Source organism: Chelmon rostratus, chromosome 22 (assembly GCF_017976325.1).
Source record: "Chelmon rostratus isolate fCheRos1 chromosome 22, fCheRos1.pri, whole genome shotgun sequence".
Classification (NCBI taxonomy): Eukaryota; Metazoa; Chordata; class Actinopteri; order Chaetodontiformes; family Chaetodontidae; genus Chelmon; species Chelmon rostratus.
In genome coordinates, this window is record NC_055679.1 from 9,299,822 (window position 1) to 9,371,473 (window position 71,652).

The 71,652-nt window shown below is 44.0% G+C and overlaps 2 protein-coding genes across 3 annotated transcripts; both read left to right on the plus strand.

Annotated features, from left to right (window-relative positions):
* Positions 1-272: 272 nt before the first annotated feature.
* Positions 273-53,018, plus strand: nrcama (neuronal cell adhesion molecule a). Of its 2 annotated transcripts, XM_041964099.1 has the most exons (28): positions 273-416; positions 22,906-22,952; positions 34,091-34,257; positions 35,187-35,292; positions 36,461-36,654; positions 36,888-37,010; positions 37,234-37,404; positions 38,771-38,882; positions 39,023-39,207; positions 39,635-39,766; positions 40,007-40,150; positions 40,283-40,394; positions 40,612-40,778; positions 40,869-41,016; positions 41,147-41,271; positions 42,372-42,473; positions 42,966-43,163; positions 43,265-43,335; positions 43,498-43,723; positions 43,915-44,030; positions 44,177-44,384; positions 44,652-44,774; positions 44,885-45,061; positions 46,776-46,898; positions 47,022-47,177; positions 47,609-47,740; positions 47,827-47,905; positions 49,408-53,018. In XM_041964099.1, exons 3-28 carry the CDS (start codon positions 34,164-34,166, stop codon positions 49,640-49,642), a joined length of 3,759 nt encoding a protein of 1,252 aa, XP_041820033.1. In that variant the 5' UTR covers positions 273-416; positions 22,906-22,952; positions 34,091-34,163; the 3' UTR covers positions 49,643-53,018. The 2 variants fall into 2 exon arrangements, with proteins under 2 accessions (XP_041820033.1, XP_041820034.1); XM_041964100.1 differs by lacking the exons at positions 46,776-46,898; positions 47,022-47,177.
* Positions 53,019-56,404: 3,386 nt separating this feature from the next.
* On the plus strand, positions 56,405-63,807 carry cntn1b (contactin 1b). Its single transcript, XM_041964102.1, has 23 exons — positions 56,405-56,522; positions 56,631-56,666; positions 56,852-56,978; positions 57,068-57,249; positions 57,707-57,802; positions 57,891-58,103; positions 58,227-58,323; positions 58,461-58,645; positions 58,737-58,861; positions 58,991-59,108; positions 59,279-59,429; positions 59,522-59,649; positions 60,110-60,282; positions 60,434-60,557; positions 60,778-60,945; positions 61,158-61,307; positions 61,421-61,491; positions 61,580-61,832; positions 61,946-62,067; positions 62,901-63,090; positions 63,213-63,334; positions 63,448-63,604; positions 63,689-63,807. The coding sequence occupies exons 1-23, from the start codon at positions 56,468-56,470 to the stop codon at positions 63,769-63,771; spliced, it is 3,126 nt and encodes a 1,041-aa protein (XP_041820036.1). The 5' UTR covers positions 56,405-56,467; the 3' UTR covers positions 63,772-63,807.
* The last annotated feature ends 7,845 nt before the right edge of the window (positions 63,808-71,652 follow it).

Here is a 71,652-nt window from a genome sequence, read left to right on the forward strand (position 1 = left end):
ACATATTATTTCCACTAAATAAAGCGTGATGCGGTTCACCTGCAACAAAGTCAAAACCAATAACAGCCCTGTGTGAGATCTTACGACCCCCGCTCTTGCAGGGGCGGTCCGGACCAGGAGATCGCGTTTTTTTTTTTTACCGACGAGTGTGTCGTCCTGTCGCAGGCGTTGACGATCTTCGCGGCTGCTGGTTTTGACAGCGGCTGTTGGGGGGGAAGCTGGTGAGGAGAGCGGAGGATCCGTGTGGACCAGATCCTGCTGCTGCAGCGGCCGAGAGGGGGGACGGACACACTGGCCGGGCACGGTCCCTCAAACGCACACACACACACATATACACACACACACACCTCGTTTTCTCGAGCAGCAACACACGCTCGCTGGCGGGGGAGGAAAGAGGAGCCGGTCTGCAGCAGACGGTGAGTTTAAACATCTCTTTTTCTTTTGAAGATGGAGATTTTTCCCCCCCTTGTGTTCAGTGTTATCATGAGAATAATGGTGCAGTGGATGTGTCAAATCGGTGCGTTTTCATTCGCCACAGCATCCCGGTGATGCTGCCTGACTAGGATGACCAGGTGCAAAGAATACAGCAATATGGAGGCGTAGCAGACGCCGATTGTCGTGTCTTTAAATCTGGATTCAGCTGAGCATCAAAGGCAGCCAGAGCACTGCAGCCCGTGCACGCAGCGCGCCGCATGCACTGCATCTCGAGGAGCAAGCAGAGGGAGGGAAAAAGCAATGTGTTGATCGGCTCTGGCTCTCTGTTGAGTGGAGCAGCGGCAGCATCGGCTGGGTTCGTGCTTATTGTTGCTGCTGCCGGCCGGTGCGGACGGGCCCCGCAGCGCCTAGAGGATTATTTGATGTCTGCTGGAGATGCAGCCAGATGCGGCTCAGCTCCTCTCGCTGCCAGTTCAGGTGCTCTGACTTCAAGGCAGGCAGCCAATCTGCTGAGGCCTTGCTTTCAGATTTCACATTTAGAGGTAGGGGCAATGGCCTCTTATGCTTTTGTTATTGATCAGCGTTTTCTTCCACGAAAATGTTGTCTCACCCTCAGCAGTTTGCCCGATGAGGTCTTTCTCCGTGTCCCCCAAACGCAAAGGGCAGAAACAGACTTAAAGCAGCGGAAAACGTCAACAGCGGAGTTGACGTCGGATTGGTTGCAGTCAATCAAAGGAGATGAATCATCTTTAGGATGAGTCCAAACCCCCCCATTTGTAAAGGAGTCATTCGCTTTTGCAGTCTCAGCGCAGAAACTCTTCCAGCCATTGATTAATTGATCAGTCAAAGGCACAAAAAAGGAAGAAAATGGATCATAAGTGGCAAATATCCTCAGGTTTTAGCTTCTTGTTTTTCCTTGTCAAGTATGATAGTATTATTGACACTTTAGGGCGACTGTTTTGGAGAAAACATGAATGGATTGATCAGGAATGAAAATAATTTTCAGCTGTATGCACGCTGATATGACTGTGATGCAGAGCAACAGTCTGGATGGTTGTATTTGACATGATGCTATGAATGTGTGTGTGTATGTGTGAGAGAGAGGAAATATAGGCAGTCACCAGTCCCACAAGTGTCCCCCATTGTTGTTATAATATATTTGCTTAATATTGTGTATTAATCTCTGTTAAAGGCCTGCACTGGTTCAGTGTAGACGTACGCAGAGTTATCCTGCTGCTCAGAATCAATAACAAACAGGCTGGTGGTCTAATTCCCTTTGGGGCCACATGTCATTGTGTTGCAAGGACGTGTTTGCTTGATCGGTGATATATAACAGATACTTGGTGATTTTGTTTGCAGTGTGTGCTGTGTGACCAGTCCACGAGCAGGAAGAGTCACTGAGAGGGTCGTAAGAAATCCCGCCGTCTGACTGAGTGGGGTTATTTCATGCCGTGTTGATGTTTGCAGTCGGCATCTGCTGTTGTTGTAACACTGTTTGATGCAGTATGACGCTGCGGCGTGTTCACCTAGACCCTCAGCCTCACTTCATGCAAATAAGTCCCTGTGTTATTAACTCGGCTGTTATATATTGTGTACGCCTTGCATTCAGCCGCTGAATGGAATCAGTTGCAGTGAATTGGGAGCCTTCTCTTGTGTTGTGCAAACCTGAAGCTGCGCTACAATGCTAATATCAGCCTGCTAACCTACATTTTGGAAAGTTGCAGTCAGCATTTCACACTGTAGGCCTGTATTGTTGCATTCAAGGCTCCCTCCGATTTCTATATTTTCCCCAAAAGAGGCCTTTTTCAGAGCAGACTTTTGATATGTCAGAGTAGGAGAAGCACATGTGTAAATAATGACATTCCGAAACTTGATAAGAACGGAGCCAAAAATACCTAAAATGAATCCTTCCACACTGTAGAGACACTGAACATCTGGTTTGCTCATTTTCTCCAGTGCTTAAAAAGCCATCATTTATCTGGGCTGTTAATCATTTAGGATTAGGAGCAATTCTGAAAGCGAAACACACACCATGTAACGGCGTGGCATGTCATGGAATGGCAGCTACTGTGTGTTGGCACCACCATCAGTGATGGCGAGCCCACGCCCCCCCCCCCAAATCCCGAGAGACATCACAAGGCATGACTTCAGTCTCCTGTGTGACAGCTCCCAGTGCAGAGGCAGCCACTGGGCGCATTACTCACGGCAGATGCAGTGTCACCGTCGCTCTCCCGCTCCCCCGTTTATCTACGGCCCATTAGACGCAAGTCAGGTGATGGAGCTTAGCGTGGGGTTTGGGTGCAGTCTCATTCTGCACACTGTCGCCTTAAGTGATGAGGGAGATGCATAAATGTTGTTTTCGGTGCTGTTTGGGGATCAGGGTGGAGGTCAACTCCCTTTTATTTTCCCCAGACAGAAACTGTCATGTGACAAGGTTATAGCTGATATAGTGATTGAGTCATTTCTACATTTTTGCCTGTCCACTTAGTTTCCCAGCAGTCACTCCATGCAGCTACCGAGCAACAGAATAAATGTACGATGCTGAAACCAATCTAATAACATTATGGCCTTTTAATTGTCATTTTTTCCTTGCGTTATTTTCCTTGAATAATTTTTTAATGTTTTGGTCTGTAATATTTGAAAAAAAATAGTGAAGCTGAAGCCTTCAGATGGCTTATTTTGTCCAACCAACAGTGGAAAATTCACAGATATTCAGTTTACGGTTGTATGAAACAGAGAGAAAGCGCAAATCCCCACATTTGAGAAGCTGTAACGAGATAATCTACTGTTGAATGACTCATCAATTAATTGTTTCAGCTCTACTGTCCACATGTTTCAGTAATTGCTAAAATATTTGGATAATTAAAAATGCCCATTGTGTGTCCCTAAATGGCATTTTTTTGTCTGGACCAACAGTCCAAAACTGAAAAATATTAAATTTACTGTGATATTAAAAGGAAAAAACCAAAAAATCCTCCTTTTAGAATCTGGAACCAGCAAATGTTTGCTTCATTTTCTTGGTCAAATATCTTAGACTATCAAAAAAAAAAAAAGCATGTTAATTTGCTGCAGTAATTTCCTTGGACTCACACACCCTCTCTGATATACTGAGGACATCGTCTGTTTGCACATCTGCATTTTCCAATTGCATAATGTGGCTTTTGTTTTGTAACAGTGCATACCATGCTGCAGTCAGTCCCTGCACTGCTTCAGGCTCTGCCACAACAACCAAACAATGCGTCTTTTTTAAAATTCTGCTCCAGAGGTTGCTAAGATCACTCCCCACATCAGCAGCCGCCGATGAAGCATGCAGGTGCGCATGTTGATGAAGTCGTAATCGTTGCGTCTCAGTGTGGTAACTCCTGGCTCACATCTATGAGCCCACCGGGAAGCTGCAGCCAAATGAATACAATTAGCATCATAGAGCATCTTCTGTATATGTTGGGTTAATGGCATCAGCACCATGTGGCGATGATGGTGGGTTAGAGGGGCAGAAACCCACCCCCGCCCCCACATCCTCTCATCCTTGGCTTACAGCTGGACATGTTTGGGTGGCTGTTTTCATTAAGGGATGAGGACACATTAAATTAGCTTGACTGGCTGAAGATTGATGGATTGGAAAATGGGGAGCGGTTCAATCCGGGCCTGGAGTGGGACACTTTGCTGCTGCTGCTGCTGGTAGGTCCTTAAGAGAGCAGATGCTGTTGTTCTCTCTGCCTTCCATGCAAGACAGATGGTTTTTTGTGGTGTTTTTTTTTTCTTTCTTTTTTTGGAAGATGATGTTTATTGCTGGGAGACAGAAAAGACCCATTTTCTTGCACAATGAAGGTTTGAGTTGTGGGGTGTTGTGCACAGACGAGCTTGATTTCAACATGAGAGTTTAAACATGGGTGACCCTGTACTCCAGTTTACTATGGATAAACTCAGGCTGTAAATCAGTGCATTCCTCTTCTACCAATGGGACCTCTGAACTAAAGAGTTAGAAAATTCATCTGCAACTATTCTGACAAATGTCTGAATCACCTTTCAAGCAAAATCTCCAGCATGATGATTTGCTGTATCAAAACAAGATATTTAAATGTCTCTCTGTGATGTGCATTTTTCACAATTCTCTGACATTTTATTGACATTCTTCTAAACAAAATGGTGTACAGAGAAAATGATCGTCACATTAACTGATAATGAAAACAGTTGTTAGTTGCAGCTCTGCACTAAACGCTTTACACAGCATGTCAGTATGAGTCATTAATTTAAGTGATTTAAGTCATTAATTTAGGTTTATTAAGGAGAGGAGAGGAGGGAAAGAAGAGAGATCAGAGGAGGAGAAAGGAAAGGAAAGGAAAGGAAAGGAAAGGAAAGGAAAGGAAAGGAAAGGAAAGGAAAGGCACAATGCAGAGGAGGGAAGGGGAAGAAATCAAAAAGACAGGAGGGGAGAGAAGAGAGGAGAGGAAAGCAGGAAACGATGAGTGAGGAGAGGAGGGAAAGAGGAGATATCAGAGGAGGAAAAGAAAGAAAAAAATGGGAAGAAAAGAAAAGGAGGGGAGGGAAAGAAGAAAGAGGAGGAGAGAAAAGGAAAGGAGACAAGTGAACGGGAAAGGAAAGGAACAAAGCAGAGGAGGAAAGGGAAATCGATCGAAAGGAGAGGAGGGAAAAAAGAGAAGAGAGGAAGCAGAGAAATAGGAGGAAAGGAGGAAAGGGAAGGAGGAAAAGAAAGAAGAGAATGGAAAGAAAAGAAAATGAGAGGGGGAAAGAGGAGAGAGGAAGAGAGGAGAGGAAAGGAGGGGAAGAGGAGCAAGGAGAGGAAGGAAAGATGAGGAGAAAATGAAAATCAAGTGTTGGGTTGAACAGTGAGGGGAAGATGGTGGAATGACTAAGGAAGAGGAAACTAGAGCTGCAGTGAAGAGGAAGAGGAGGAGCAGAAGAAGAATGGAGAGGAGAGGAGCGACATGCTACTGAGATCACCAGCTGTGCCCGGCCGCATCTGAAGTAGAGCAAGAAACTGGAGATTAATAAAAGAAGACATAAAGCTGTACTACACACAAACACACACACACACACACACACGTGTGCACTCATGCTGCACATATGTGTGCACGCTTACATGATAAATGATCTTAAAAGGTCTATAAATCCACTTTTATTCACCTCTTTCACCTTTTTACTGGCCTTTCAGGCTCTTTTGAGCAGAATGTCATCAGTAGGTTTGGGTCTGCCGGTCGGCCACAGATGAGTTGTTTGTGTGGATCAGGTGGGCAACAGATGGGAGAGTGGGTGAGAGCAGAGGAGTTGGCAGACTGGTTGTAGCTATCACTGGCTGAGTGTAAAAACATATAAGCATATCCGTCTGAACGGCTGATTTAATTTTACATACTGAGCCATATGCAGGCAAATTTGTTATTTGTTTTCTCTGCTGTTTCGTTTGACTGTTCGTGACTGTGATTACTGACCATTCCAGTTGATGTTAAATTCATTCATGGCTTCAAAGGACACATGGGAGGACACATGAAAAAGCATTTTATATTTATTTCATAGATTGATGTTCTCATCAAGCCTTGTTAAAATGGAGAGAGCTGAACTGATCTTAACCAAGATTTGACAGGAAGTGTGAGGTTTTGGCACTTTGGAAAAGAAAAAAACCATAATGTTAACTTATATCAACAACATATGGTCATATTTATCCTCTTTTTTTTATCAGTGTTCAGGGAAACAAAGGAGGAATGTTCAAATCCCAGTGGTGGGAGCTTAATTCATTGTACAGTAGGCTTAAAAATAATATTACCACCATCCACCAGAATCTTTGTCACAGCTCAAAAATGATTAGTAAGGATTTAGGTCAAAGAAGCCATTAAAGAGCTCCTCTTATCGCACCAAACATCCAATTGGTTCAAAGCACCAGCATCACATGACGAGTGTGAACCAACCAGCCTTAAGAACGGTGATTAAAGACGTTTGTACAGGGTGTAATTGAATCAGCTACGGGTGATTTTTTTAGCTTCTTTTCTCATAGGTAGATATCTTTCTGCTCCCAGCCATGAGGAGAGATTAGTTTGATGGGGGGTTTATCTTTGAGCCTTTCCACATGATTTGTAGAGTGTGTAATTATGTATTGCTTTTTAAGGTTTTTCATTGGCCTGAAGCCAACATTGTTCATTTGACACCTACGCAGGACCCTGATGCTCCACTTGGCAAGACTGGTGTCATTTCTGGTGTTATTTCCTTGCCCTTAGGGTGCATTTATGTCCGCAGAATATTCTGGTAACATCTTCTGGTACATTTCACTGTGTGTACTGATAAATTACATTGCGTTTATTTAGCTGACGCTTTGATCCAAAGCAACTTACAATAGGTGCATTTGACCATGAGGATGTCAGTCTGTGATGGAAGATGTGTAGAGTTTCTGCGGTCTTAAAATCAGTGGGGAGCATATTTAATGGGCTGGGGTGTATGGTTTGACCATGTCCTGGATGCAGGATGGGCCTGGGCCATATGCAGCACCTTTGCAGGCAAGTATGAATATCCTGAACGGGAGTTGAGCAGCCGGGCTGTTGCAGGAGTGGGTTGCAGTGGTCTAGGTGGGAGATGACGAGAGCCTGGAACAGAACCTTCACTGCCTTTTGGGTTGGGAACAGACGTATTTTCTTGATGTTGCATAGAATGAAGGATAAATTAATAAAGGACAGCTGGTCATCCATTGTCACACCCAGGTTCCTTTCAGTCCGAGCCAGGGACACCACTGACTTCTCTTGCCACCTGGATTTCAGACTGGGGAAAAGACAGAATTAGTTGAATGTCATCTGCATGAAAAGCCATGTGAGTGAATAACAGAGCCAGGTGAGGAAAGAGGAAGGGACCCAGACCAGAGCCCTGAGGAATCCCAGTAGTGAGGCTATAAGGTTCATACACACAGATACACACTCACACGGATGTATCTCAGCAGCATTTGTGAATTCTCGTGCCACTTAGGGGAACTCCTTGTGATAGGAAAAAACGCTTTCACAACCTCAGTTGTTCCCTGGATGCTTTATATTGCATAGTGCATCTGCTAATCCACCATATATGTATGGTGTGAGAAAAGCGGCTCCAGTTCAATGGAGCCTGGCATGTGTCCTCGATCCCACTTGTCTGACCCCAGAAAGGAGGCCTTTCTGAGGCCAGCCCGCCTTCAATAAGTGCCCTCTGGTCGTGCTGAAAGAATGTCTTTGTCGAAAAAGATAAACTGTCCAGTGAGCAGATGAGGAGGACGGAGAACAGAAGCAGTTCTCAGTGTGGAAAAAAGTCATCTGTCAGCCTAAGATGTGTCTGTTAACAGATAAACCAATTAAAGACGGACAGATCCTCATGTTTATGGGCCTTGAAGAGAGAAAGAGAGTCGTTTAACATCTGTGTTGTCAGATTTTGATTTTATTTCAACTTATAATCTGCATGCTCACACTGTGCACTGCAGGGTAAAGGGAAACCCCCATATGACACACACTGAAAGTATTTTGATTGTTACTGAATAATGATAGCAAAGGCATGTCTTTGGTTTATTGATTTAAAAGCCTGTTGGAGATCATTTGCCCCTCACATTGTAAACAGCACATAAACCCTTTTTAATGTACTTTCAGCATGTGTTATATGTCACCTGATGCAGTCCAGTACAGTGACTTACCGTAAGAATAGCTCATTTCCTGTTTGCTCTTGCTCAGCATCATTTGATGCTTTTGGATGTCGTCCTATGAAAGTCGATGGCGTTTCATGGGGATAATGCCCCACCCTGCCACTCTCCCCTGTCCTCTCTGTCTCTATCTGTTTCACCCCTAAAACAGCTGAGTTGGCTGTTTTTTGGGCTGCCAGATACTCTGCATTGTCCTCTCAGAGCCAGGCTGCTTGACTCACCTTGTCTTTTTGCACCCTGACGTAATGAATCCGTGGCTGCTTGTAGAGCAGTTTAGCCTGCTGCAGTTGGACATGAGATATGAGACAAACGCACTTCAGCTGAAGATGTGGATATCTCAGAGAAACAACTGATGTCCCTGGTAAAGACGTTAGTCATTATCTGCTGTGCTGTGTCTTTGCTCTTGTACCATAAAGACAAACAAAATGTTGTATAAAAAGATGAAGATGTGCAGCATACGTTGTGTGTTCGTAACAGCTATCATCTTTTGGCTGGAGATAAACCATTTATCATCAGGAAGCAGAGAGTCGACTAATTGCGAGATTAATCGTCTCTCTTACAGAAGATTTTCTGCTTAACCTAATAAAAGAACTGTTTTCTCACTGCGTCTTGCACGAGTACACAGATAATTAAATGATTTAATGACTTGGCTGCGGGCCAGTAGCTATAGTTTTGTTTTGCAGATGTCTTTTTTTAACTTCTTCTGGAAGCGCACGTCAAAGAGTGAAATTGTGGGTTTTTAGCACACGTCATTATAATATTTACATTGATATGTATTTATTTGTCTTATTGGGCACGGGGCAACAAGCTGGAAGTACAACACCGGCATGTTAGCATCTTATAAAGTTGATATGGCGAGCAAGTTAGCTAACAGTGGCTAGTTTACACATCCAGCAGTGTGTAGCAGCTTTAGCATTTATTTTAAGTTGTGCTGTAAGTAAGTCCAATATTCAGCCTTTACTTTTAGCTTTGTTTTGGTTTCACTGCAGGGAAATGGTTAGCGCTATAGCTGCTGAATGCTCCATGCTAGCTGCTCAATTTGCCTGTTTAACGTTCGGTGCTGGATAGTTAGCTAACACATGCTTTATAGGAACTTTTTTTTGCGAGAATCAGCCACTTGAGAAAGACGCTGATAAGAGCCGTGTGAGTGAATGAAAGCGGTGAAGATGTGAATCCAAAGCAGTGAGCTGAAATGTGCTAACAGGCTCCGTGGAGCTGAGAGAAATCGCTGAGTCGGGTGGTGATTCTTTGTGTTTTCATCGCAGCTAACGTTACAAGCGACCCCTTTTGCATTCCATGTGGTGAATTGATCCATTCCTAATATTATATACTTATATAAACTGTTATTTTTTCGCCAACTAATATGTATTATTCTTCAGTGGAAATGTCATGGACACAAGCTTGTTGTTCCATAAAAATAGGACTTTTCAGCACATCCACATTCTCTAACTTTGCAGCTTCTCTAGCTCTGCACTACGCCTGGTTGCCCAGCTCCCCCCCCCCCCCCAGTGTCCTCCCAGCATTTTCCCACCATATGCACGCTCTCCATCTCTCCTCCACTCTCCGCTCTGATTCATGACTCACAAATCCCATTTAACCTTTACCCAGCAAAATGCAAGCCAGCGCCTGGCTGCTGCCCGCTGGAGGCGGTCCACGCTCGTCTCTGTGACACATCTCTTTAAACCCTAAAATAATTTTGTTTGGTAAAATATAGACGAAGTGAAGAAGAAGAAGCGAAAACAGGGGTATTGATGTCTGCGATGTATCAGTGTGTCCTTTTTAAAGCGCAGGAAAGCCCTTCACTTTGTTATATATTCACTCAAACCAGTCATCCATTACAGCTATTTGATATATTACCTGCTAGATTTTCACTCTACAAAAGGTCCATTAACAAGCGGAAGAGCAGCTACTGTTCTAAAATGGGTATCGCATACTTTTCCCACGGTGGTCTGCTCCGTGTACACGCAGGTGACACGAGCTATCAGGTGTCCAGGGAGTGTCGCGTAGCTGTTGTATCGCATGAACTGTCACTTGTTTGCTCAGCAATGACACAGTTAATGCTGTCATTCTCTCTAGTATCGTCCTACACTTGTATGTGTGTGTGAGGCTTTCTTATTTTCTGTGGTCCATCTATTTATTAATCTTTCTGTACATCAGTACTTGACAGATACAGCCTCTGATTTGTTTTATGATATAAGTATAGCACCAGTTCTTATGCATTTTGTCTGTCTGTTATCGCTCTATTATCTCTTATCTCTCTATTATCTCTATCCATGCATCAGTCTTTATCCTCATCTCCTCAGAGACAGATGATTTCAGTGAAAACTTGAGTGATGTGCATCTGCCTTACTCAGGAATATAGCATAGAATACATGTATTTGATAACAATGTAGGCCACCGTTCACTTCATAAATGTTGAAGCAGTGACGAGCCTGCTCTCAAAAAATGTATGAAGAACGTTATGCATGAAATAATTTCACGGAGAAACAACGGGGGGCGGGTTAGAGTGTGACGCTGAATCAGTGCTGACATTATGGAATATTTCCTTGACAATGCAGTGGCCGCATACATTGAATTAACACCTCACCATGACTCTTGAAACAACAGCTTTGAGCTGACTGGGTCCCTCTAGCTGTGAGAGATGATTCATGTTTCAATAATTGATAACCTCTCACATATATATGCAAAAAAATATGTCTCTTATCTTCATCCTTTGAAGCGCAGCAACTGCTTTGGTATATCAAAGCCAGGCCACAAAATACTATACTGAGTGATGAATTATTGAGTGCTTTGCCCCTCTTGTCACTTGCACTCACAATCCTCCATGTACGGAGGGATGAATTTGGGATGATTGGGGATGTGCTGTCCTTGTTCTGTCAGAGAAGTGGGAGGGATATGGTCTCACGATCAGGTTTCGGATTCGTTCGTAGTCCTTTTTCCCTCTTGTCAATTTCCTTTTACTTTCAGCGTGCTGTGATTTTCACTTGACTGGCTTTTCTCACCCTCACGCCGGAGCATTCACATTAACACACTGATTGATAGTGTGTATCAGGTGTTACAAATCCATGAATGTCAGCACATGAGATTGTATTGACACCCAGATTATTGATCTGGGGATTAGGGCTGGGGACCTAGAGGGCATCATTGCCGCAGAAGCCCCTGTTTTTGGACAGCTGTGTGATCCTTCAAAAGCTCATTAACACAGGCTGGATGGAGTCGAGTGGGTTATCTCAGTTTATCTTGTTTAGCCAAAATCCCAGCAGTCAGATGAGCATTTTGTTAGAGCCAGAAGAAGGAGGATCCAGTTCTCATGACAGCCAAGTGATTTTTCGTGGTTAATCATGTTTTAATGTGCAAGAGACACAAAGTTGCTATCTTGCTCAATACCTCCTTCCTTTTTTGCTGAATCTGAATCCTCCAATTCATCCCTTGACAAAGACAGAAAGCATCATGGTATGGGTTGCAAACAAAACGCATCAAGTGAGACAATAAAGATTTGCTTAGTGTTCAGGTTTCAATGAAATAATGGTTCCATGGAGGTCATAATGGAAATTTTCCTCAAACGAGGCATAACCTATAATAGGCTGGTGAGCACAACAGAGGATGCATTTGCACAGATGGAGATGTGGACTGTCCCAATGTAAACCCTGAGCCGCTGTGCTGCGAGGTACACTCATTAGCTCAGACAGCATCTGTTTTTAGAGTAGCAAAGTGCTGACTGGGGTCTTTGTATTGAGATAACCACTGCCTCTTTTATAGCTGCGCCCATGCTGTCTGGCCTGCCACGAGCTCAGCACCACTGGCCAACAAGTCTGTGCAGCCCCGTGTGCAGCAGTGAATAGCGTGTGTGTGTGTGTGTGTGTGCGTATGCAGCAAGAGATTGAGTGATAGCAAACTGCTGGAGTCTGCTTCTTCGGTAGTTCCATTGCAGAGCCTGACTTTACATGTATATGTTAAGTGTTTGTCACAGTCATCGATCTTGGCTCAGATTTTCGCATTTACATCTGTTTTAAAAGATAAGATGTCATACAAGAGCTGCAGTCATTTAATCTAGTGCTGAGGCCTAAAAGGTGATGTGTTTTTCTTTAAGAATGTGTGCCAGGAAAACCTTTTTTTGATTACCTTAAGTGGGTTTGAATTCTGCTAATTCACACGTGTCCTGCAGGTCAGGTTTATTCTGTATCTGTACTGTGTGCCAGGACACGTGTGTTCCTCAGATCATCCATGTTGGATATTAGCCTTGTGGTATAGCTGGAAGGATATGAACCAATGATTCTTGCCTTTTACTGCAACAGAACCAAACAGCTTGCTCAAAATTCAGGTGATTAAACAGTAGGAACAGCAACATGGTTTCTGCACTGAAAATTGTAGTTAAACCTGTAAATATTTTGGTCACTTGGGAGCAGTGTAACAAAGACAACCCTGACATCATCAAGTTGATATGGCTAATGTGTTAGCAAACAGTTGCCTAACACATCCAGGAGATGTCAAGCAGCAGTTTGTTTCCACCTGATGAATGTAGGTGGAATATTTCCCATCCTTTTAGCTCTGTTTTTAGTCTCCACCAACTCCTCAGCGAAATATCTGGCCTTTTTGCACCTAAATGCTTCGCTTTGTTCACCAGCTAGTTGCTAGCTTTGTCTTTCTGCCGTTGGGTGCTCATAGTTAGTTAGTGTACATTGGGATTAGCTTCCTGCTGCTGCTTTAAATGACACCGATCAAAGCAGTGACACTGAACCTAAACAGTAAAATTGTGGGCAAAAGCAAAACAGTGAGCTGAAAGACACTAAAGGCTCCATGGAGCTTGGCGGCTTTGTAGAGTTGGGTGAAATCTCTGTAGGTTCATCACTACAAGTGACCCCTTTCACATGCATGTAGTCATTTGATGCATAGTCGCTACTAAAATCCGACTAAAGCAGCTTTAAAGGTAGTGTGTCGGATTTGGTGGCATCTAGCAGTTGCAGATTGCAACCAACAGAATGCATCCCTCTCGCCTCACCCATCCTCCCCATGCAGGAGAACGTGCGAAAAATGCAAATGGCGCTCTTTGAAGGCCAGTGTTTGGTTTGTCCATTCTGGGCTACTGTAGAAACATGGTGATCCAGCATGGTGGACTCTGTGGAAGAGGACCTGCTCCCTCTGTGGATATAAAGAGCTCATTCTGAGGTAATGAAAACACAAAGATTTCTTTTTTTGTACACTAATGAAAACAAATTCATGAATATGTTCCATTTCTGCACAAATCTCACGCCCTGCGCCTTTAAAGTGTAGACTTCATCAGAGGTTGAATTTATTTAAGCTTGCCTTAAATCGAACATGTTTTAGATTATCTAACCCTGAAAAATATGCTCAAGAATTTAAAACAGGAATATAAACATGAATATAATATCCTTGAGTCTAATCTCCAGAGGGAAGGGAAGAGGTGTAGATTATAGTAATTTGAGGAACAGTCAGAGATTGGCAGGTGTGAAAGAAGCAGCACTTGAAATATTGATTTCTTCTGCTGCAAACGCCATGTAAGGGTTTCAAAGGATGAATATAGTCGGTCCTCCTCACTTCCAACATTGGTGTTGAATAATGACGTTATTGGGACACACACACAGTCTTTTCTCAATGGGTTGTCATCTACGGTGTCACAAATGTATCAAATTAGCACGAGAGCGGACATTTTTATCCAGGGTTTTAATAGAAAGGGTGTGATATTAGCTTATGGTAAACCTGTGACTCTTTTTGGCCTTTCAGACTGGCATGGCTGATATTGTGGCTTGTTTTGTTCACCGGATTTGACTGCAGGTCAATGTTGTGTCATTGTGAATTTGTTTAATGAAAATCAGGGCAAAGGTGGGAAGCAAATCAAGTAGGTTTGTGTGCCTGTGGCTTTATGCGTAGCTAAGTGTGAATCCATGTGAATGAATTGCAGTATATAGATGCACGTGTGTCCAGTTCACGCGACAGTGGTCCTGCACACCACGGCAGGGAAGCAACGACACCACGGCATGAGTGGACCGTGACAGCATCCAAATAAGTCTGACCAAGCTCTTTCATTTCGCTGCTCGGGTGAGGTCGTGAATCACGGCTGTCACATAATTCAGGATGGCTTCGGGAACATTTGCACGTGGCTTCTGTTGCTTTTTTGTTTGCAAAGGAAAAAAGAATGTAGCCGCATTAGCAAAGTTGAGAGGTACAGAGGCGAAAGCCATGCGGCCACACCGCATTGGGTGTTTATTTGACCTGAAGTGCCATAAACAAATACAGCACTTAAAATTTCAAAAGCAACGCACACAAGCATGTTCATTCAGCTAACACGAGAGCCCTGGCTAGTGCATAATGCCGCTGTTGAGAGCTCTGTTTTGTCTGCTCGTAGCCCCAAGTCCTCTTTCAGAAGTGGACTGCTCGTGTCAGCTCCAACCAGTCTTGTGAAGTGCATGTTTTAGAGCTTTCACATTCAATCTAGTGGAACTGCTGAGTGGGGTGTAATTAGTCACTTTGTGTTAGCCATGCACATAGACACACGGATCATTGCATCTCACTCCAATTATGCACAGGCTACATATTAGCATTTCGCTGTTCTCACTGTTACCGTATGGTACCAGAACCTTCCCATCTGAGTTTTTAACAATGATAGTAGCATTATAGCTATTCCAAACCAATCTCCTGCAAAAAAACATTAAGATAGGAATATATTTTTGCCAAATTTTTTAGTTTTACATTGTTGCCTGGATTATGTTCACTGTCTATTGCAATCCTTGAGGTGTGACATCCTTGTGTTCCTGTTCTTATGACGCAGAGATGTCATAGGAGAGGGGTCAGGGCAGCTGGGCATACAAAGTACAGGTCTTTGACTGGAGCGGGTACCTTGTGTTCCATGTACCTTCATGTTCAGGCTATGAAAACACTTCACAGTGTCAGAAATATTGTGGTTTTGATTGAATGTAGGAAAAAAAACATGTCCAATCTTGTACCTCAAGTCAGCAGTGACTGTTGTGCTTTGAGTCAATCAAACATATCTGCTCAATCATGCTTAAGTCAGTAGAGGCGGATACGCTTGGAGGAACCAGAGGCTAAATTTAGTAGCTGTATGTTCCAGGTGGCAAAGAAGTCCCTTGGCTTGGGTAGTACTTTTCAAAGGTTTGGGAACTTTAGGGGGCAGTATTTGGTACTCAAGTATCCACATAAGATGAGAGTGGGCATTTATTGTTGTCTACAGTAATACTAACTGCTCTATTAGTCTGTATTTAGATATTTAGATGCTTACAGGCTAATAGTATTGTATTATTTAACTGAGCCCAAGCCTTTCATTAAGATATGTTAATAGTACCCACTTCAAACGGAGGCTCTGGCTGAGAGGCTCCCTGAACCATGAACCCTTGGGCCCGTGTCCAGCAGGCCAGTTCGGCAATCCATCCATGCAGAGAAGTGATACTGCATGTGAAAAATCATGCCGGCAATCACAAATGGCTGGGTTTCACCGTGGGCTTAATCTGTGCGAAGGTGCAGTGATGGTCAGAGCATCCCTCGAAGCTACCTTCAAAATCCTGAGTTGGGGCCTGACATGAAACACCATGTTTGATGTACTGTCAGCAGGACATAGCCTGATCCGTACACACAAAAACCCAGAGGCAGGCACACATGAAAATGGAACGCAAGACGAAACACCAGTCCTCATCGTTCCTTGATATTTTCTAAAAATACTAAATTCAGTAATGTCATCTCCTGCCGTTGCTCATTTCCAGTTTTGATCTTCCTTCAGAGGCTCTTGTGTTGCACGATTGCTGCAGGATATACCAGCTACACAGCTGTGAGAGGCTTTGTTTGTGTGGCGTGAGACTAGCAGAGGAGCGAGAAGTGTTACAGCTACAATCTGGCATCACTCTCCATGCGGTGGCTTTGTTGATCCATGAAAAAAAAAAGATATCCCATTTACAGTAATCTTGGTTAGCGCTGCACTGCCAAACAGAATGTAACAGGGGTAATATCTACACTTCACTGTCACAATAAGCCGTTGTCTAAGTGTGTGTGTGTGTGTGTGTGTGTGTGTCTGAGCGGCCTTTGTGTTAGCTTCCTCATCACAGATTTAAGCCTGAGAACAAGGTTTTTGTGAGGAGTCCTAAATTAATGAGATCACACGGAGAAATCCCTTGCCACTGGTGTTACTAATATTAGGAAGGCCTCAATCCTCCGTTCTTCTTCTTCTGCCTTTCTCTTTGTTAGGTGAGAGATATGCAGTCAATATTGGACGTCTCCCAGACATCCTATAGGTCTATACCCACTACTGTTTGCCCTCCCCCTTGTCCACAGCCCCTTTGTTCCTCACACTCTCATTTCCACTTTCTCATTGCCCTCCACTCATTTTCACTCTTGTTGCTTTCCTCGACATCTGTCTCCATCTTTGTCTTTCCCTCGCCTGCCTTATGTTTGCTCCTTTAGATAAGATGGTCTCTAGGGTGCTGGCGGCATGGGCGTTTTTTTTCTCAACGTGTTTCTGACATGCCTTGTCACTGATGGCCTGCTCGGTTACGCACTCAGGGTGTTATTCTGCTTGACTCTCTCCACGGTGACGCTAGTTACAGCCTCTCAGATCTTGGTGGATCTGGTTTCTTTTGAAGCATCAGCCGCCATCAGGTCTTCATGTGAGACATTAGGCCTTTTCTGCATGGAACAAAGTTAATGTTAATGGGACTTGGCCTACTTGTCTTCATATACACGTATCACATCTGTGTGTGAAAGATCCTGACTTGATTACTTTTATTATGGTGGCTAAATTAGCATTAAGTGTGCTGTTTTCATAAACCCTTTAAACCCTTTTAGTCAAGCTTCATATTTGATTATGGCATGACGCAGTGGCCTCTTAAAGGGCTGCATTGGTAATTCTGCAATATAATGCTTCGGGACCCATGATTTATAAGATAAGTTCACATTTACAAGTTTATCTAAAAATATTACTCACATGTTCTAATGAACATTAACATAGTTATGAGTTGCTTTAATCATTCTTCTCCATGCTGGCTGTGAAGGGATCCCTTCTCATCTCGCAAAAAATGCTAATATGAAACAGTCTTAGTCATTGCAAGTGAGGATCTTTCAAAGTTGCAGTGTTTTTGATGCAAAATCCCCCCTTTTTGTTTGCACAGAGACAGTTTTCCTTAGTTTCAGCAGAGAGATAGTCACACAAAGAACAACATTTTTTGTCTTTAACCATGGCTGTGATATTCAATTGTCCAGTAAGTCATGAAAATGAGCCAGTATGCACAATACCAGGAAGCTGAAGCTGAAGCATCGAAATAGAATTCATCATCAGTTCGGCATCATTAATATTCAGTTTACATCTTTGCTTTTCCTACTGGGACAGGTTGACATGTCTCTTGAGAAAGCCGTAGTAAATCCAGACAGTGCTTCACCACACAGGGCTGTGTTGTGTAAAGGAAGTCATCAGTGTTTCATCTGCATTGATGGTGGCCAAACTGCCTGTCTTTTTCAGCGCGCTGACAAATCTTTTTTTTTTTCACCTCTTCTGTTGCTCCTCTGGTCATCCCTGTCATTCTCATGCCCCCCCCCCCACACACACACACACCCCGGCTCTGCTTCACTCTCGCTTTCAATACACTCCCTCTGTTGGGGCTGTAAAATGAGTCTGATGATTGGATCCAGTCTCCAGAGAGCTCCCTTATACGTGGACACTTTTACAATATGCTCCCCTTCAGTTGCAGAAAGCTTAGCAGAGGGATTCTACTTCCTACTGTTCCTTAATCTTGATTCATCTCTCTTGCTCTTACCGTCTCTGTGTGCATGTGTGACATTCTTGATGACTCCATTGTGTGGTGTGGGAGTGGGAACGGTGGTGGTGGTGGGAGAATCGTCCCTTTAACCTCGAGAGGGAAGAAAAAAAGCTGACTTTCAGGAGGCAGTAAATCTCTCTGATTAAACTCAGCTCTTTCTGGCTGCTCCTTCTGTGTGAGACTGGACTGTGTGTGTCGTCTGTCATCGGAGGATGCTCACAGACTGTTAAAATTAAAAAAACCTTTGAATAGCCATGGTAACCAACACCCCCTCTCAGCCTCTGTGTCCAACACACACAGGCATATACAAACATAAAAAAGGGAATGTGCTGGTTTGAACTCTTTGCTGGAGACTTCAAAAGCAGCTTTAAAGGCCATCCTGACACAGGCTTGTGACATTTTTCAATCTAGCATCTCACCTAAGAAAGATCATGCTGTTTTGCTATTTTAATACTTTTTTTTGACACTTGTGTGGACACGATTTTCACAGTTTACTCTGGGTGAAAACGACCACTGCCAAGAGAACTGTGGAAGACCAGTCATAAGGTGCCTTGAACAACAGCAACATTTCAAGGAACTTCATTTTAAAGGCGTAATATCAAACATTTCCACATTAACACGTCTAAAGACGTTTCCAAAAATGATGGAACCCAGAGAAATCTGTCACTTTATTCAAGGTAATGCATTTCATTTTGTTGTTTTGTTTTTGATTGAGACTCCTAGAAACAGAAATGACATTCTGTGCATGTAACTGCTTCCTTCTCACAGAATGACGTACTCAGCGGTACGTACTTCTCAGTCAGTCAGGAACTGTTCAAGGTTGAATCTTAAAGGCAGAATGAGAAGAATTTTCCGAAAAATCGAAAAATGTCTAGACTCATACAAAAATAATGTTAATAATCACTTATGACCCAATAGAGGTGTATTGGTGTCTGTATCTGCAAAGCTGTTTGCCTGTATTTTATTATTTAGCTGTGTTTGGGACATTTCGTCAACCCCTGTTGGTGTGTAGCCCCCAGCCAAGACGACCAAGAGGCACATCCCAATCACGCATCCAAGTGGTGGCTATGAAAATGGTCGAAACAGCGCTGAAAAAAAGCAAATGTAACAAATTCATGGTCACTCATTCAGCCTTTAAGTGCTGAATATCACCAACCGGTCAAAACCTCAACAAAAACTGTGCTCATGCATTTGCTCATTTATGTCCTGATGATGTGCTTCAGCTTAATAAGATAGATAGATATTGGCCACGCAAAAACAATTTGAATGTCTGCATGCCTAAGGAATTTTGTAAAAGGCAGCCTGGAACATTGTATCCATGTGACACAATGACACGGTGCACTAAACCCAACCTGGCAACCTTAATGAGGTCATTTGTCATTTTCTGTGACGATAGGTACATGTAGACAGATGTACATGGGCGCAGAACACACACACACACATACACACAGGGAAGAGTAATAAATAACCCCCAAGGCCTACACCAAAATCTCATCAGACACAGATGGTATGTCTGATGAACAGACAACCTTCAGGCTCCAGACAAACAGCCGTCGCTCGTCCAGGTGTCACTGCTTACATAGCTGACTACCAAGTGACTGTGGATACATGTCTCACAGTCCTATTCTACATTGCATTGCCTGCCAATTTGACACTAGGCTTTTAAACGCAAGCTTTTTGTTTTTTTTTACCTTGAAACTGAAAAGCCGGTGCCTTCAACTGCTGCGGACAGCCAGCGCTGCTGTTTGCACTGGCCGGCTCCGGGGCGGCTGGAAATCAAATGTGTTCTCAGAAGTGAGAAAGTCGGACTTCATTCATGGCAGCTTGGGCACTGGGCTTTAAGCGGTGCAGATTATTTTACGCTGTGTTCCTTGGTGGCAGAGAATGAGCAGAGAAATTTGGTCAGCTTACGTTTTGCTTTTATTCTGGAGAGTTACAGGCTTCAACTGTGGAAAACATGGCTGTAAAAGTAACTTTCCTCAACAATGATTGCAATAATACCATGAGGGGTAGAGCATACAGTGAAGAAATTCATATAATGCTAGCCAGGTTTACTCTGATTTAAATTCAGCAGCTACAGTGTACGAGAACAAAAAATTCTTGTTTTCCACATCGACTTGCCCGTTTAACTGGACCTTTTATTTTGAAATGGGTTAAATATTGACACTGTAGCTGATCACAAGCAGAATTGTTCACACGGTGGAGTAGGATGACAGTACAAACCAAAACGGAGTGTGTGTGTATGTGTGTGTGTGTTTGTATGTTGTATCATGTAGGAATCAGATCAAGGTAGAAGTGGGTGTGGAGGCCAAGCAGTCGGGCGCCTGTAAAGTGTTTTTTTTTGGGGCAGCTGCTACTGTCGCTGATTGCTGAGGCCCCTCATTCTAGGGGATTAACACACACACACACACACACACACACACACGTGCACCAGCATTTCTATTCATGCCTGGGGTCAGTTATTCTATCACAGTCTGCAAAAACACCCCACTGCCCCCCTCCCCATACCACACTGAAACGCAGTGTATTGGTTCCCCATGGATCCATAAAGTCAGTCAGCTAATTGAAACAGCAGATAGATAGTAAATCAGAGTGGTATTGCGCCGGGCTTTGGGACATACGGCTTCAGTAATCAGACATAGTGATCGCACTGCAGTTAGTGTAAGGACATCCAGAGAAACACTGGCCTTTATCTCCGGGGGATGTTTAAATATACACAGAGCTTATATTTCACATCCACACTGTTGTCATAGAGATATTTTGGCTGCTTCCCGAGGATGTGAGCATATCAGATCTATTTTTGCTTCATGAATTCTTCTGAAGGCTCATCAAACAGATTTAAAACATTTTACTCCGCACTACGGTCTGTGGAATACTATAAAATAGAAATACACTCTGCTGTCCTGGTTGGCGAATGATGGCAATAAAGTTTGTTCAAAATACAGTCAATACATTTCAAACAGTGAACATGACATGTTGAATGAAATGACAAAACAATGTGATAGATTTTCTCAAAGGAATGGCTTGACGTTTTGGCATTTTAGTTTTCGTTCCACGAGTTAGATTAGAAGATTGATCCCACTCTCATGTCTGTCTGTTAAATATGAAGCTAACACCAGCAGCCTTAGCATGAAAACTGTAAACATCTAGCCATGCTTTGACAAAAGGAGACAAAATCCACCTGCTGGCACCTTTAAAGATCACTAAAGGCAAATTCTTGTTTTCACATGTCGTGTTTAGAACAAATAATCAAAAAACAGACAATATAATGTGTTAATTAGCGAGCTTTAGAAGTGCTGGCAGGTGGATTTGTTAGCTTTGGACAGACATAGGCTAGCTTTGCAGTCTTTATTCAAAGCTAAGCTAACTATCTCCCTGTAGCTAACAGAGTGGTATCAATCTCATCATCTCACAGTCAGAAAGCGAGTAAGCATTCCCTAAAATGCCAAACAGCATTCTTTCTTGTCATGTGGTATCCAGGATCTGTCTCTCTTTTTGTCTCCATGGCGACGTGCTGGAGCTTGGGGTCCGGTCTGCTGGCTCTTCGCTCCTGCCTCCTCCCAGCTCTCCTCTCTCTCTCTCTCTTTTTGTGTCTCTCTCCACCGCCTCCGACGCTCTGATGATGAAGTGCTTTTAGATTTGCCCGTTAATAATACATGTTTCCGATTCCCACTCGGCCTTCATTTTTTCATGCGCTCTCGCTCTCTCTCAACACTCTTCCTCGCATCATCCTCGCTCTGCCTCTCCTGCCGGGGGTTTTCTGATGTCTCGGTGCGTTCCTGTCTCCGTTCATTAACGTCTCCTCTTCTTTCGCTCTTTCCCCTCATCTGCGACTGCCCCCTCTGGTCTCAGTTCGGCTCCGTTCAATTTGTTTCACTTCAGCTGAGATAAGATCAATCCAGCTCAGTCAGCCCAGGTTATGACATTTATTCAAATAATTCGATAAATGCGCTTTCAAGTAAGCTTATTAATGGGTTGAATTCTAATGTGCGGATGTTACACATTAACAAATAACATCTTTTGCCTCTCTCTTTCTGCATCCTTCTGTTGCCACGGTAACGGGTCACAGTTTGGGGTTGGGTTGGGTCACTGACGTTCCTTCAATCGCTCTCTCTGTGACAGCAGCTACTCACCCATGTCATCGCGGGGAGTTCAAAGACCCCCTCCTCATCTTTCGACATCATCCGATGAGTTCAAACAGCTCGACCTGGACTTATTAATGGACACTCACATAATCCGCCGTCTTTCTCCTCTGAGCTAACTACAGTTTTAATGGCTCCCCGTCTAAATGGGCCGGCATTCTTTGTCTGTCACATTTGTTTTGCTAATGTGAGATGAATGGAGAGTCTCTCTGGAGATTATGATAATGCATTCGCGGTCACGCAGGGAAGCCTGTTTGCGGGAGGCGGGGGGCACTGTGTGTGCGCGTTGATGGCGGGTAACCTTTCATTTGCGTGTGTCCCCTGCTGGAGGTAAAAGTAATAAAAATGACGAGAGACGTTTTAGTTATTGATTGAAGGCCTCGTGTTCAGCAAGACGCAGTCACTTCCCGGGTATTCCCTGGAGAGCTGGGAGGATGTGCTCATGTATTCATGGTGCGCTGCATGTGTGACGCTGGCCTGCATTGATGATGTTCTCAGCTGTGAGAACCGAATATGTTCCATTGCCTCAATAATATTTCATCAGAAGAGCTAATTCCAAAGTAGAGATAGGTGCATCTTATTTTGTTTTTTTTTTTGTCCACCAAGGACTTCAGCAGTCATTTTTAGTGCCTGCCCTTATTTTCCAAACATTGAGTCATTTAACTGCTCGCTCACTTCCTTTTCACCTGATGCTGTTCCAAGTTTGCATGAATGTGAACTGTCAAAGTATTGCTTTGCCAAATGAGTTGTGATGAAAACATCAGTGCTATGTAGATTTTCTGTCACGTGCAGTATAAGATGATGCAGTCTGGTGGCATGAGTTTACACAGTGTTAGAACTGTCCAGTCCAGTGTGAAGGGATTTACTAATTTTGGCTTCCTTCTTATTGTTGCAGGTTCACACCGCTTCCTGAAGACAGACAGTGAGATTAAATCCTCACAGGTGAGTCAGATATTGCACATTTATATACTTTCTCTGCTTAACTATTGTGCCCATTATTTGGCTGTGAGCCCTGGTATCTTGAGATATATTTGACACAGTTGTGCTGATTGTAAATGGGTATAACCAGCACTACAATGCTGTTACATACAGTGCAAACAGGTCATAATAAGGCTTTATAATTTGCTTTCACCCATAATGCTGCTGCAGCTGTTTATGCTTTGCTCCTGCATGCTGTGTCCACACTGATGTTACTGGGTCTGTCAATCAGCTTCACCCTTCAGCAGCTCAGCCTCCTCCTGTTCCAGTTTTTGCTGAGCTGGCCTTCTGTATTTTGTGTGCACAATGTCTCAGGGATATTGCAGCTGCATGGTTGCTGGGATTCATATGTGCACATTTTGTCAGTTTTCCAAACCATGACCGTCAGTTAGTATGGATGAAAAGTGCAAGTGTTGAGACATGTTTATACCTGGCATCAACTGATTTATACCCTTTGCAGTCACAGCTGTGCCCTCTTACTATATTAGTTTGTGCGCTCACCAAGTTCAAACCCAGCAAAGTACAGTAGCTCGATGCCTGTTGCAACCTCCTAGGGCTTTGATTTAAGTGTGTTGTTCAGGTTTGTTTTGTCACCATCGTGGATGATAAGCACAGTTAGAATAAGTTAAATTACACTGATGCAGAAATAAACTCTTTTGGGAAGTGAGAGAATATCCGTGAGTAGATGTGAAGACATTTACTGTACAACCTGGAGCATGAGGTGTCAGGTTGGGCTCGTCTGTCAGTGGAAGAGTTTTAAGATCAGTCCCTATGTCGGCTGACGTGCTGCTACAAGCTTGGGACACAATGAAATGTAAACATGCTAAAAGCCATGAACCTGCATTGAAAAATAAACAAAACACTGAAAGTACGCACGCCCACAGAGGTGAGAGGACAATTTGAATACCCAGCATGTGTTTTGGACTTTGTTCGAGTGTGACTGGAAAAATAGGAGCCACATGTCCTGACAGTCACCTCCTGCTCACCTGCTGCTGAACACACACGCGCACACAAACAGAGGGAGGAGGCACAGATGCCATTTAACACACTCGGATGAACGATGCGGCACAATTTGCACTATTTTTATTGTATGTATTATTCCTATATTTCTTTAAAATAATAGATATTTTCCTGGAGTACAAAAATACTGAGTGATGTGATTGTTATACCGTTCAGTATAGCAGCAGCATACACACTGTATTAAAGGTTTCTCTGTGGGGTTTTAGATCTATAGTAGTGCTATGGAGCTACTAGATGAGTGTTTTGTTTATCTCATGCACGCGGATGACTATTCCACTGATCATCACTGTGGAGGTAACACTCCAAAATATGCTGCAGTGCGCCTGCAAAAGCAGGAGGAAGAAGACTGCAAGCAAGAAAACACGGATGTATACAAAGCTGGATTCAAAATACTTAAAAATCAGCTTTACGAGGAAGGAAATGCACTTGAAACTGAATGTAAACAAAGCTTGTGTTAACAAGAAAAAACTCCACAGGGGCTCTTTTAATGAACAGAGGTAGCAGACCAGTAGTACACATCATGCTGGATCTGCCTTGTGGAAAAGCCGTAAAACATATTTGTCGGTCGGGAGCTCCGTCTTAGTAAGTAGAGCAGGCGCTGCAGCACAGTATTACATAACACGCCACTACAATGTTTCCACTTCCCATTACTATCACTGTTACCTGAATAGCCTCATGAGAGCACTCTATTATATTGCACTGATCCATAAATTTAACAGTCAGTCATTATTACAGCAGTTAATGGAAAAGTGGTTTGAATTCAGTTATTGTAGGTTGTGATGACGGATCGTTCCTCTGCCCTCCTACGGCGTCCCCTCTCCTCCTCTATCCCTCTCTATGTGAGTAATCCTGACGAACAGATGGGTGGAGGAGGAAAAAAAAGGGGCATGCCAGCTTGTTGCGCTGCTGTTACACCGTCAATCAGCACCCCCCCCCCCCACCTCGCATCCCGTCCCACCATGCTCTTCCCTCTCCTCTCTGCTCATTGCAGCCTGCTCTACCTCAATCTCTGCCCCCTCACACGGACTCCCCTCTGTCCTGATATTACTCCATTAGAAAAAACTTTACACTTTAGGTCCTACGACCAGCTCTAAGAAAAGCAACCTCATCCTGAGTGCTGAGCATCTTTTGTGGGAGGAACCAACCACAATCAAGGTCGTCAGAGATTGATCAGGCCTCGTGAAATGGAAAAGACATGTAGGGACCTCGGCAGTAAAAGGAATAACAGTCTGTCCCTGAAGGACACAGTAACACACGCACGCTCATACAAATCTATAGCGACACACACAGTAACTCATGTCGTGTTAAAGCCCAGAGTCACGTACCAAGGCCACGTGCATCTGTCTGCTCATCAATACCTTTTACCTAGCGAAAGCACCCAGGAATGCCAATGAGACCTGTCTCGTTTACAGGCCCAGCTGGATTTATGTGGCCCTGTCCCATTTTCACACTGTATTAGAAAGGTTATTGATTATAGGTCCTTTTATCCAACACGCACGTGTGCTTCTTTACAAACACTCTTTTTTACACACAGTTCACAAGTGATATTTGTTGTTAAAGGACAGCAATGTGTGTTTTGTGTTGGTTTGCCCATCAGCTGCAAGTTGACCTATCTAAAATTTACTCGACTACATTTTAAAGCACCATGTTTTTAGAGAGACTTCTGTGTTATTTACAGCAGTTGGTTTCTGTTCAGTTGATTTGGGTATAAAAATTGAAACCTGGCATCAGATAAACTGGATTCTGGCAGTGGCGGCGGCACCATACTGGAGGAAGACGGTATTTTTTACATTAATTTGAAAGGGAGATTTTGTTAAGGAGAGAAATAAATTGATTGGATAAAATATCAGTTACCAAAAGAGGGAAATACATGATTGACAAGGAGTATCTGCCAGAGGATTAGAGTTGAATGACTGCAAACCACTATACCCCAGATTCAGTTGTTAAATATCAAACATATTGTAAATACTTCACTTCCTGTCTCTGTTTCCATTTAGTTTTGGTTTCATATATGAAACTATGAAACACAATTGCATGCACACACACAAATATAACCACACACACACACACATAGAACCAGCATGGCCCTCTGCTCTGGCTGAGCTCACGGCTTTTGATGTGATGACCTTCGACAGGCGAGACATGTACTCACAAACGCGCACACACACACACACACACACACACACTTGCAAGCTTGCATACACACTGCACATGGGCACGCACCCAACACCCAGCCAAGCCCCTGGCAGCCCACGAACCGGTCCATACGCCTGGCAAAATGTGTGCAATTGTCCAAATATCACGGCGCTATAATTGGATGTCAGATGAAGCGAATTTTAATGGCAGCTATCAGTAATGGCTTTTGATGAGTTGCGCATGGATGAGTCCAGTGTTTTGTTTTTGAGCAATTATCGTAATTCAAAGCTGTTCCAGTTGAATCCATTACTCTTGGTTTAACAAAACCCAAATTCAGATTGACTATATTTTAAATCGCTGCATAATGTGTTTTTTGTATTTTTCACTTAAAAATAAGTAAAATCACATTTACTTTGCAGTGAGCTTTGAGGTGTTCCCATTTTTCCACCTTTTGTGGGAGGACTATTAAGACTCAGTTCATGGAGAGCCAGGGCTCCTCATATTCCATGAATAGGGAAAAGAACAAAGGGAACAGAAAATGACAATAATAGACATAAGACAGGTATTTATATCAGGCATTCAAGAGTGCTGGGAGATGCAGGAGAATTCACTGCAGCAGGGTGAAGTTTTAAGTTGGTTGTGTAAGTGTGCTTGTCAGTTAAATGATGTTTAAGCATCAGTATTTGAATTGGCGATGAATTAAAGCTAAACAGTTTTCAACCAGTGTTCATGGCGGTTTCCACATAAGTGGAAACTGGCATGAAACTGTACAGGGTGGAGTCACGTTAGAATATAACAAAGATAGCTCAGACCAACTGTCTTTCGTCTCAGCAGCTAGTCTGCCATGTCCATGTAATGTATACTTTTCCTCACAGAAGATGAAAACTGTGATTAAATTTAATGCTTATGGTGGTTGATGATGCCTTCAGATACATCAAGGACACGTCAGGTTAAATCCTGCAGTGCACTACTGTTTCTGTAGCAGCCATGTATCCTGTCATCTGTGTCTTTGGGCAAGCTTCTCTTTTTATTGTACATAATTTAAGATAAAAATTTAGCTGAATCTCATATTGGTCAAATATAGATGTGATGGTTGAAGACAAAGTCACTATACCCATACCGCACCCCAGTTTTAAACCTGTATTTAAATGAAGAATTGTTCACTCTGCACATATGCAGATGAAACTGTCCCTTACCTGTAATTAATCCAAGCAAAACAATTATGCATGGATTTCAAACCAAACCTTCCCTACATGTACTTGTACATTTGCTTTTCCGCTATTGCTGTACACTGTCCGATGCAGTAAAGAACTATCCCCAGTTCAACTGCGGCCACATCTTTAACTGCTGGAGGTGTCACCTTGTGGCCCACAACGCCCCTGCCATTTCAGCGTTATCCCAGCGGTAAACAACATGAAGGACAAAAGCCCCCGTGGGGTGGTTGTCGAGGTGCGGATGCGATGGCGGGCGGGATGCATGCTGACCATCAGCACTTCACAAAGCCTCAGAGAAAAGCAGGCGCTGGGGGATTCTGCGGATGGTGCTAGAAAAACTGACCCCAAAAAGGAAAGGCCCTGTGCGTGTGTGTGTGTGTGTGTGTGTGTGTGTCTCTGTGCACATGCAAAAAGAGGCTGAGATAGTTTGCTCTGATTAGCTGGCGGCGTGTGATCCGGTTTGAGGGCTATCGGAGACAAAGAGGCTGCCAGTTCTGTCCTTTCATTGCAAAGAAGTGGTGTTAGCGTAGTGAAAGCTCCTCTTAAAATCACTTCCAATGTAGCGGACAGCTTCCGATGAAGTCAGCAGTTAGATCGCAACGCTCTCTGAACAGCTGGAGAGAGCTGCTGGTTCCAATCCTGACAAAGAAACCTGATAGAAGAGCTCTTGAGTAACAGTAATTGTTGTGTTGTTGCAAAGTCATATGGTTACCTTCCCCGGGTACAATGGAATCAAATGACATTTGTGTAAACATTTCCTGGGAAATAAAACCATACCAGTAATGCAAGTATGCCATTACCTCATCCTCACTAGAAGTCTTTACAATAAACTCCACACCTCACCTCTGCATGTCCCGGTGCCAACTATTTGTTTAACATGAAATGCGTCTTGTATAACACCCTGCCTCGCCTCACTTTAGCTTGAGAGTGAATGCTTTCTTCCCATCCCTCATGTCACGTCTCTCCTTACCTTCCAAGGTGGGGAAAGTGTAACATCATCCACCTATTGTCTGCGGCACAAATGTGCTTTAGTAAATAATACTTAACTCGGTAAAAAGATATGAAACATGCATGAATACGGGCCCATCTATCAAAACGGATTAAGAGGCAATGCAACCCCTTGCTTTCCTTTTTCATCAAAAGGTCCAGTCTAGGCTTTGCCCCAAAGAAGTGGGGCCGTTTTCTCACCTTACAATGGGCTTTGTTTGCGGCAGACCGGCCGCTTGATGGGGGTTTGTCAAGAAGGCAGAGAAAGAGAGGACTAAGGGGAACGAGAGACAGAGCAGTCAGCCAATAAAGTTATCAAATTGACAGAGGACTGGTATGTTAGCATGTCTTTGTGCCTCTCCTGGAGCTGAATGCATCTTTGTCTTTGTCTGGTACCCACTGGCACTGATTTACATCCTCCTCTACAGACACTAGAAGTGGCTTTTTGTGTTTTGGCCTGAAAAAAAAACTGGCTGTGTCTTGATGTTTGAGAAAAAGTGGTAAATTAAAGCTGCTTTAGTCAATATTTTCATATTAACAAAGGGTCACATGACTGCTTGTATGTGAAAGGGGTTGTTAATAGTGATGACCTCACAGAACTATCACTTGACTCGACAGAGCTTAATTTTTTTGGTTTTTTTCTGGACTGCCACGTGAACCATGTCTTGGTTCACTCTCACAGCTCTCATCTGCATCAGTTTCAGCCACAGCAGTAAGACCTGTTAAACCCACTGCACGCTACCTGCCCAGCACCAAACAAACGACTGCCAAAGCTAACGACTACTTGCATTTAGCGGCTGAGGAGCCAGATATTGCTTTCAGGAGTAGGTGGAGACCAAACTGGAGTAAAAAGAATAAGAGAATTAATATTGGACTCATCAGGTCGCTGGAAACACAGCTCCAAATTAATGCTAATGTCGCTCTGTATCTAACTAGGCAGTAGTTTGCCAATAAGTTCGTCAATTAAACTTAAACGGTGATAATATGCCAATGCTCATAGCTTGTTTCTGGTGGCGCTTATGGGAGGTTGTTCCGTAATGTTTTAGCAGCGCAGAGGGCGAATGCTACCCACACTTAATAAAAAAGGCAGTATTCCCTGCTGGACAAACACAAGCACCCACTTTTCACACATGATCGCAGGATTGGTTTTCAAAATGCTGCGATAACAGCTCTCACCTCAGGCGTTGGTTGCACAAAGGCATTCGCTGGGTGTCGGTTTAGAAATGGTCTGTGTGCGGTCTGTGCTGTCTGTGTGTGTTTGTTTACAAGAGGCCGCCTCGGCCCTCTTTCTCCTTTCCCACTGTCTGCTCGGTTTGAGGGGGTTCGGCTGTTTGTGTCGACTGCTGGCGTTATTTCAGTCCATTTTCCGTCGCAGTCTTAAAGGTGTGTTGTTTTAATGAAGTTCAGTCTGCTTTCTTAAATATCAGCAGCGAAGTGGCGGTTACGGTGGCTTCACATTTAGGCTGCGGTTCCCCTCCATATGTTTGTGGCAACTCTCATGGCTCCAAGCTCCTATTCTTGTGACCTGGTTACTCCAGGCCACCACAGTCGGGTTCGAGTGTTACGATGTGTGTGCTGGGTGTCTGCCCGAAGATATGAAATCTCAGCCTGGGACAACAATATAACTGATGTTAGATTTAATTTCACGACAGAATGGAAGTTCTGCTATACAGCGATGTGGCATCAGTGTGTTTATGTACAAATCTGTCCGTGTACCGAGCTTCAGATGAGAGAACAATCAGTCTAGCCCAGTCTGGCTGAAAGCGGTCCGACTCAGTCTATCATCTTAGAAATATCTCTGTTGCTGTAATCTGATGTGACTGCAGATGACTGTGTTTACCCCCCCCCCCAACTTAGCACGTTGCTTCAGGGTTTGCAAACTGAGAGGCAGGAGGACTGTTGGGTCTGTGTCAGCAGCCGCAGCGTCATCCTTTGTTGTTCAGAAATGTTGGCTCGGCTTATATATCGACTGTGCAATGTATTTAAAGTCCTTTCTCGCCCCCAAACACAATTGGCTCAATGGACACACAAGGTTTTGGTGTTATTAGATGGACTCTGCAACAAGTCGGCATGTTCAAAGTGCCAAAACCTTTGAAAAATAGAGTTGCGGCATAGGAAATGCAACAAACTGCCATCAATGACTGCTATTAAACTCTCACCCTCAGTGCTAATTTTGACAAGAATTTGAATTGTTTGTCTTAGTCACTTACTGAAAGCCATAATTTCCTCAGACACACACACACACACACACACACACACACACAATTTTTGGCCCGTTGCTCTCAAAATAATACACCACCATATTACAAGATAATGAGGCAAAAATACAACAGAGGCAGCCTAATTGAAATGCCAAACCTGACATAATGGCAACTTTGATAATGTTTAATAACTGACAAAACAGACTTTTTTATATATATATTGCTGAAGTCTTCTCAGTTTGACAAACAGATTAGAAAGTGCTGGTGGGCTTTGTTAAAGGAGGGATAGCAAGACGTAAAATGAGTGAACTAGAGGAAGGAGGACAGGAAGTGAAAGAAAGGACAGAGAGACCATGTTGGAAAAGCAGAGCTGGACTCTTTGACCTCTGGGCTTTGACCCCTGAGTCAGAGAAGAGAGGAAAGAGGAGGATGAGAGATGACCTGCCTACGAGCCAGAGTCGTCCCACTCATCCTCCTTTGAGTCCTCTTTGTTGTCATCATCCCTGCTTTTTTGTCTGTGGCCCGAGAGGAACCGAGCAATGGGAAATGATTTGTACCCACTTAGTTTTGGGATGAATGTGAGGCTGCATATGTGTGTAATTGTGCTTCCATAAGAGCCTTTCTTATTGCCGTCAGAGAAATGTCTTCCATCGCACAGCGCAGCACATCCCTGTGGCCTCGCCTCGACTATGAAAAATTCACTCAACAGGCTTTAAAAGCGGGCTGACTGTATTTGAAACCGGTACGTAAGCGCGTTAAAAGATCAGAGGTTCAGTTTTATGGTGCACGATCACGCAAATCAAAGGCCGGGAGGAATTTTCAACGTGAACGTGTGAGCAATTTATGCCAGTTAACGCTCTGTGACATTCTTGAGATATGGAGATGCTGACATTTGCACGTGGATGCTCATTTTCTGTACGTGTGTGTGTTTTTCTGTTTGTGCCACTGCTTGGGGAGTCATCTGTGTTGTTGTTGTTTTTTTTCTGTTTTGCCCCGGGGCAGTTAATCTCTATTTGCCTCTCTGGAGACATGACCCAGGTCAGATATAATAGCAGACACATAAGAACGGATGAGAAAAGTTGCATCATATTTCCATTATTTTTACAGAAATAATTACTTTATATATAAAATAAACAGCTAATTTGTGCTAGTTTGACTTTTTACATCACTCTTGTATTTGTCTGTTAAATATAAAACCACAGCCAGTCCCTTGTTAGCTTAGCTGCCTAAAATCTGCCTACCAGCACCTCTGCAGCTCACAAATGAGCATGTTGCAAAAAATTCAAGTCAACTGCAGCATTTTTGGCCGCATTTTTATGTATATTTGACTTTTATATTAAAATCTCAGTCAAAATTTACTGTTGTCTTCAGTTTCTGATCATGAAGTTGATTGCCCAGTTGTGAAATTTCTTTACACGTTAATCACAAAATGTTAAAAAGAGTACTCAAATATGCAGCATGTCATTTTTCACACGTTCCCCGTCACACCCTCCCTTCCCTCCAGCTGTAGGATTCATCTTCCTCCCCTTCCTCTCTTGTATCTTGAATATCTTCATTTTCACCCATGTGTCCTTTCTGTTCATACGTTTCCATCGCCCCTTCTCTTTTTGCCACTCATTACCTTTTAGACAAAAGTCCCACTTATAAGCAGCCCTGCCCGGTGAATGGGCTTCACTGTCTGTCTCTCTCTTTCGAGAAAAATGGCCTGAGGTCCAGCACGGCTTAATATGGCCACTGTCGCTCTGGGGGAGGCCATTTCTGCCGCAGCAGCATGGAGCATTATTGTAATTAATCTGAATATGGGTTATTACATTTGCATGATATGGCATTGCCTTTTTCACAATGAGATTTCGCATGCATGGCCAGCATTTAATGCACTTAAGTGCATTTCATTTTGTTGCTCTCTCTCTCACCCTGTTGTCTTCCCTCTCGATTAGCTAGTGAGACTGATATCCAATAGGACGTGTCGGCGTAATTAGCTGTGTCCTGGGGTTGTATTAGCTCATACACTCTGCCTAGCTCAGCTGGATAAAATCTGACACTCGACTTTCTGTGTGTGTGTGTGTGTGTGTTCATTACCATGCTCTCCCTTTGTCATCAGGCATGCCTCCTCTCCAGCAGAGCAGAGATGCAGCATGCCTGAAACTAACAGCGAGCTTGATCATTTCACCTTCAGATGCCTCCAAATGTGGCCGTGCTGTGCCTGCGTGTCCACATGTGTCTGTGTGTCTCCAATGCACATGCAAATATGCACATGCTCCTCATGAATAATGACGTCAGGATGGACTGAGCCATTTACCTGGCAGCAGCAGGCCGCTCCATCTCGAAATCCATCTCGGCCTGCTGACAGGAGTTACCGTCACCCTTCGGCTACTTTAATCCAACCAGCTCATGCAATGGAGAAAATGTCTATTTCAACAGTTTGAAAAATGTGCAGGTTGATTGATTTTCTTGAATAAAATTAAACATTAATAATAGTGAAGCTGAAATGTATAACATATTGTGTAGAAGATACGTTCATCAAAAACATGTGCAGAGAAGGATCTTGATGCTATTGGTACAGTGATATAATACCAATTTTAATGCACATGTGACTCACACACTGTCGGACAGAGGACATGAAAGGGACGGACAAACACAGTTTACAATAGGCCGTTAATGCCAACATGGTTCTGTGTGTTTGTGACGGCTGTACGTATCCATCTGCGTCTCTTTGTCAGGCACTACGCAGCAGAAGCTAGCTAGCGCTTGTGGGTCTGCAGTCATGTGTAACTTGATCCATATGACACACTGACAAGGATGCTTCCACTAACGCGGTGCGCTTGTGCATGCATGTGCCAAGCTGCCGCGCGGCTGAATCCGCAGCCGAGCCGTGATCGTTCCGGCCGAGCGCGCTCACATGCCATATGTTTACAGGCAAACACGTGGCAGACAGGGCGCCTCAGCGGTGCGCATGTTGGATGTTGTAGTAATAGGTGGTTATTTGCTCTTGAGAGCAATGCAGTGGGAACACAGCTAGCTCCAAAGAAGCCCAGGAAGACTTCCCCTGAACTTCTGTCTAGAATAAAAGACATTCTACACTGATGCTTTAATAAGCTACTGGGTCTTGAACACCACAGACGGTAAATAAGAGCTTGTACGGCTGACACATGCACGATGGATGCCAAAGTTGTTTAAGTTACAAGGGCTCAAATCAAGTTTGTTTTGACTTTTGCTAATGCCAAAGTTTTGCGTTGGCAGGGCGACAGGCCGTCCAGCGGACGAGCCACTGGTCATCTGTGACTTACACATCCTAGTTTGGAGGTTGAGCTGTGAGAATAAAGTAAACTTTGCATTGTGCTTCAGACGAAATAGTCTGTGTATGTATTTTATGGGCTAATCATATATACACTGCACATTCTGAGACAAAATGCACATGCACTACCCATTTTAATCTATGAAGTGTGTTGAGACCCATTTTGGTGACCGTGTAGTCTAAATAAGCCAACTGAAACATTTTAGTGGTCCATGTAGTCATCTGTTCTTCTTCTTCTTCTTTCTTCAGACTTTGTCGCTGCGCTGACCACCCTGACTGTGTCGCCGAATTGGGACAACAGGTTTTCATTGTGACACCCACCATGGACAGGAACAGGAAGAGGGTGCCGGGCTTCGGAGCTGTGCTATTGATACTTTTGAGTCATGTGACCTCAGCGCTGGAAGTGCCTCTTGACCGTAAGTATTGTCCTTATCAGGATCACATTTACTGTGATTACCGCAATGGTAAAGTCTGTTCTGCTTGCATCAACACCTTATGCTCTGTGGAAAACTAATGGAAATTCTTTCATATTGTGGGGCATAATGGAGAACATTACAACCTCTTTGGGGCACTAAAGGGGCTTTGGAGTAGCTGCAGAGCAGCAGTTTACTTGTTTTCTTCTGTTTCAGCTTTGCATGTTTCAGCATGGAATCAAGTTTGCAGTTTTCAGTCATGAAATGCAATTTAATTTCTGAAGAACTCTATTTATCACGAATCCTGTGTGAAATTATGATGTCTTCAACTACTTTTTACACATTCTTCCTGCCTGATTAAACTGAAGCCATGGAAATATCCGCAAAAACACAGGGAAATCATGGGCAGGCTCAATAAGATGCTTAAAAGTACCTGAATGTGCGACTGTTTCACCTGAACCTGTGCTTTACTCCTTGCAAAAACTAACACCTTTCCTCAATATTCTATCACTATTCTCTGGCGTGTCATGGTGGACAAAAAGCTAAAGTACTGGAAGGATGTAAGTTGCCACAAACACTGCTGTGACTTCTAGTTTTCGCCCTTCAGATTTTTTTTTAACTTGCTTTTGTGTGGATTCTAGCAGCGTTAGACGTGCATGCCGTTTTCTCTACGCTGTTGCTATTGTGTGAAGTGCTTGTTTTGGAGTGTCGTTTGGTTTATTGTCAGTTCACGGACTGGTAAGTTTTCGTCAGATCAGACAGCTGTTGTGACTTTTGTTTGCAGCTCCCGGTGGTGTTACACTTGATTGTCAAGTTTGGCTGAATGCTTGCTGCATGTTGCTTGCACATCTTTAATTCTATTAGCCGCGGTGTGCTAATGTTTACATCTCATTGAATGTGTCTGAACTGTGCTTCCATTCATGTTTTTCCAGTGCCCCAACCCCCCACTATAACGCTGCAGTCCCCAAAGGATTACATCTTTGATCCAAGGGAGAACATTGTCATCCACTGTGAGGCCAAGGGGAAGCCTCATCCCAGGTGAGACAATCGCTCCTCCCATCCCATCGGTGCTTGTTTATCAGAACATGTGCAGCAGACAACAAGCATGCAGGTTTCCAACCCAGCTGCGAGCCATGCATGCTGGTTACTTTTCTGCAGCCTCTTGCACCAGCTGTGTGTAAGTTTAAACCTAGTCTAGTTCCAACATAAATTCTGATTTATGTGTTGCGAAAATGAAACTGATTGCACCATTGAAATAAGCTAAAACATTAGTTTAAGCAGCAACTTAATAGTTGCACAAAACTAGTTTTTCTGCTACACTGCAAAACTTCTTCATTGCATGCCAATTTACAACACAGTAATTAGATCTGCAACTACTGACAATTAAATTAGTTGCCAACTATTAAAGCACCAACTATTTCTATAGTTATGATATACTATATATATAATATATAGTATATATATATAGTATTTTTTTTAACTTCTCTGATTCCAGCTTCTTAAAATTGAATATTTTGTGGTCTGTCTACTCCTCTATGATAGTAAACTGATTATCCTTGGGTTGTGGACAAAACAATTTGAGGATGTCATCTCATATTAAAATAATCGACAGATTAATCAACAATACAAATAATCGTTAGTTACAGCTTTCAAGACCTAGCTTATTGATCTAGCTTACCACGATGTGCCATGATGCCAGGTGATGCCAGCCCGAGTGCTAATGCACACTAGTTAATTTAGTTACAAACTAACTAGTAGTTACTAAACTTCTAGTGTCATATTTACACCTTAATTTAGGAAAGAACTGAGCTGGTGTGGTCCAGTGCTGGTTCACAGTGAAACAGAGGGACCAAAGCTCATGAAATCATGATCATGATCAAACTGATTTCCGTTCAGCTTCATGGTTCTCTGTGTGAAATTATAGATCTGTTTCTGGGGACAACTCAACCCGGAGCGGAATCACCATAGCAACTGTTGTCAGGGAGACCACTCTCTAAACTCACCTGACAGGGTGAATTAGACGCAGTTTAGATTTGCCACCAGCCTCAAATGAGTTAGAATCTAACTTCCTGCTATGAAATCAATGATTCAAATCAGCGTGCATGGAAAGACCACAGTGCACGCGGATGGTTTGAACAAACAGGCAGCACTGGGTCTTTTTGCTAGCCCAGAGATGATGGGTGATAATTGTGTTTGTTGATCCCAGCTTTTCATGGACAAGAAATGGCACCCACTTTGATGTTGAGAAAGACTCCAAAGTCCTGATGAAGCCCGGTTCAGGGACCCTGGTCATCGACATCAGCGGGGAAAAGGCTGAGGCTTACGAGGGAACGTACCAGTGCACAGCTCACAACGAACACGGCACTGCTGTGTCCAACAGCATTGTCATCAGACAGTCCAGTAAGAGTTCTCAGTATATTCACTTACATTATTTCCATTGGTTTTCGTACAGTCACAAGGATTCTAATGGCTTGAGCTCCACTTTGTAAAATTCATGTATGAATTTAACTCTTCAAACAAAAGAAAAACGCTCAAGGTCATCACCCTTGCAAACTTGGATGATTGTGACCTGTGCTGTTGTGAAGCAATGGGAAGCCTGCAGCGCCTTTGTTTGATGCTTGTGTGGCTCGCAGGGTCCCCCTTGTGGTCGAAGGAGAGAAATGAGGCCATCGTGGTGCAGATGGGGGTCTCCCTGGTGCTGCAGTGCCGACCCCCTGCAGGGCTGCCCCCTCCTGTGATCTTCTGGATGGACAACAGTGAGTCATTTGCATGTATACATATCTGCACACATGGCATGAGGACAAAAGAATTCGACAACCAATAGAACAATTGCAGAGAATTGATGGACCCCTGAAACCATTTACTGACCCTATGGAAAAGGAAAGCTCTTTTCCTTGTTAAACTAAATCAAACAAGCTATTTACATTGACATTTTTTTCTTTTTTCCCATGTCTAACTCTTCCTCTCCCTGTCCTTCAGACTTCCAGAAGCTACCGCTGGACAAGCGAGTGTCCCAGGCTCTGAATGGAGACCTGTACTTTTCAAACGTTCTCCCAGAAGACAGCAGGCCTGACTACATCTGCTATGCTCGCTTCCCTCACACGCAAACCATCCAGCAGAAACAGCCCATCTCAGTTACCGTGCTGGACAGTAAGTCAAGACACTGAACACAACTCCAGTAGACAATCTTCCATGACTTTAATGTTTGCTTTTTCAGCATTTTGTGTTTAATGGGATCTCGCATTACTCCTATTTCAAATCCATGTGTTGCTCATGCAAAACTGCCTTCGCTTTACATTAGTTTCTGTGCTGTTCTTCCTGTGTTCTACCTTTCCTGACCTTCATAAAAGGCTTCTAGCAATATTTTAGGTGACTATGGCCTCATCTCAGCGTCACAGTAAAGTAGACGCCCAGTGTTTTTGCAATGCATTTTCATGAGCGAATGCATTGCTTATACACCGGAAGCCATTCTGAAGTAAAGCATTTCCTGTTTTCTTTCCCAGTTTTGCATGCTTATGATTTTCTGTTATATTACAGTGGAAACAATGAATGAGACTGTGGCTGCTTTATACAATATCACTGAGTTCTATGGTGGTGAGTGCTGCTGGTTTATTCCCATTCAGCTCCCTCAGTGTGATCCCAGTCCTGTTTTTACTCCCTGGCCTAACCATACCCAACATACACCCTTAACTTGGCCTCAATCCCTCCTCCTTTGTGACTGTTTTAACAAACTCGTCCTCAGGTTTCTCTCATTATTATCCTGTTTCTATGGAGTTTTTCCTTATATAATTTAAGTTTCTCAGCATAGACCATTGATCTTGGTCAACATAATTAAAAATGACCTGACTTGAATGCATGATATAATGCTTATTACGTGGCAAACAGCAATATCTATGATCGCCTCTATATGCAGCATTAAAACCGTCAGAGCATGCATCACATTAAAGCTAATTGCATCCCCCCTGAAATCATAAATGTACAGACAGGCCGATCTCATGATCAGCTCAATCAAGCGCACCCTCATTGATTATCCAAGATGGCCACACACAGTATGAAGCGTGATTAAAAACCTTATTGCTGTAATGCAGCATTGCTCTTTCTCCACCTTCTAAAGTGGAGGGGGACCACTTGATATCTGTTTTCTGACCTTATCGGCAAATGAACGTTAAAGAAGCTGAGATCTTTCCATTGAGAAGTTCTGCGGCGTGTGTGTGAGACTCGAGGGGTTACTTTCTACCAAGAACCCTTGTGTTGCCATAGCAACAAACTAGCGGATACTTCTCTCAAGGAGCTTCCTCTTGCTCTCTGAAATGCTCACATGAGTAGAGGCATTATGAAAAAAAAAAGTCTATTCACTCACTCATTTATTGTCCCTTCTATACATTTTGACACATCACTTCACGACTCTTCATCAGACTGAGGTCATGGTTTCACCCAGCTCCTCCGAGGGTCACACTGTGGCAAGAGGAGCATTCATGTCTGGCTCTGATTTGATCATGTGTCCTCATGTGTTCAGACAACCCGGAGGGGGAGCATCGCCCCGGTTTCATGATGCCTCTTGGCACCACCAGCACCAAGATGGTTCTGAGAGGGGAGACTCTGGAGCTGGAGTGCATTGCTGATGGCTTGTAAGTTGGCATCTGCTGTAAAGAAATAAACTTTATTATATGATACAACAATGTTTTTCTTATAAGAAACTGTCATGGCATTCATAAAACTTGTAAATAGCCCAAAAAGAAGCATCTTGTTGTAACTGCTTCTGCCACAGACCCACTCCAGAGATCTCCTGGCAGAAGGATGGAGGAGAGCTGCCGAGCAGCAGGACGTCCATTCACGACTTCCAGAAAACCCTCAAGGTTTCTGATGTGAATGAAGCTGATGCTGGGGACTACCGCTGTACAGCCACAAACAGCCTGGGCACTGCACACCACATCATCAAGGTCGCTGTCAAAGGTATGCACTTTAAACCAGTTGTTTCTGTGTTTCACCCGCTGTAAAACAATCTCCTTTTATCAATACATCACAATTGGGTATTAATGTTATTTCTGCAGTTTTGGAATTGAAAAGTAATTGAAGTTTGTCGACTACGGTTACTGTAAAGACATCCATTCTTGGTTTGGTCCGCTTGTGTGTTGGGATTCATTGAAGCAGGTGAAACTAAGTCATGCACTGAAAGCTATTAGAGCTGCAAATCTCAAGTGTTGATTCGCAGGGGGATCGGCTATACTTGCGACACTTAAAATCACAGGGAGTCATTAGTCATTGATTCTGCATCCCTAAAGTAAATACATCATGCAAAATCGTGTAGGATTTTTTTTTTTAATCATTCTCTCAAAAATGTCACTCTGCGTCTTCTTTATTTTTTGTTACTCATCCACAGCGGCTCCTTTCTGGGTCAGCGCTCCCAGGAACCTGATCCTCGCCCCAAACGAGACTGGCATCCTGACTTGTCGAGTCAATGGAGACCCCAAACCGAAGATTAGCTGGTTTGTCAATGGAGTCCCCATAGAGAGTGAGTAAAACGAGACCATGCTTTCAAAAACAGGATATACTACATTTTCACACAGAGAGTGTAAACCAACATCCAGAGTTGAAGTGGGGATTGAATTCCCAATCCCAGCAGTGGTTTTTCCCCCACTGCATGGTAATCTATATAGTTTTACATAATGCACCAGTATTGTTATGTGCTGGTTTCTAAATACATGAAACTGTGAGGGCGCAGCTGAAGAACTTCCTGTCTCACTTGTCATAGACGCACCCGAGGACCACAGCCGGAAGGTGGATGGCGACACCGTCATTCTTAGCAATGTGCAATCAGGGTCCAGTGCTGTCTACCAGTGCAACGCGTCCAATGAATTTGGTTACCTGATGGCAAACGCTTTTGTCAGCGTTCTCGGTAAGTGCAACCAAATCTGTTTAGCTGGAACTGTGCACTAAAGTTGCTAAAATTTGGATCTAGAGTCCAGTATGTGTGCAAGTGGAGACAGAGTGAATGCTGATTTAGATAACGTTGCGCTTCTTCCCGTAGCTGAGCCACCAAGGGTGCTCACCCCACCCAACCGAGTGTACCAGGTCATCACCAACAACCCTGCGTTACTTCACTGTGCCTCCTTTGGCTCACCAATACCCACCATCACATGGTAAGACTCAGATCAGATTTTCTCTGATTTTTCTTTGTTTGGAGAAAGAAAAAAAAATTCAAAGCCATGCTGAAAAAGGATTTTAAGATGCTGTAATTTGAAACAAAGGGATTCAGATCAAGATTTGAGGCATGTAAAAGCTTAGCTGTATCACCACCAATGTTCCTGCGCATCACCATTAGAGACTAAACCCATGCTGATTGGTGTTTCCGTGCAGGTTCAAAGACAGTCAGACCAGCATTAAGAATGGTGACCCTTACGTGATCCATGAGAATGGTACATTGGAGATCCACGTGGCCCAGCCACTAAACAGTGGGAAGTACACCTGCATCGCCACCAATAACCTGGGGATCAAGGAGAATCATGTCTACCTGGAGGTCAAAGGTCAGATTTTTTAGGCCTTCATAGCCATTAGGTCAAGTGACCATCTGAATTGTTTGTTAATATGGGCTCTTTTATTGTCACATCTTCCAGAGCCCACCCGTATCCTGAAGCAGCCAGAGTACAAGGTGGTCCAGAGAGGAATGAGCGCCGCGTTCGAATGTAAAGTCAAACATGACCCATCCCTCCTGCCCACCATGACCTGGCTCAAAGACAGTGGAGAGTTGCCTGATGATGAGAGGTACAAAGACCTTGAGAGATTCATTTGAATTCATTTGAACACTTGTTGTGCAAACCAAAAAAAAAACAAACAGTGATGTAACTCCTGGGAAAATTAAATGCGTCATCCCTCTGTGACCCCCTGTTATCAGGTTTGTGGTGGACATGGACAGTCTGACCATCAAAGACGTGACAGATGGAGATGAGGGCACCTACACCTGCATCATGAACACCACCCTGGACCAGGACTCAGCCAGTGCCATGCTGACTGTCGTAGGTACGTTCCCAGTTCGACATACATTCGAGGGTGTTTTGCACTCAGCAGGATGCCAGAAATCTGGGGTTTGTGGGTGGAGAAATCGCACAGCGTGAATTCTGGATGCTTGTATTTTTAAAGAAATAAAAGTTGCAGTGAAATATAATCAAGGATCTCATTCTGTTGGCAAATGGTTTCGACTCCAACCAGACTCAATGTAAAAAAAATCGAATTTGTATAAAATTTTAGAAAGAGTGTGTATCAGTTTGAATCTAACTTCTGCTCTTCTGATGTTCTAATATCTGTCACTAACTGATCTCTTCTTGTACTTCACTCTTGCTTCTTGCTGTCTCAGAGGCTACTCCTACTCCAGCTATTGTTTACGGTAAACAGTGTCCATAGATCGGGAATTTGTATCTTTCATCAGTTCTTTTTGTAAAAGCCATTTCAGCTTAATGTTTATTTTATGTTGATTGTTCTTATTGATTTCTTTTTTTCATAGTGTAACGTGATCGTCACTGAGTTTTGTTTATTGTTGGGCATGTGTTTTACAATTTAAAGAGTTTTATTCCATTGTGAAATCCCCAACATTTAAAAAATGCACAGCCTCTGCACGCCTGTGCTTCACCCACACAGATGTTTTCACTTAATCTGCCTGATTAATCCCCTCGTCAGGTCTTTGTGGGCATGTGCGGACTGTGATTGATTGCAGAGGTCTAATCAGCCGCAAGGAAAAACCTCCTGTTTGTGTGCCTGGTCTTAAAATGTCTCAATGCACCAAATATACTGCACTTTTTACAATAGTAAGAATGGTTTTCTTGACAAATTATTGAACTATTAAGTGAAGATGTAATGTTAACTGAACATTCAGTAGTGATTATATTTGCCCACAGTAGTTACTCCATGGGCATTTTAATGTGAAAAAAAAAATCTGTTGAATTATAAATTTCTGTCTCAAAAAGCCAATGTTAAGCTTCACCTCATTTGCTGTAGAACTCCGTTTTTACTGAGACTGAAGTCTCTGGGTCAAATTTTCATTCGAAACAGTAGTAAGGACTAGCTGTCATCAACAGCAGAGTTTTCATTTTTCTGCGGTCCTGCGCTCCTCATTGTGTTTGCAGAGAGACCTGATCCTCCAACCGACCTGGAACTGACTGACCAAACAGAGAGGAGCGTCCGGCTCACCTGGATCCCCGGGGACGAACACAACAGTCCCACACAGAGTATGAAATGTTATAACGTTGCTGCTTAGTTGTTTGGCAGTTTCTCGAACTACACTAGAATATACTCCACTGTCCCACTGCCAGAGTTGAAATTAGACACTGTAGTCACCGACAAATCGTTCACATTCCCAGGTCATCAAATACCAGTGTTTTTATAACGCTCCTCCTCCGCAAATTTTACTTCAGGTTTAAGTTTGAGTTACTGTGTGCATCAGTATTTGATGCCCTGGGAATGAGAACCACAAAAAAAGTCATTTCTCCATTTAAAAATGTTCTTCTGTTGTGCAGGACGTTTTGGATTAGATTTCTGGAAGCGGCCTCTGTGCATTAGTGGGAATAAACAAGACAGTGATTTGCATAAAGAGCTTAAAGGGTTAAAGAGGTTAAAATACACACATGATTTAACCGACGGAAATCATCAGAAAGAGAGAAATGTTTGTCTTTTGAGGCGGTGTCTACTCTGGAACAAACTGTACCCTTCATCTTCCCCAGAGTTTCTGATCCAGTACGAGGATCTGCTCCACCAGCCAGGAGTCTGGGTCAACCTGACAGAGGTCGCAGGCACAGGCACCACAGCGCAGCTAAACCTCTCTCCATACGTCTACTACTCCTTCAGAGTCCTGGCTCTGAACCAGGTTGGCTACAGCCAGCCGAGCCAGTCCTCCAGCCAATACAGGACCAACCCTTCAGGTGATGAGCATGGTCACACTGGAGGGGGAAAAAAAAACTGCAACGTGTAAAATATTTAAAAATATTCACTCTTTGCACCATGTTTTGTTTGGTTTCCCCAGCTCCTGATGAGAATCCATCAAATGTTCAGGGAGTAGGAACAGAGCCTGGCAACTTAGTCATCTCCTGGACGGTAAGATATCGTTCTTTCAGATTGGAAATCCCTTGTTATGGCGGGCTGAATGCTGTGAGCCTGTTTCTAGTTGTCGTTTCTTTTTGAAGCGTTATGTAGTGCAACTAAAGTTTCACGGCAGCAAAGTTGGAGCCTTTTTCAGCAAAAATATTCTCTCTGTAGCCGCTGACAGGGTTTCAGTCCAACGGGCCCAGCCTGGAGTACAAAGTGCAGTGGAGACAGAAGGACGTGGATGAGGATTGGTCCTCAAAGAATGTGGCCAACGTTTCCCAATTTGTCGTGTCTGGGACTCCGACCTACGTGCCCTACGAGATCAAGGTTCAAGCTCTGAATGACTATGGCAACGGCCCAGAGCCAGAAGTGGTGGTCGGATACTCTGGAGAGGACTGTGAGTGGACTGATTGTTATATACGTTGTAGGGTTCAAAAATTTTGAAAGCGTTTATCTCGTCATCATTGGTCAAAACCAGTTGAAATACACTTGCTTAAATTCCACATGAGCTGGCAGAACAGAGCGACGCACCGAAAGCTGCCGAGCGTAGTGTTGAACTGCTTCTCTCTCTCTGTCATTGCCCTGCAGTGCCTCTGTCTGCTCCTGAGAGTGTAGATATCATGGTTCACAACAGCACACTCGCAGAGGTACACTGGGAGCCAGTGTCTTTGCCCTCAGTCAGAGGGAAACTACAGGCGTACAAGGTATCGTTTGATAAATAGTCATTTCTACACGTGTTTTGTTCTTGCTGGTAGGGGTACTGCCACACACATGCAAGCATTTGTTAAGATTTTCATACCCTCGCAGGAATGAATATGAATAAGAATTAACTCTGGTGTCTTTCCTTCAGGTGTACTACCGGCGCGAGCGTGGCCTGCATGAGGCAGAAGGGGAGACGGAGCAGCTGGAGCAGGTCTTGACGTTCAGCGGGAATCGTAGCGAGGGACGTCTGCCAGGCCTCCAGCCTTACAGCTTCTACAACCTCTCCATCAGGGTCCTGAATAGCAAAGGAGAAGGGCCTCCAAGCCCCAGCAAGAGATTCCAGACTCCTGAGGGAGGTGTGTCGAGCTGATGACTATCGCCAATACTTCTGTGACAACAACCTAGCTGTGTTTGCTCAAAATCACCACAGCCCCTTCATGTACCCTAGCAACCACCCACAGTGTGACTAGAAAACAACCCAAACAAGCTAACAACCATCTAGTTACACCTTTAAAACCTTGTGAAACACCTTAGCACTGATATGGGAAAGCCGTAATGATCATACAAATGCTGAGTCCTGTGCAGCATTCAGACCCTGATTGTGGTTGTGGTTTTGTTTTCAGTCCCGGGGCCTCCTTCTTTTTTGAATGTCATAAACCCGAGTTTGTACTCTCTCACACTGGAATGGGGCCCACCAATGAAGAACAATGGACGCCTGACTGGATACACACTGAAATACCAACCCGGTAGGCGTACCAGCTGCCGTATTATGCAGCATTTGTGCAAAGGACTGTTTCCTCATATTTCTCCTTTAACTCCTCCTCCTCATTTGCTCTTCCCCTCTGTGTCTCTGCAGTCAACAATACCAATGAACTGGGACCAGTTAAGGTCAAGAGCTTCCTCGCCAATGAGACCAGCTTCACCTTGGACAACCTGAACTCCAGCATGCTCTACAAGTTTTACTTAAGCGCAAAGACAATCAAGGGCTCCGGCCCCGTCATCACAGAGGAGGCCTTCACGGTCATGGACACAAGTGAGTTATTTACACTTTACACCATTTAGCATCATCTGTAGCATATCACATGAACAATACGAGGAACAGGTCAAAGTCCGATATCATTTAAGCAAACAGAATGAGGAGTTCCAGGGTCAGCATCACAGTGCCCTGACAGATGTTGGGGATTCCTGTGAGATGAAAAGTACAACCGTGAGATCCTACTGCGTTCTGCACCTTATACCCCCTCTATGTCTTTCTCTCTTTTCTTTCTCTGAAGTTCGTACTCAGCCCACTGTAGAGACGGGCAAAGGTAACCCAAAGTTTGCCACTGGAAGCGCATGCATGTAATCCATACCATCGGATATTAGTAACAGACAAAGAGTCTAGCATAGATGTTGACTTTAGTTTAATTATCCCTGCATGTCACTAAGTTAGCATGTCTAAAAGCTCCCTGCGTGAATAAATAGGATGTAAGTGTGACAGACTTCCATGGCATTTGCAAGCAGCCCCCTCTCCTCTGAGAGAATAGCTTGCATTTACTGCAGCGTAGTTTAAAACACTGGGTTTTTAGAATTAGCTGTGCTTGCAGCTCTTTCATCTGCCTTCTTCAAATGAACACGTTTTCATTCGAAGCCTCACGCATGATGCTTGTGAATGCGTTCGTCTCAGTCCGGCACTAACACGTTTTATACACCTGCCGATGCTATGAAATGATGGATCGTGTGCGTGAACAAGCAGAATTTGATTGCACAGTGTGCATGCTGCAGAGCTGCGATTCAGAGCCGGTCGACGTCTGTTGTTCGGACGCTGAACCAGGTGCTGAACTTCACTCTGAATCTCAGGGCTGAGACGTGGTTGCATTGTATTTTATCTCAGCATGTCAGTAGCAACTGTAGAACAGAGGCTCTGCAGTCTTCGCTGTATGGTGTCTTTTGTGCTGCGTATGTGTGTTGTCTCACTCTTTTCCATGTTCTTTCAGGCCCCACAGAGCCCCCTCACCCAACCTCCCCCATCACTCAGTCTCCGCCTCCCCCGTTTCACAAGGGTACAAGCGCACTCCCTGTATCCCCTTCTGCCTCCCCAAATATCTACACATAGTCTCTGCCCTGCAAAAAATGTTCCATCTCAGCAAAAGAAAAGATTTGTTTAATTAATAGTTTCAATAAGAGTTTAGAGTTCAGTTCAGATCCTGGACTCCTGGATTTCTCTCTCATCTAACTAGCACATGTTTTAAGAGGACTTATATGCTGAGATGGCCATTTTTAGCAACTATATTAACTGACTTGTTTCTATGCTGTGATGGGATCTGACACTATTCTGAAAGTTGTTTTGTCATGTAACAGAAACTGTGTTGACATGTATTTGTATGATGGGACCGGTGGGACAGACAGCCAACAGCCAAGTGCTTGTAAATTTAGACTTGGTTGGTTGTATTTTCTTACTGATGAACAAACAGTTTTAATTCTTTCTTGACTGGAGTTTGGCTGCTGGGAGACATCAGGTTACAGTGGCTGTATCTTTGTTTTCTTATGATAAGTTAGTTTACAGCCATGAATATTTCTCTTGGCTATTAAACCAAAATTTAACCACCTGAACAAACAACTTTTTGGAGTTGTAGTAAATGTATTTTCACTCCTGTGCTTAAGCTCCAGAGCGGTATTTCAAAGGTTTTGTTTCACATGAAGATATTTTAATGAGTTGGGAAAGTGACTTCTGAATTAAAGATTTTTTTCCTCTCTTGTGTGCTCAGCGCCACCTCTCGGCCCGGCGTTTGGCACAGTTAACACGTCCGTGTCGGAGGACGGTGTCGTGATCAGTTGGGATTACTTTGGACACCATAAGAATGTATATGTGGAATATATTGTAGAAAACAGTAAGGCTTCACTATGTATCTGCAGCATGCATTGATTGGTCCACAAACACCATCATTCAAATAATTATTTGTCCCAAAGGCTCCCTGAATCTAATCCCTCTTCATCCGCTACACCGATTCTAGGTAAAGAGGACTGGAAAAAGGAGCTGGTAAACGGTTCACACTGGCATATGATTAAAGGTTTAAAGCCAGGGACGTCCTATAGGGTGCGAGTGGTAGCTAGAGACCCGGCTGACCCGACGGTCCACAGCACAGACGAAGTGTTGGTGGTGGTGCCAGGTGAGGCAGCATGCCTCAGGATGGACGCTCTTTGTGTTTATATGTTCCTGTCTTCTGCCTGTCTCGTTTCCCCGTCCCCTATCTGTTACAGCACTGTCTCATGATCAGACACACGATGCTACATTCAGAATGAATGTACGGTCGTTAGTTTGTTAGTTAGCGTGCAAGCATGTTGCCGTCAGGTTGGTCTGATGCATGTCACTTAAAATCATTACTAAAGAGGTCCATTATTTTACTGTTGTAGCTTTTTCTTTTTGTCGTGTTCACGGTGCCTAAACAATCATTACATATTAACCCATTTTTAAATCTCATGTCTGTGTTTACAGCCTGTTAATCTCAGTGTTGCTCAGCATTAAGAATTACAGCCTTTTTTAGCAGCTTGAATTGACAGTTAACGCCTAGTTTGTCTCCATCGTTCTGTGTGTTTCCAGCTGTACCCAGCCGGCAGGTGGACATTGCCACCCAGGGATGGTTCATCGGACTGATGTGTGCCATCGCTCTCCTCATCTTGGTCCTCCTCATCGTGTGCTTCATCAAGAGGAACAAGGGTGGCAAATATCCAGGTAACGCGCTCGTTATTGCTGTCGTTTCAAGCTTATTGACATGTCTGGATGGAAGTGTGGGAAAAACAAATGTGCGTAATCTACAGTGAAAGAGAAAGAAGACGCTCACCAAGACCCCGAGATCCAGCCCATGAAGGAGGACGATGGGACGTTTGGAGAGTACAGGTGAGAGATGTTCTCCAGACAGAGAAGTTAGGACAACAGCATGCATTTCTTTTCGGTTTTCATTCATTGTGTCCTGACTTGACTGTTTGTATGTAGAACATTTTACCAGGCTGCAGAGACACTGTCCCCACCAGACTCCATTACCAAACACTCCATAGAGGCAAGGCAAAGATCTGCACTACTCTGTGTTGACTCTTAGAACTCACCTCCACACTGGCCGTCTAATCAACACAGGCTTTATACAGTGCAAAATATGTCCATTTTAACAAGTAATCTAATCTCTGGCTAAGTCACTTGTGTACTAACTGATCTCAAAACAAATTCCATCAGATTGTTGTACTTTTTTCATCTCATTTTCACGTTTTCTAGGAATGCTGAGGATGTTAACGCTTGAGGCTACTCAGGATTTTGGAGGCAAAAGTAGTTGCTGTGAATGAATGAATGGATGAACTATGTGTTTTTAAAGAATTGTGGATGTCGTTGTGCTTTAAATGTTTCCATGCATTGAGAAGTGCTTAAAGAGGCTCATTGTGGCTCATGAACTGCTTTTCATGTGTCCCTCCATTCTTATCTTTGTTTGTTTTTTTTTGGTGGGTTCAGGTCTATGGAGAGGTAAGATGAGATGTGGCAAAACCAGCATGCATGCAAGCTATGTTTCTGACTACAGAGAAACCAAAAGCAAAGAGAAAGCACATCAGCTGATCTGGTTTTACTATGTCCTCACACTCATTGGCATAGTCAAACCATAACCCCGGTTCCATCATTAACGCAAACATTTAACATTAAAAATGACTGCTTCTACTTCTCTAGCTTCCTTCATTTAATTTCTTTTTTAAACGCAAATGCATCGAGCTTGAAAAATGATTGAATTGACCGGAGCAGGGAGTTTTTTAGACCAAATGAACACACTGAAGGTAGAAGGCAGAAGTCTTTGGAGGGAGAGAAAGTGCATTTTTGATTCTTGCATGTAAACCGAAGAGCACATCGGTTGATTTCGTTGCAGAACTTGTCTGTAAAGGTAAAGTATTGCAAGAGACTGAGCAGCACGCATTTGCATAATCCTCTTCAGCAGTGGTCACTAACCGAAGAAGAGCACCCAGGCTTAAAACAGCACTAACACTTTAGATATAAGGTACTGCAGATGTAACTGAGCTGCTCCACTGTACAAGAACCATAAACTCTAATGTGTCAGGCATTCCAATGATATTTTACATCACAATAACTCTTTATATTATGTGTATATTTGTCAAAATAATGTCACAGTGGGGCTCGTCCAGCATGTTTGTAGTGCCGGAGCCCAAACCAAACACAACAGCAGTATAGTCTGTCATAATGTACAGCATGTGTGGCATTTGCACAGTGGAAGAGCCATCTAATGCTTGGATAATAGTCTGTCCCCTGTGTGGCTCCAGGGTTTCTGATCACTGCAGATAAAGTTCAACTCACCTGCCTGAATTGTTTCCTCAATAACCTTCCCTCCAACCTTTTCCTAACCTTTACAGTGACACAGAGGACCACAAGCCGCTGAAGGGCAGCCGGACGCCGTCCAACGGCACGGTGCGGCGCGACGAGAGCGACGACAGCCTGGTGGACTACGGGGAGGGCGGGGATGGACAGTTCAATGAGGACGGCTCCTTCATCGGCCAATACAGCGGCAAGAAAGAGAAAGACACGCACGAAGGCAACGAGAGCTCGGAGGCCCCGTCGCCCGTCAACGCCATGAACTCGTTTGTCTAACGGAGGGCCGCCTGTCGCCGAGACCGCTGAGAACGCCCTCATCTCCACACCCGCCAGCCCCTGTCACACTGTGACCCTCCTCTGATCGACACACACTCAGCATGGCAAAGACCGACACCGCACCCCCCCCACCACCACCACGAGCGTTGGACGAAGGCGTGAGACGAGGAGAGAGGAAGCAATACGGAAAAGCAGAAGGAATGTACCAGGAAGAGTTTTACCACTGAGACTGAGCAGAAAAGCGTGGCCAAGTGTGTGTGTGTGCGTTAGTGCCATTTGATCTCCTTTGCAAACATACTAAACATGATGTATCCAAATATATATTTTATCAAATGACCCGCAGGCAGGCAAATATGCATTGAATCGCACTCATAAACACCTGCATGGAGTGAATTCTATTAAGCATTTTACCATCCTCGTGTCAGTTGTTGCAGAGGTGAGCTGCGTGGTGAGACTGTATATGGTGCACGCCTACTAGTGACTGCCTCTTATTGTTTTCTCTTCGTTTTCAGTCAAAGTGTTCAATGGCGTACGATATGTAGAGAAAAAACGGCAGCAGCGTCTCTGTGGACACGGCTGTGAAATGTGTGACTCAAAGTAGAAGCTAGCATGTGTCCTTTTGAGACGGATGAACCGTTTGTACGTGTGTAATAGAATAAGAAGAAAGTTATATTTCGAGGTCAGGGATGTCCGTTTGTATCGATCGGGAACCTGGCTGGAAACACTCTGAACCCGGCTCACTCCTCATCACACCAGCCAGCCGGCCAGAACTCCCCCCTGCTTATCCCAACAGGCCTGTTTTCAGCCTCGCCTTTTCTCAAGCCTGAGCTGTGCTTGCGTCTTCTTTCTTTTCGTCCCCGATCTCCTCCTTTTGCGCCGAGCCCACGCTTCTTGTTCCTGAGCACTAACTGAACGCAAGTGGAGGTGTGATTGATCCAGTGTCATTGTCAAGTGCTTCCACCCCGAATCGCGGCCACGTTCGTTTCGTCAGAACTAACCCCCGACATTGTGTCCGATAGCATTTCCACTTGTCTGCTGCGTATACGGGCAGAAAAGACAATAAATGTAGAGGTTTACTGAGAGTACACACTGTAGTTTCTGGATATTTAGATGTCAATGATGAAGAACCTCTCAGCACGGTTTCTAGTGCCTTTGTAGAGAACAGTGACTTAGATCCATAGAATAAAATCCCATCATGCATAGGACAGACCTGGACTCAGTGCAGCTCATATAGTCCACGACAACTTTAAAGGCTATGCGAGTACTCAAAACTGCATTAAACACTCGTGGAGAAGAAGCTCCGAAGGATTGAAGAATTTGTTCGTTCCAACCGAGACCCCTCATTGCGAGCTAGGTGGTCATTGAGGATTGTGAGACGTCGGCGTGGGCTCATTAACTTCAATAGCCTCCTCGAGTCTTTAAATAGTTTTCAACAGGGCTGAAAGCTACTGAAAAAATGACCTTTTCCGCGGTTGTATGCTGGCTTTAGTTGTGAGGAATCATTTTCAGCTATAGATTGTTATGGCCTTGTTGACAATCATAAACCCAGTTATCAACAGCCAATATGGTCCACAAACTGACCACTGAATGGCACCATGCGGCTCAGAATTAATCCGAGGAAACGGGTGGGATATCAAAACGCGTAGGAAAACCTGAGGTCAGAGCGTGGACGCCTCACAAGCTCATTTCAAACATTCTCCTACTAACGCATTCATCTCGAGGAGGAGCTGCTGCCCAGCAGCACTAAACTACTGCCAACCTACTCACCAGGTAACTGCCAACAGGAACCAGACTCACCATCTGGCACAGACTACTCTCAGAATGGGACTTGCTGTTACTGGTAGCACTTAGAGGCAAAGGGGGTCGAAAAAACTGCGTCATGAATCCTGAATGTGGAAACAAGTGCGTCTGTTCATGTGGATGAAAAAAAAATCGCTTGTTTCACTGCAAATGGTTAAAACACACCGGTGACTTTGGTTTATGCATTTAATCTTATATCTGTGTATGTTGTCACGTTCTGAGCGCAGCACTCAGTGAGTTTTCTATTCCTGTAAATGAATGAAGCTCGTGCGTGAAAGTTTGGGTGCATGAGTATGCGTATGTGTGCGTGCGTGCGTGTGTGTGTGTGTGTGTGTGTGCAGCACATGCATGCTACTGTGTTAAGGCGTGCGCGTGATGTATACTATCGCTTTCAATTTCCACGGATAACCGTCTGTACTTCTGATGTGTGTCCAGCAGTCGACTCCTACTCTCGTCAGGAGATGCGACACTTCTTTTTTTCCCCCACGTCTTAGGTTTATCATAACTTGCATCAAGTTTTTAGGTTTGCAATGTGTCAGCTTTCCACGTGTAGATATTTTTGTTGTGTTTTGTAAATAATGGCTTGAACTGAGCGTAGGTGTGTTGAGGTCAGAGGTGAGAGCTTGACCTCGATCGGCCCTGCTGCACTATGGGTAGGAGGGCAAAGTGGCGTTGTGCGAGATGAGACTACAGTTTTCACTCTTTCATTTGCTGTGAAATTTCTTTTTTTTTGTCTTTTTTTTATTTTTGAACTTGTCAGGTGGGTTTGCTAGCTCAAATGTTTAGCCTATCAGGTATCAAAGGAGATTATTTAACTTGTGACTGAGCTCTTGTGACACCTGTATTGTTTCTGTCTCCGACAGTCCATGCACCTTTTTCTGTATTTTTTATAAAAAGGCACACACTCGAACAGGATGCATCATGTCAAACACACGCGTGCGTCTAGTTTACGACAACCTGTGTACGCAGCACGCTGGAAAGCTGTTGTCCTAAACCAGACATCAGATGAAAATCCTTTTCGAGAGTGTGCATCTACAAAAACAAAACAAAACAAAATGTGATTTGGAGCATACAGAAGGATGGCCGGCATGGAACAGATAAGCGGACTGGCACATTGGAGTGTGAATACCCTGGAAACAACGTTCTAGTGACTGGTGAACATACAGTAGGATATACAGCATATGATATGATATAATATGACATTCTGGTTAATGTTGAAGCTACATGAGAAGCATGAAAGGCTGTCAAAATGGTTTACTCTACAATATAATATTGCAAAATATTTTGTATTTTAAATGAAGTTTAAAAAATGAAATAAATGTTGGTTTCAGGATTTCAAATCAAATGTTTTTCTTTGTGTGTGTGTGTGTGCGCGCGCGCGCGTGCATGTGTATGTGGCTCCATCTAGTGGATAAAAAATACAATGTTTTTGTTAATAAATCAAAAAACCCACAGAGATACATCTCCAAAAATTAATCCATGGATAGTCACATCTGGTGTGTGCGCATGCGCATCCCGCTGGAAGAGCTTTGCTGTAGTTTTTCCATGGTGGTTTCTTTTAATGAAAACGCCCGATCAAAAAATATAAGTACACGTTTTATATTTGCATCATGCTCAGACAGATTGTGCAATGAATGATATTAGAATAAAGATTGATAAAGGATTTTTTTTTAATCAAATAAATATTTCATGCAGTCATGCAACTGATGTCTGGAATCTGTCATTAATTATAGATTGATCTGAAGGTCATTTATGATGCACAGCACATGGTGGAGAGTAAGATATGGACTGTAGTCGAGGCACATTTCATATATTTCATATTTCCCCTACGCCTTAACTTTATGAATATACCTTAATATTCCTATTAAGACCAGCTGAGTGTGTCTGTGCAATGGCTGAGTTCTTGTATATAAATAACAGGTATTAAAGTAATCCAGTATGTTTTTTAAAAGGATTCCTCGTTGTGTGCATAGTTTTTTAAAAAACGCCAACTTCTCTCATCTTCCGTGAAGGCTTTATTTCCCCTGTCTGGGATGGGCAGCAGCAGCGTGCTCGCATCCCTCCCATCCTCCTCCTCTCACGGACCAATCGCAGCCTCATCCTCTCAGCCACCCGGCGGTGTCACTCTGCCGCTCTCCTCCAATAGAAAAGTTGAGCTGAGCGGGACGCTCCGGCGGGTGGGCCGTGGGATGATGCGGTTCGGGTCCAGGTGTGCCGTACTGAGGGTGCGCTGAAATTTCCCCTTTTCTGCCTCAAAGGTAAGAACGGCACCACACGGGAGGGTGTGCATGACTTCGCTGGCTCTTGTGCGTGGACTTAGTGAGCGTGAGCCTGGATGTGTTCGGCGCTGTAATGCAGATATGGACCGGCACAGGATACCGCAATGCAGAGCAGAGCATTACCGGCCGGTGCCGCTCAGTCGTCATTGGGGCCAAGTGATGTAAGGGGGCTGCGCAGTTGCTTTTAGAGGCTGATGTTTTTTTTTTTGTTTTTTTTTTTTGAATGACTGCGACAAAGTGTGCACTGTTTGGAAGCAGGTTTGAGCTTGTCACTCTGCACTTTTAGTCATGGCGCGCACATGCTGAGATATTAAAGTGTTTCTGTGGGTGCAGGGAGGAGGCGCAGGGTGAGAAGTGTCAGATGCTGCCTGCGTCAAGGGCGCAGGAGCTGCTGGATGCACCGCGGCATCTATTGTAAAGGTCTGGCTGTCCTTCATGAGCAAGAGGGCAACTCTGGACTGTGCTGCCATAAGATCTGTTGAGTCTAAATGGTTCCATGTATCATTAAGCCTAAAATATGTTTGGTTTGAGCTGAAGTTAAATATTATTAATCCTGTATTTGTGAGATCCACATATCTCTGCTGAATAACTTCCCCCCTGCCCCCTGGACTCTTCCGGGAAAATGCAAAATGTATGAACTCCGCCACCCCACCCCAATTTGGATGTCAAAAATATTTTGCAAACCATCATGGCTGCAGTTTGTTGAGGGGAGTTAGATTGTTTGTCCCTTTGCATCCTCAACATGAGGCCTAATTCTATTTCATGTCTGTTTTTTTTTTGTTTGAATATATGACATAATTCTAGCTCATGTGGTCCAGAGCAGAAAGCCAGGACCAGCACCCTCGCTCACAGAAACAAATCAGATAAAACCAAATCAAAACTCGAGCCCAAAACAGCGTCATTCACCCTCTTGCTGAATTCAGGCACCACTTTGATGTGATTTCTCCGCAGCCGTAAAACCACAGCAGACATTGTCATCAGGCTGCCGCTAAGACACTGAGCTTAATACATGTGCTGACCTAAATTTCGCTTGCCTGTCCAAAGAGGATCTGTGATGGGATTATTCCGAGAGGAAACACATGAAAACCCACTCGGACGAATTGATTAGAATTAGTGGTGGAACAGATTGCTGCAGCTGTAACCTATAAAGCCAAAGCTGTATGTAAAAGTGTCCGGGATGCTTGAGGCCTAAAGTTGATTGATTTTCGGAGTATGTCACTTTTTGCCGCTCTTGCTCCCTCTCAGTTCGAAGGCACACAGCCGTGCCAATGCAGGAGAGATGCAGCCAGCCGCGAGTGTGCTGTGCTGATATTTGTGTTGAGTCATCAAGGGTGCACATGAGGAGTCAGTGCTGCAGTCTCTGCATGTGGATGTGCTGTATGCTGGTGTATGCCTCCGCTCTCCCTCTCTCTCTCTCTGTTTCTGTGTGCTTGAGACGAACGTGGCTGCCGGGGCACATGGGAGGTGGCTGTCTGGCTGTTTTCTCCTCCGAGATTGTGCCTTTTCTCTCCCGTCGCGTCTTGGATGCTTGGATGTCGTCAACATTTTTAAGCTGTTTCCCTGATTTCCTCTTTGTTTGCTGATAACGCCCCCTTGGCCCATGGCATTATAGGAAGATTATGATCAGATGCAGCCTGAGCTTTAAGCTGAGTGTGTGGTGCAAAAGGTCCGTGATGCATTTGGGGGTCAGCAGAAGCATGAAGAGCTGCTGCATCCTCATCAGTAAACATACACCCCAAGGAAACTCAGCTATATGCAGTCTACAGTAAGCGGTGTGCTAAGTGGAAGGCTATGATTAGTGAGTGTTACCTCATTGGAATGACCACATCTAAGATGTTTTTGTTATATTAATCTACGATCAATTGTGAACAGGCTAAAGTTGGCCTCATGATTTTAGCTTTTATTCTGTTGTACTGCAGATGTTTAAGTTGCTTTGGAGTGAAATCACACTCTTGGCTCAGGTTGGCAAAACTATGGCCTGCAAGCACTCCCCCAGTTGACTATCAATAAGTAGCTGCATTCACAATATGTAAATATCTGAAATCTATCTGAAATTATGCGATTTACACGAGTTGGGCACTGATGATCCGTCCCGATACAGATTCTGATACCTCAGCTCAGGATATTTGCAGAAACCTGATCAGATACCAGTGCTCTTTTCTTCCTAAATTTAAAATCTCTTAACCCCACTATCGGACTCATTGGGATCATTTTAACGTAAAGTCATGTCTTTTGGACCAGTTTGTCATTGCCGACACCCAGTCCATCTCCAGGCTTTCCTTGTCCAAACGCTGCAGTTGCTCTCAGCTGCTCCATCCTGCAGAAGTCATGTGTAAGCATGTGTGCCGGCACAGCGGGGGCTGTCTGGGTACTGCGGTGCCACCTTGTGTTTTGTGTGCAGGCCTGCGTGTTTCTGCAGGTGTCTGTCCTTGTGGACAAGCTTTGTATGACTGTTTCTGCTGAGTCACTTGCATCCTGAATCATTTATCTGCGCAGCCAGTTCTGCTCTCACTCTGTTCATCAGTCTGCTGTTGTATCTCAAGGCTCACAAGTGTTTAATAAGACGCTGTTGCTGCAGCGATGATGTATTATAAAAATAACTGTGATTCTGTCTCTGACAGCCTTAAATCTTTTGTCTCTTATTCAGCCCTCTCCAGTTCATGTCCTGTCCATCCACTTCTTATTTGTGTCCCTCTGCACATCCGCCCAGCTCATGTTGCTGCAGTAAGTCGGTTTGCTGACTGTCATGGCTTCCGCTGCTTTACTGCTTCTGGCTCTCTCCTCCTCCGTCTCCCTCACAGGTAAGAGGCACAGCGATGCCTGAAAATTTACACCCCTACTGTCATGACAGGATTATCAGCACTACCTACACACCATTAGCTGACACCACCGTGTTTTTTGCTTTGCAGTTGCCGTCCTGTTTGGTGAGCCCAGAATTTATGGAGGTGAGTTCAGTTTCTTGAGTGCAGCACTAAAAAACAGGCCATGCTGCACATTTGTCACGATGTTTCAGGCACTTCTGGTGGAGTTGAGCCGGGGAGGAAGGGGCCATGTTCGAATGTTGTGTTTGCAAACAGTAGTTGACCATTCCTGCGTAGCATACCTTTAATGGTTGTGTACAATTCACCAGAGGATGCTACTGGATACGGCCCCATCTTTGAGGAGGAGCCTGTGGATGTGGTCTACACGGAGGACTCTCCCGATGGGAGAATCTCCATGAACTGCAGGACACGAGCGAACCCACCAGCTACATACAGGTTGCACACACAAGAAGATTTTCCTTTAAAGCAATACTACACTGTGTATATATCCATCTTATATGAAATTGTACCTGTATAACTTCCAGGTGGCGCCGTGATAACTGGGAAATCAAGCTGATGGAGCAACCAGATGAGCACTACAGCCTTGTGGGGGGGAACCTCGTGATCACCAACCCTAAACAGAAGAAACACGCTGGGACATACGTCTGCGTGGCCAGGAACATCTACGGCACCGTCATCAGCAAGGAGGCCAGGGTCAAGTTCGGATGTGAGCATGTGACCCTGCTGGGGCAGCCGATGCTAGCCGGCGGGGCAGTAGTACTCACGTCTGGTGCTGCGCTCCAGCCTCCTCTCACTCCCTTGGATTTGATGCCTTGTCTTGGTGTCAGACGTCTCCTGGGCTACTCCAGATACTAGATGCTGACTCAGAATTTGTAAAGATTTTGATATGTTGGATCTGTGTCCTTTAATTCTCCCCAAAAGTAGCCAGAAAAAATGAAAGTCAGTCACTTAATTGTCCCTTTAGAAGTCAAAATTGTTTGCATTAATTAGCTGGATTTGGATATGGGGGTATTGAACTACATATACTGCAGATCTACCTGTTGTTTCCATGTTAAAAAAATATCTAAAGCACCTATTTATTGTCTCAACTGATTGCACATTTTTTATGCTTTTCATTTATAATTCCTGTTCATTTTCTTTTTTTCTCCTCGTGTGCGGCGTAGTTGTGGAGGAGTTTCCCCAGGAGGAGAGAGACCCAGTGTATGTCAAAGAAGGACAGGGAGCAGTTCTGCTGTGTGCCCCTCCAAAAGCCTGGCCACGTACGTACAGGTCCTCTTGTCTGCGTGAGAAAAGTCAATCTTGTGAAGATAACAGCTGGTCCACGTGCTTCTGTCTTTTCCCACACAGTGGAGGTGACCTACCGCTGGATCTACAACGAGTTCCCAGTTTTCCTGCACACGGATCGCCGCCGGTTTGTCTCCCAGAGGACGGGGAACCTGTACATCTCCAAAGTGGAAGCTCAGGATGCAGGGAACTACTCCTGCTTTGTTTCCAGCCCCATCACTGGGAAGAGTGTCTTCTCCAAGTTCATCCCCCTCATCCCCTTACCCCCTGATGAGGGTGAGTAGAGAATAGCTGTGCCGCAGCTTAACAGAATTTAGAAAGAAAACTATTACAGAAAGGAAAACTCTTGTTTCTGATCTGCAATATTTGGATATAATCTACTGTTTTTTTTGGCTTCAGGTGAGAGAAAGTACCCAGCAGACATCAGGGTGAAATTCCCAGACACTACTGCCCTGCTGGCTTCTAATATTACACTGGAGTGCTTTGCTCTGGGAAAGTAAGTTTTTAAATAATACATGAAGGGCTCATGAGATGCATGCTTTCACCTATGCAGCGGTTTATTTAAAGATCATTATTGTGTGCACATTTGTTACCTTTATTTTAAGTTTGTGTGTTTTTTTGTGTCTTTTTCAGCCCCATCCCTCATATTGTTTGGAGGAAGGTGGACGCCACAGACCTCCCACCAAATCATGAGATCAGCGAATCAGGAGCTGTGCTCCATCTGTACAATGTGCAGTACGAGGACGTGGGATCGTACGAGTGTGAGGCCATCAACACGAAGGGAAAGGACTGGCACAAGGCCTGGCTGTATGTGGAATGTAAGGGATTTCATTGCAGTGTACTTTTACCAACAAAGCAGTACTTCTGTGGTGCATTTATTTGAATATCGTGCCCGTTTCGTTTCTGCAGCTGCTCCGGAGTGGGCGGAGACCATCAATAATACTCAGATCGACATTGGCTCGGAGCACACCATGCGCTGTGTTGCGTCCGGGAAGCCCTTCCCTTTCATCCGATGGTACAAAGATGGATATATGGTAAAAAGTCATTCATGCTGTCACCTGCTATTAAAGACATTGGGGAGTACACGGCATCAACTTGCTGTGCACTGAAATTATATTCAAGTTTATATTCAGGTTGTGTGTGTGTGTGTGTGTATTTTCCAGTATGGGAAGGGGGAGTTGAAGTTTTCCAGTCTCACTTTTGATGACTCAGGAATGTACCAGTGTGTCGCTGAGAACTATTGGGGCATCAAATACGCCAACGCAGAGCTGCGAGTCATTGGTGAGTCAGTTGTATTTTAAAGAGTACAAAGCACTGAAGGTGACAGAAAACTAGCTGTCAAAACAAATGACTTCTTGGTGCATGATAATATCAGTTTTGTCTTGCTCGACGATATCATGAAACCATTGACACCAATGACAATTAATTCACACCTTATTATCTCCCTTCAGCTTGTGCTCCTACATTCGAGTTCAATCCTGTGAAGAAGCAGCTTCTTGGAGCTAAAGATGGCCGCGTGGTCATCGAGTGTAAACCCCGAGCTGCTCCTAGGCCGAGGTACACCTGGACAAAGGGCAAAGAGCTCCTCTTCAACAATTCACGGTCAGTCCAACTTCACATAACATAATGTAATAAACAATTATTTCCCATCCGCTGTCAAGCAGCTTAGCTTAACAAACAGTGTCAATTCTCAGCATTTCCATCCTGTTTGATGGGAGTCTGGAGATCCTCAATGCCACCAGGAGTGATGAGGGCCTCTACACCTGCTTTGCTGAGAATGACAGAGGAAAGTCCAACAGCTCTGGCTACCTCACCATCACAGGTCAGGGATCATGTGCATATGTATGCACTCATGTTGGGAGTAATGTGCTACAAGTTAATGCAGCATGCTTTGCTTTGCCTCAAATGATCACACAAAGTCACTACTGGACCAAAGCTCAGTTAAGCACACCCAGCATCATGTGGGTCTTCTCCCAAATCCTGCTGTCTAACCAGGACAGTCCACATGCAGTTTTCAGGTGGGAACGCTGGTCGTTGCTGCTCTCTGGTGGTCTGGAGTATTAATAGCTGTCCCACACTGTGCCACATATAATATAGCTGTGTCTGAGAGCATTAAAAAGAGAACTGAAGCAGATATTTAAAGGTAACACCAAACTTACTTCCCCTAGTAACTAATTACTTTTATGTGCAGTAATTGGTACTCAGATACACATATTTACACTGCCGTGTTCTTCCATCAGTATAATGGTTCCAACTTTATTTTTAATGTGTCTTTTTCCCAGAGGCTACCAGCATCATAGAGGCACCTGAAGACACTGATGTAAAGGTTGGCGATGAGGTGATTCTGCGCTGCGCTGCTTCATACGACCCCATGCTGGACATCGCATTCATCTGGGCCATAGACTTCAGGGTCATTGACTTTGACGCTGAGTGGCAACACTACGAACGCGTTATGGTAGGGTGATGATCTGCGCCTTTTTTAACATCGTACAGGCGTCTCTGCAGGTGTCGTCAGATAATGAGGAATGCCCTGCTCTCACTCTTTTTCTCTTCCTTGTTACTCCACTTCCTCTTTCATCTCCTTGCCTTTGCTTCCCGTTATTCAGAGTGATGATGGCCACGGTGACCTGAGAATAAAGAATGCCCAGATTTGGCACGAAGGTCGCTACACGTGCACGACTCAGACAGTGGTGGACAGCGACTCAGCATACGCTGATCTCAAGGTTGTAGGTCAGTCCCAGCGTGCTTTGCTTCAAATGATCATAAATGCTGAGATTATTTTTGATTTCCGATCACATTTTAGTAGTTTGGTTGATATTCTTACAGAAGAATTAGAATAGTGGACCATCAACATTACAAGTGCCGCCCCGCTCCTTAATATATGCACAACTTCCTACCCATTTGTCTGCATATTAACTTTCTTTTCATGCGTCTTTCCTCTCTGATCCAGGTGTTCCCGGGCCTCCTGGCGTGATTCGGGTGGAGGAAATCGGGGACACATGGGTGAAGCTGTTGTGGACTAAAGGAGCCGATCACAACAGCCCCATTCTCTCCTACACCATTCAGACCAGGCACTACTGGGCTCTGAACGAAGACGACTGGAGGGACGCCAGCACTTGTGAGTACTGCTCACTGCCAATAGGGGGCCAAGTTGCTCTGCAGACTGGATTTAGCTGGAGCATCATGGCCTCGTGTGATCAGTCCTGTTAACAACCTGCAAGTCCATTTTGCTTGCAGGTTAAATAGGACTGCCTAATCATACTGCACAGAGAGCAAATGCAACATTTTTTAGCACAATGCTATTTGACATGACATTTGTGTCTCCTTCAGCTCCGGCGTTTCTTGAAGGCAGTGTGGAGAGGGCAGATGTGACAGACCTGTACCCATGGATGGAGTACCAGTTCAGGATCATCGCCACCAATGAGCATGGCTCTGGAGAGGCCAGCATCCCCTCCCTCAAGATCAAAACCTGGGATGCTTGTAAGTAGAGAACACTAATGTTTGACCTTTTAGTCAGCAAGTCAGGGCAGGAGTCTCAAGAAACGAGTCTACAGTGTGGGACAAAAACCTCTAATGACCTGTTTTCTTCTCAGCTCCAGTGGTCGCTCCCACTGATGTGGCAGGTTATGGAGGCAGAAATGGAGAAATCGTCATCACATGGGAGGTAAGTAAGCCCTCACTTTATGTGACACCAAAAATACTTTCAAGCAAAATCTACAAGCTGTCTTCTCTTTCCACTCCTGACCCTTTAGCCTGTGCAGCCGTGGTATTTCTATGGCAAAAAGTTTGGCTACATCGTGGCGTTCAAGCCTCATGATGCTTACGACTGGTGGTATGAGACCATTTCAGACCCAGAGACAAGGCGATATGTTCACAGAGATACCTACTTCATTCCCACTGAAGAGGATTTCCAGGTCAGAGAGTTTCAGGTGAAGATCAAGTCATTTAATGTGAAGGGGGACGGACCGTACAGCCTCACCAAGGTCATCTACTATCCAAGAGATGGTGAGATTTTGGTTTTTCGTTGGGTTTCAGTTTTGGATTCTCCAATTCCCTTTGAAACATAAAGTGTGAGACACTTTTTTGTCTTTTCCTATCCATTTTGTCTGGCTTTCCAGTACCTACAGAGTCTCCGACAGACGTCTACGCCAGGCCGGTGTCCTCCACCGAAGCTCTGGTCTGGTGGTTGCCAGTGGTCGACACTGGTACAGGCCTGCAGCAGTACATCGAGGGATACCAGGTACAGAGCTTTTCTGGACAAGCTCCTTAAGGTTTACGCAAAGACAAACTAGCTTAAGTCTATCCAGGGGTTTGCTACATTTTGAAGAGTTTATTCACTCAGAACTAAATGCTTGTGTGGCTTCTCAAAACTTCTGAAAAGTGTTAAATGAATGAGTTCTGTATAAGGCATAGAGCTAGTTAGCTCACTGTCAGTTTGCTCATGAACACTGCTGATGCTAGGGACAAACAAAGTATCACCTGTGAAAGATCAACATTATTGAAGTATGTAAGTTCAACACAGTAATGGCGTAGTAAACATAAACATAGAGTCTGCAAGAGTAAGAGGAAAAAGAGTAAAATACATAAGTTAGCAGTAAATTAACAGTTCGCACTAGGTTATTTTTGCAGCATGTTAGCCTCAAACGGCTGGTGTAGATACTTTGTTTATGAGTCAACTGATAGCAGACAAATTAAATTAACAACAACAACAATCACAAAGGAGTACTTACTGATAATGGTCCAACAAGAGCATTTGAGGAGTAGTTAAATGATGCCTGTGAAATATTTGTCACAGATCTGACAAAAGGCTATTCCAGTTAGCTAGCTAAAGTGTGGCGGCTGCCATTAGCAACAGAATGTTGAACTAAAACCAGCTACTGGAGACACAACAGACAATATAATGTTGCTGTGAAGGGCCAATGACTTCAGATTTTTCTCAAGAAGTATCATAACCAGTTTTAATTTTTACATTTCTTGTAAGTGACATTGTAACTCGCCACCTATCGTTCTCAATGCCAGCGTTGGTTGGCTAACAGTGTAGTGATTTCAAAAACCACGTTTCTTTCTAACCAGATCAAGTACTGGAGAAAGTACGATGATCCGGAGCCGGGAGCGAACCGTATATTTGTTTCGGCCGCAGTCAATCAGACCAGGTTGGAGAACATGCTGCCAGACTCTCACTACCTCATTGAGGTCCGTGCCTTCAATGGAGCCGGCCTTGGACCACCTGGTGAACACTGTGAGATGTTCACAAAGAGAGCACGTAAGAGCAGTTAGTCAGTCTATGGGAAAAAAGCACCTTCAATAAGGGTTATCTTACTCTCATATTGTAATGATATGCAGATGTAAATGCGATCTTGATAGATGGTTTTGTTTTGTTTACAGCACCACCAGAACCTCCCAGGATGTGGCGCTATATTACCTGGACAGGAAAGTGGTTGTATGTGTGGTGGGATCATATCCCATATGACTGGTTTGGCAATATTTCCTTCCCACTGTACTACAAGGTGGGTGTGAAGCTTTGCAAACCTTGCCACCATCTATTTAGCCTGAAAAATGTATGTTTCCATGTAATCTGAGACGGAAATGTTGCAAATCTCTGTTGCTTTTTGTTTTCCAGGTCATGTTCAGAAAGACAGGCTACATCTACGGGAAAGTCTACATCACTGGCTGGCACTTCATGGACTTCCCCATGCCTCAGGTGGGAGACTATGAGCTGATGGTACGTGGACGTTACGAAGGTGGAGATGGCCCAATCAGGAAGATTAGTATTAAGGGTAAGACTGAAACAATGTGATGACAGATTAAAAATGTTTTTGTCCTCTTGGTCCATTTGTCTCATGCTGTTTCTGTTTCCTCAGGTAAAGCATCTACGATCACGCCCACTCTCAGCCTGGTGTCTTTGGTGCTGCTGGCGCTGTGCATTATGGGATTGCAAATTTAAACCTGCCGCAAGTGATGTGTATATAATAGACTCTGGGAAGTAAATATGTGGGCCGAGTAAGAGATCCAGTCTCCTCCAAGCACTCCTCACACTGATAGTCATTGGTTAAGATCCTACATCATGCATTTGCCTTGCATCTGTTCTCTTCTAACACCACACAGGGAGTTGCTAGTTGTTGCCATGTCTGTTTGTCCAAAGAGAAGATCCTAAATGCACTTTTTATCCAAGTTGCCCCAACGTCAAAGCCAAAAGTCATTCACTTTTAATGTTCTAATCACTGTTTCCTGTGTGGACAAACAGTACCAAGGTAGAATTCAACTCATAGAATGGGAGAATAATATTTATAACAAGCATATTATTTACATTATATACATTTCTCAGATGGTCATGCAATAAATATTATGTAAAGAACTGTACATTAATCACTGTATTTGGATGAGTGACTGGATTTTCTGAATCTATCATGTCACTTTTCAATTTTCCTTCTCAGAGCACAACACTGCATATCACACATATTAAACAAGCTTAGTCTCCACAATGATAAGGCTCTAGATTCTAGAAGGTGTTTTCACTTTGGTAAACTTTTTTAGATTCATTACTCTGAACTTTCAATGGTGCTGTGTGACAAGTACAGAGGAGGCTTGCTTGATGCTGATTTAGATTTTCATCCTAACCAGAATCACCTGCGTAGACAATTAAAGTACAAATTCTAGCTGCAGTGATGAAGGTCATATTACTTTGATTTCAACTTCCTTTGAGACCAGAGATGATTTTTGCAAGTGAAAATGTGTTATTGGAATGAACCATCAGGGTGGTGCTGGACGGAAACTGTATAGCACATATATAAATGCTAATTTCCTTTTTGTCAGGCTGCAAAACCATTAAACAGAGTACAACAGTCTATATTGTCTCCTTGGTTGAATTTACTCTATTTTAAAGCCAATACCATGGGTTCCTTTCAAGAGAGAGTCTCTGTTCTCAATTTTTCATTGTTCCCTTCTTGAATTTTTGAGTTGTGCCAAAGCCTGCAAATTGAAATGTGGTGTGTGTTTTCCACCAGTAGATGGCAGTATAACCACGTGTCATTTACCAACGCTTCAGGCATCATTCAGCCCAATCAAACAGCGTTTTTTATTCCCCTAATGTGAAATGTATGTAAATCTACAGTTTCCTTACAATAACGTAAGTTTGCAGCGCTGCGAAAAATGTCATGATTAGGAAGTTTTTCTTTTCTCTATGTGTATTCTTTGTTTCACAGCAATATTATTCACAGGTTTATTCACAATAAGTACTGATGTAATGTTGGTTTCTCGAAAGGTTGCTTATGTCTTGTACGCTGTGAACAGCCTATTCATGTTTTTTGTGACGTGGCTCAGAAAAAAGGGATTTTTATTTATGTGCTTTTGTTTGTGCTTTAAAGGTAGCTTGCTTGCATACTGTACAGTAGTCTCTGTGTGGGTGGCTTTTATCTCTCCTATTTCCACCTCCATTACCAGCATTTCTCCCATTTTACCTCCTTCCCCTCAAACAAATTACCTAGACACAGAAAATCCCATGCGAGGCTGAAATCAATGCTGCCATCATTTACAAACAATCACATCAGATGCACAAAGGTGAGTGGCATAGCAGGGGAGCGAGTCTTCCTCCAGAGGATGATATTGAAGAGCCTGCTGTTGTGGTACATGGTTTCTTCTGTTTTTATTTACATGTTCTGGTTTGGCTCCTCTGTAGACAATGAACAAGAGAAGTATTAGTTTGTGTCTTTAGTGTGTCTCTTTGGCTTTTTTTTTTTTGTGTGTGTGTGTGTATAGGATGAAATCTCATGTTTTTCATCGTGCTTTCATCTAGTTTATGGTGAATGGGAACTTCTGATCAGGCATTTGCCAAGCCAAATCTACACAATGTGATCCTAACTGTGTAAGTTGCCACTGAACCCCAGGTTAACAGCGGAAGTGGTTGGCAAAGTTGGATATAAACACAGTCAGGTGCACGGAGGACTGCGTGCATGCAAAACATTCTGCTAGTACGCCACTTTGTCAGTGTGGGGGTTTATTGGTGGTTCCTCTCACTGATATTGTGCTAAGATATGTGCGGGAGGCACTGCACTCCCTTTGGTCATTGCAGGAAATAAGAAAAGTAATTTGGTCAACTCGCCTGATCAAGGATGCATATGCAAGCGGAACTGTGGCACCGGCCGTGCCGTCAAAATAAGATGCATCGGCATAGCAAACGGTGCTTTCAGGGAATTCACCTGAGCGACTGATTTCATGAATGTTACCCATACAGCACGCTACACGGACATGCAAGTGCTGCATCTTTGGTGGGTGGTATCCACACCTTAGTGCATGCATTAAAATCTCCTTGTGTTTATCTCTGTTTGTGTGTGTGTCTGGACTGGGTGGTTCCTCCTACCATGATTCACCTACACCTGACCCTCGTGCCAATCATCCAACAAAGCTGCAGCCAATCCTCTAATCACCAGCCACTGGATAAATACCTGGTTCTCCTCACCCGTGTTTAGTCAGATTGTTATATTCACAAGCCCGGTAACACGGCCATTAAGCTGTTCTCGTGCCTTGTTCTTTGTTCAGGGTCTTGCCTTGTTTTTTCTGAACTGCCCTCTCCTGCCTCAGGATCGCCTACCTTGTACATCAACTTGCCAAGTCTGCCCAGCTCCAGTCCACCACCTGTATTCTTACTGACTCACCTCACCTGCCTGCCTACTCCTTCTGGATCTGAACAGATTGTCTCCAAGTGATCAGTTATCCTTTTTGTGACAATAAATCCCTTTCTTAATCAAATCCATCTGACTCTGTGTCCTGCATTTGGAGCCCAGCCATTTACTCAGACCTTAACGTGATAGTTAACATTCCTCACCAGTGGAAGAGGCCCAGTCTCTCCTGATAGTGACCGTTCATTAGCTTGCCAACCCCTGGCAACAACCAAAAAGTCCATAATTCATAGTCGGCCCATTCCACAGAATCTGATTATTCTCCAATCCTCCTCTTTAATCTGGTAACCCACCATCAAACTAGGATCTGAGGCAGGTCATTCCCAACAGCTGACAGCAGTGTGGTAGCAGCACTACAGGAGGTAACTCCAGAGTCGTTGGAGAAATAGTCAGTTAGATGCAAGAGGCATCATTGGGACTTAATTTTGTTGCCCAACTGTTGTAATGAGTCTTAAACAAACTGAAAAATTAAGTCAAGACGGAAGTGCCAAAAACTGCAGTTCCACAAAAGGCCACTTGAGGCTCCGAAAGCAAGTCAATCCCATAGACCCCCATATTAAAATGCCCAACTTTACAGCAGAAATAAACATGTTTGCAACCTAAGCAAGCTGATCTCCCTGTTCATGACAACTGCACAGGAGTTACTTTTTACATAACTCCCTCGTTTAAATCATGTTTAGGCTTGAGGTTATGCAGAATTATGCGCTGCTTTTGAGTGACATTTTGCTGTTTGGCTTCAGCAACCAGGCTTCAGCCAGCCCACCTCAGCTCCAACCGCACTCCACCTCTTTGCCCATTTTTAGATGAGCTGGGAGTTTGGTGGAGTCAGGCGCTGCCAAGACGGCAACGGCTGGAACCACTATCACTGAGCTTCGCAATGGCTCTTCAGAAACCTACGGGTGATGTGACAGCAGTCTGCGGTCTCAAACTGAGTATTTATGTTTACTTCCTGTGATCCCGAAGAGGAGTTTTTTGTTGCGATAAAGACTCTTTCATTGGTAGCTGAACTGTTGATTTTGTATGAGCACTGACTGCCTCCCTGGCGGTGGTCTGAGAGCATTTTCTATTTAGGTATGTAGTTATTATGGATTTTCCACGTATTTTAGGAGTCTGTTCACACTGAAATAAGCTAATAAAAATAACATCAATTTCATAAGAAAGCGATCGACCACAGTAAAAAGCTGCTGAATGCGAAACAAATTGCTATGTTTTTATTTATTGTTGTTGCCCAGTAAACTCACTCTGTTACTGTCATCAGGTGTACTAATCCCTGGTGTCAGATACACTATCTGAACTCCCAGAATGCAATGGAACGCAGCTGATTATTTACGAATTAGATATTCCCTTTGCTGCTTTCCATTTGATCAGAAGACGCTCTCCGGCTGTCAGGATGGACCTGTGATGGTGGGAGCACATAAATAGATTTAATAATAGAGCCGGAGCCCTTAGTACTCAAAGCAGGTTCAGCCTGTGTGATCTCCTACCTCTCACATGCACTCATTGCATTTTTATCCAATCCTCTCAACCCTTTTAGCCCCATTGCCATTCTCTGAATTATCCCCATCCTGATCCATATACCAGTGTCTGTGTTTTTACACAGCAGCACACTATAAATTTCAATAGAGAACACATTTTCCATAATTTAGCAGCAGTGTTGAAGCAGGAAGGGGAATGCTATGAATACTATAAGCAACAGTGGTAATGGGGAAGCTCAAAACAAGGTCTGTAAAGCCAGCACAGAGCCAAACCAGGACATATGCAAAGCAGCCTGCATTAGCCTTCTCACTGGCCCATAAATCACATAGATTTGGCAGGGCCGCCTGGCCTGCTACCTAGTTACCCCAGACTAGGGAAGCCACTCCTGCTGGTCCCACAGAGCGGAGTAGCCTATTGTGCATCATCGGATGGCTCCCGGGGTTTCAGAAAGAGCCACACTAAATCTCCCAGACCAATTTGGCGTGGCAGAGCTGGCCGGTTTTAGCAGCGCAGCTAACCTGGTTAGCAGCCTGTAAGACCATGGTTGGACGCCCCTCCTGCTGTTCGATTGGCTGAAATGGGTTGCCGTGTCAGATCACGAAGTAATTGCTTCTTCTATGGGTAGTTTATGACCCTATTTACCCTGTGAGGAATCGGCCCTTCACATATCCCTCTTTCTGATGGTGGCACGTTGTCAGGTTGATGTGGGTGCCCTCTCAATATTGGTGATCAAAACGAATGTACACCTTGAGGCTGAAGGAAACAATTTGGGGTGTACTGTGTGGCATTCAGGGGGATTGATTGCTTACTGTGTATTGTATACTCTCTCAGAAAAGGCTTGTCCTGTCCATTGGCTAACTGGGGAATTTTTATTGTGGAAATATTCCCTAGATACCCAGTGCCCGACAGTGCTGTCTAAATTCAGAAATAACAACAGACAGGTTGTACTATTGTGTGACTTGGTTTTGTGTGGCTCATCAGCCTCCTGCCAGATTTGTGCTCACTCTGCACCAGGACCCCCTAGTCCGCTTTGGCAATCAAACAAAACCCTCTGTCTTCCTCTCTGTCTTGTGCTGGCAGACCTGATGCTTGGTATCGCTGATGCCAGAAAAACACTTTCCAATCCTCTTTGAGTCCAATTAAAGATTAACAGCAGAACATCCACAGAGCCAGGAACCTTTATTGCTGTAAATACCTTTTCAGCTTTTGTTTAGGAGACGTTCATTCAGTGCGGACGCTGAAATTGGGAAATGAGGAGTCCACACAAAACAAGCAGCGTGAACAGCTGTCATTGTTTGACATCTGTAGCAGTGCTGGGAAACAGAACGGACAGGGACGTGTTCAACTGCTGGGATAAATTTATTCCAAGATCTGGATCAAATACTTGACTGATGCACAAGGTAAAACAAGGACAATGAAGTAAAATAGAAAATGATTTCTCGCCACACTGGCTCTAGGGCAGGCATGTCAAACTGATTCCATAAAGGGCCGTGTGGCTGCAGGTTTTTGTTCCAACCGAGGAGGAGCACACCAGGCTGGAATCAATTAATCAGCAGATCTCAGTCTTCAGCTGATAACTAAGTGATTCCTTGATGTTGATTGGTTGGCTTGGTGTGTTCCTCCTTGGTTGGAACTAAAACCTGCAGCCACACAGCCCTTTATGGAATCAGTTTGACATGCCTGCTCTAGGGCTTGTAATGTCAGTCAGCTGGTCGTCCACCACTCTGGTCCAGAATGAAATATCTCACTACTACCACTAATTACTGGATGGATCGCCATAACTTTTTATAGAGCCATTCATGGTCCCCTGAGGAGGATTCCCAATGACTTTGTCCCCACTTTGGACAGCCCATCTCAAGAGCCACCTGAGGTCCAAAATTTTAAATTCATCTAATGCACGAAGCAATACCCGCTGTCCAGCCTTACTTTGTGTTTACTGCTACTTAACAGATGTTAGCATGCTGAAGGTGGTGAACACTGTAAACGTTATACCTGCTAAAAATACATCTCAACATGTTAGCTTCGTCATTGTGAGCATGTTACCACGCTGGAGCTAGCATTAAGCTCAAAGCACCGCTGTGTTTAAGTGCAGTCTCACTGAGCCGCTGGCCTGGCTGCAGCTGCTTGTTTCTTTGCCATTAGTGGAAACCTACAGAGCTTGCATGACAGATCATCACTCTTCCAACCCTGATCTGATTGCAGTACAAGGTTGTGTTCGCTTCTAATTACTGAGAATATTTCTGTATGCATAATTCATTGAAGTGAAAATTTAATTTCTGGTGCAGACTAAAGGGAAGGACTTTGTTTGAAGTGCTTCACTTTCAACGGAAAGTATGCACAGAAACAAATATCGAGTTTCTGAATTATATGAACAAGTGAAACAAAACAAAAGAGTGAAATGAGAAAATCCTTGAAGATTTTAATGATTCGACCGTGGCCTTGTTCTTGAAACTCTTTAATGAATAATATTTATATTTCTGGATAGAGATTATTAAGAATTTAAGATTAAAACCTGAAATGTTAAATGGCTAAGATGAAAGTTTGTTTTTTTTACAGACATATTAATATGTGCTAAAAGTCTTCCATTGTCTCTGCTGTAGACAGGAGAGATGGGCTTTAGCCATTAGTGTTTTGCACTCTCAGCTGTCACACAGGAGGTCGTGCAGTGACAGATGGATGTCAGCCTTATAAAAGAGGAATGTGATACCTGTGCTGTCAGGAAGGAAAAGCTGAAGGGATGGAAGCAGAGCGAGGCAGGAAACAAGATGGCAGGGAAGAAAAATACAGAAGATGGTGAGAAATAGGGGGAGAGAGGGAGAGAAGACTTTGAAAGACACCACGAAATGATGCGGCATCACTCTGTGCCCGTGAGGCAAAAATCACCTCCATCCCTCCTCACACTCTCAGAATAATGGCAGGATTTATCACACATTCCCTATTCACTGAGACGATTTCTCCAACAGGCAGGAGATGACATGAAAGTAGAGCTCAAGTTAAAGTTTAGAAACGGCTCTCTCGCATGAAAGAAGCGTTGCCGTGCTACACCCAACAAAAATATCCCTCTCATATTCCCCTTGTTATGCTGAAAGACGTCTGTCTGGGGGCCTTGATGAAAATGTCAACTTCAAAAGTATTTTTTCACACTAAAACACCGTCTTCATCTGAGTCTGAAGTGGGAGCAGATGCACAGCTGGGATGGGCCCTCTGCGCTGTCTGTCTATGTCTGCATGTTGAGTTTGTGCATCTGTGTGTGAGCGGGTGTTGCAAGGCCCTTTGTCTCAGTTTTAGAGGTAATTCTTTGGGGGAATTTGCCTTTTTTTTCGCCCCCTCACAACAAGTAACACGAAATGCTTTTCGCATTTCAGGCTGGTGTCAGCAAGGCTTGCAGATTGCATCAGGTGTGGCAGACACAAACAGGCTCAGGTTGAAGCGCAGATGCAGCTCTATCGTCAAAACAGCAGTTACATAGAGAGTCATTAGTGGCGTGGCATTGCTCAGTAAGGTGACAGATCCAGTCTGTTGTGAGTCTTCTTGTGTTTCACGCATCTTCACGCAGCACACACTGTCGCCATAGCGAGAAATTTTATCCTCTGCCAGTCATAAAATTTTATTTCTGCAGAAAAAAACAACCCAGCAGTAAATATGTCACCCCTTGTAAATGATTACTTCCCTGT

Excerpts from the sequence above, each read along its gene's own strand:
- cntn1b (XM_041964102.1), top strand. The coding sequence starts at position 56,468 with ATGGCTTCCGCTGCTTTACTGCTTCTGGCTCTCTCCTCCTCCGTCTCC. Across the intron at positions 56,523-56,630 it reads CTCCTCCGTCTCCCTCACAG|TTGCCGTCCTGTTTGGTGAG; the intron begins GTAAGAGGCACA and ends TTTGCTTTGCAG. Across the intron at positions 56,667-56,851 it reads TGAGCCCAGAATTTATGGAG|AGGATGCTACTGGATACGGC; the intron begins GTGAGTTCAGTT and ends ACAATTCACCAG.
- nrcama (XM_041964099.1), top strand. The coding sequence starts at position 34,164 with ATGGACAGGAACAGGAAGAGGGTGCCGGGCTTCGGAGCTGTGCTATTG. Across the intron at positions 38,883-39,022 it reads GAGTGCATTGCTGATGGCTT|ACCCACTCCAGAGATCTCCT; the intron begins GTAAGTTGGCAT and ends CTTCTGCCACAG. Across the intron at positions 41,017-41,146 it reads GAGTTGCCTGATGATGAGAG|GTTTGTGGTGGACATGGACA; the intron begins GTACAAAGACCT and ends CCCTGTTATCAG.